Genomic DNA, 72,089 nt, shown 5'->3' on the forward strand with positions numbered 1-72,089 from the left:
GAGAGACCGCACTACATGGCAGCATGAAGTGAGCAGCGCTGCGGCAGATGGGGTGTGTGTGAGAGAGAGAGGGGGGGTGCCCCACACTGTTGGAATGCAGTCATAACTATGAATGCATTTCACTAGAAAAGCCTGGAAATTTGCATTTTTCGCCCTATCAGTACGGTAGGAGACCCCGTTAGTACATTTGCCCCTGTTGGTACACTTCGCCTTATCGCTACGTCGTAAAAACGGGATTTCCCCGTTTGCAATGCATATGCACTGCAGTATGCAGTGCATGTATGCAGAGCATGCGAGCAGTGTTCAATCGCCTGGTAGAGACACTGTTTGTTTTATTGTTGTTAAAATTTAAGTGAATGATTTGTCGTTTTTGCGGTAATCTAAAACGGACGGATCAATGAATCATTCGTTTTTTCAAGAAAACCTATCATTTAGAATACATACAGTATGTAGAATTGCCCTCATGACTTAAACACATAACTTTATATCATGCAGATTAGAACGTCTGTGTATTGCATAGACTAGAAGCCACAAACATTATGCAAACAGAGCCTACTGGTAGAGACTGTTAACTGTGCATGCTTAGCATGGCATGGTTAGGCAGCTGAGATGTAAGCCTACAAGAGTCCGATTCACGTGTCATTGATAACGTGTTAATCAATAGTTGTGTTTATGTATAAAATCTCCAGATTCAACTCCCAAAATGGAATCTTGTCTTCCATAGAAGACTACGTTTATATAAGAAGTGGCCTTTGTTTGGTACAAACAAAGGTCTATTAAGAATGCCACTGAAATAGCAATTCATCCACTTTTCGATCTAGCCTATTACAAACCTGTTCCAAATCGGGACCCTGCTACTGATATCATCTCTGGCTTGTGTGATATGCATAACATTGTATTTATAAACAACCCGGTCCAGACAGAATATGCTTAATGTATGCTATGCCCTCTACGTCAGTTATTATTTGGAACATTGCCTTATCATCATCTCAATAACATAGAAGTGAAAAGTGTATAATTTCTTTATTGCAATAAATCTTCCCTCATAGCTTGCTTGATGAAGATGAAGTTCCTGGATGTTGTCTGAAAGAGAAACAACACATAACAACCAATAGTTTTGATTTAAATTAGAAATCAATGTCACGCTAGTTACTTTGCAGATATAAATTATCTATCTATAAATGCGAGAAGTCTCTGCGTGTCTGTAATCCGCGTATCTCGAGAACCGTTCGTCCCACCGGCTTCAGATTCGGCACGCGCGCTCCCCGCCGCGGCACGGAGTGCAGTGCCGGGCCTCGACCCGACCCGACGCGCGGTTTTCCCTAACCGGCGCGAAACGTTCGGAATCTCCTTATGCGGGGCTGATTGTTGACATCCGGCTGTTCCGGAGGAAATCGGCGCAAGCGCTGAGTCATTGTGACATCACATCATAAAAGGCTCTGAGATCACGCACGCCACATGAGTCAACAAAAAATGCCATGGTTACGTATTCTGATGTTCCTATATGGGCATAAAAGGACACAGGCAAACATAATCAAAACGGCTCTTATGACAACAGGTATAATGGGGTTTGCATTAAAGGGTGGGGCATTCATTCCCTATTTCAAAGGGTTTTCCGGAACCGGCACTATGTCTGCATAGATCTCCATTTATGGGCATAAAATGGATGCAGACAGACAGATACGGATATCTCCATATATGAGCATAAATGGACACAGGCAAACAGATGGTCAAAGATCTCCATATATGGGCATAAAATGGACGCAAAAATACAGATACAGATATCTCCATATATGGGCATAAATGGACACAGGCAAACAGATGGTCAAAACGGGTCCTATGACAACAGGTATTATGGGGTTTGCATTAAAGGGGGAACCAGCACTGTGTCTGCAACACAGTCGGAGGCACAGACAGATACAGAGATCTCCATAATGGGCATAAAGGGACACAGACAAACAGATACAGAGATCTCCATATATGGGCATGAAATGGATGCAGACAGACAGATACAGATATCTCCATATATGAGCATAAATGGACACAGGCAAACAGATGATCAATACAGGTCCTACAGAGATCTCCATATATGGACATAAAATGGACGTGGACAGATAGATATCCCCATATATGGGCATAAATGGACACACGCAAACAGATGGTCAATACAGGTCCTACAGAGATCTCCATATATGGACATAAAATGGACGTGGACAGATAGATATCCCCATATATGGGCATAAATGGACACACGCAAACAGATGGTCAAAACAGATCCTATGACAACAGGTATAATGGGGTTATATGGGCATGAAATGGATGCAGACAGACAGATACAGATATCTCCATATATGAAATGGACACAGGCAAACAGATGGTCAATACAGGTCCTACAGAGATCTCCATATATGGACATAAAATGGACGTGGACAGATAGATATCCCCATATATGGGCATAAATGGACACACGCAAACAGATGGTCAATACAGGTCCTACAGAGATCTCCATATATGGACATAAAATGGACGTGGACAGATAGATATCCCCATATATGGGCATAAATGGACACACGCAAACAGATGGTCAAAACAGATCCTATGACAACAGGTATAATGGGGTTATATGGGCATGAAATGGATGCAGACAGACAGATACAGATATCTCCATATATGAAATGGACACAGGCAAACAGATGGTCAATACAGGTCCTACAGAGATCTCCATATATGGACATAAAATGGACGTGGACAGATAGATATCCCCATATATGGGCATAAATGGACACACGCAAACAGATGGTCAATACAGGTCCTACAGAGATCTCCATATATGGACATAAAATGGACGTGGACAGATAGATATCCCCATATATGGGCATAAATGGACACACGCAAACAGGTGGTCAAAACAGATCCTATGACAACAGGTATAATGGGGTTTGCATTAAAGGGCGGGGCATTCATCCCCTATTTACATTGTTCCCGAGTTGGCCAGGGCGCCGACTAGACGCTATTATAAAACATACATGAACAACTTTAGCTTTAGCACTATTTTTTATACCGTGGCTATTTGAAAATAGCGCAAGATCGCGCAAGATCCGCTATACTAACTGATTATTTCTTGCAGTATTGATACTTTTACATAAAACATTTGAGTACTTTTTACACCACATAGTTGGAGTTATATTGCCACACTTCCATAGAAGATTAAGCATAATGTTAATCAAGTCGTTAATGGAGTTCCTATTGTATGTTTGTGAATGTGTGAGGGGTCACTGTCATTGCCGAGATTAACAATGGCAATTCATCGCAGATCTGCCATTTATATGCAAATACTTTTCTACTATAGGGTTTATTATGTTACACTAACCCTAGTCTCTCTATGGTACCAAAGTACCAAAAGTAGAAAGTACTGTGCAGAATGTCCCATTTCAAATGTATAAAATCTTTTTGAAAATATCAAAATATGCAAAGCTAAAATAAATGTAGTGGAGTAAAAGTACAAGAGGCTATTTGGACCCAAGATGAGTAGAAGTGAAAATATTGAAAATACTCAAGTAAAGTACAAATACCACAAAATTGTACTTAAAGTTATACCATGTAACTTTTTTTATAAAACAAATCTTAAAATTGTTCTAACTGTTAAATTGCTAAAGTTTTAGAACACCCACTCTGTTATTTTCAGCTTCTGAAGCCTTCTCTTTATATGTTTTCTATGAGTCGTGAGGGGGGTAGAATTTCCCGGCAAAATGATGTCATCTCCCACATGATACACTATACTGGCCAATCACAGCGCGGATCATACACCACCGCCCAATCACAGCGAGTCTTGCTGTCTCTAAAGGAAGTAGCTTCCCTCAGCAACTGTGTTTACATTGGTGAAGGAATCTTGCCTGCTACTCCCTCAATCCTGGTCTAAAAATGACGGGAGACGGCTCTACAGATGCGTATCGGCGAGGCAGAGGTGCTCGCGGCGGCCGCGGTGGTCCCTGCGGCAACTCCGGCCGAAAAAAGCAATACCGCTACTGACCACTAGTTGAGCAGCTTCCACAGTACAGCTTTAAGTAGTACTTAATAAATCTACTTAAGTTACTTTACACCAGTGGTTCTCAACCTGTGGGTTGGGACCCACATGGGGGTCTCCAAATTATTTTGGGGGGGTCCCCAGATGAAGCAACGACAAGCAACAAAGTTTAATATTGAAAGACTTCAATTCTATTTTTTTTAATCCCTTCCCAAAAAATATCTAGGCTATAATACGGCGCATGCAAGCGAGTTTTAAAACGGCAGAGAAGTGAGGACCGCATGTCGCTCTGCTCTTGAAACATTTACCACGTTTCATGATGTTTGTGTTTGTAAGCTCGGGCCGTCTCACGGACAGGCACAGAAATCCTCAACTCAGCAGTAGCCTCATACAGCAGCAGCGTTCAACTTTCTCCATAATCCACACAAGGATCTTTATAAATATCTTGTGGCAGTTTATTTTTTTTATCGCCCAAATATGCTTAACAGAGCATGCGAGCGGAGCGTAAGGACTAAAAACGACTACACTAGCTAGACGCTAGTTTCTGCAAGTTGGCTAGCTGACCAGTGGTGTAATGTATAATACAATTGAGGTACTTTTTTTTTTTTAAAGATTTGTTTTTGGGCTTTTTATGCCTTTATCTTATAGGACAGTAGGCTGACAGGAAATGGGGAGAGAGATGGGGAATGACATGTGGCAAAGGTCGTCCGGATCGGGAATCGAACCGGCGACGCCAGCAGGCATCATAGCCTAGTATGTGGTATGCGCCTTGACCACCAGGCCAGCGGGCGCCCCACAATTGAGGTACTTTTGCTTTCCAATTGTCAAAACTTTTACTTCTAATACTTCGAATTGCGCCGCCTTTTACTTCTAACAGAGAGACGTTTGAGACGTGAGTTAGTTAACAGAATCACAGTACACAATCACTACTCATCTCATCTGGTTTGTTCACAGTGTAGTGAGTGTACAGTGTCTGAGTCACATACATTACCATAGTAACCCGAAACGGCACAGATCTACAAGCTCAAACGTGTTGCGCACGCAACGTGTACCATCGGCAATGGCAAGACAAATATCACAGTACATACATTTCAATACCCCACTAGTTGCACAGCGACTGTTCGCCCCTCAGTGAACCATTGCTGCCATGCATTTTATCAGCCACCAAGGAGTAACAGGTTACTTGAAATAAACTTTAAAACCCCTCCTTTTCACATGTCATAGGAGCCACGATGGTAAGAATTGAATGGGTGTTCTGTTGTTGTGGCTCCTCGGTGCCATGGCATTGGTCCGACATTTCATTGTTCCTATTGAAATCCTGTTATTCCGAATCTGGTGAATTTTAACCTGGTGAAAATGCCTAAACCTAACCCTAACCTCAGTAAAACTATGCCTAAACCTAACCCAAACCCTAACCCTAATTTCAGTAAAACTATGCCTAAACCTAACCTTAACCAAATTAGGACTAATGAGATGTAGGACTTACGGGCAGTCCCCGACTCCACTCCGCGACTTCTTGTTGTTTATGAAGCCTGTGTAAAAAAAAAACATGAAACATTACATGTGATTGTAAGTAAATGAGTTAAGCAGATGATACCTCATTTTGTACATCGAGGATGGAAATGTTTATATATACTTAAAGTGATAGTTCACCCAAAACAATATATACAGTATATCTTTTTCTATTGATTACTCACTTGAATTGATGGATATCTTTCGTTGCATACTGCAAGCCAATATGACCAGCAGTGGTTCCCTATGGAGACACAAAGGGCCTGCGTTGTTCTCTATGGAGACACAAAGAGTCTCCTCAAATTATTGGCTTAGGAATGTGACAAAAACATACAAATATCCATGAATTCAAATCTTCAATCAATACAACAAAGTAATTTGGGGTGAAATATCCCGTTAACACATCCTGTGCCAAACTCGTTCCTGAACGAGTTAAGAAAAATAATGTACGTGTGCCAGAGTTATCTAACTCGTCCCTGAACGAGATAAGCTTTCCACTGGAATCCACTAGATGGCGCTCCTGTGCAACCTATGAGTGAGGGTCCATGTGCTTGTAACATAATGTACACACTAGACCACATGATCCAAATGAACTAAACAACAGTGGTGAGTCTTTTCTATAGGATCAGTAAGGAAAACACACACACTTGGCTGTGTTCTATAGGTCACTTCATGTAAACAGAAATCACACAACCCCAGCCCAGCTAGTTTTTATTTTATTTTTTTATTTTTTACCCAGCCCTATAAATACTGCACTCCGCCCCCAGCCTGTTGTTGCGTGTAGGTTGGAATTGAGAGACAGAGAGAGACAGAGAGCATTGTATTGTAAGAGTAATTGATAGTGTTTGTGATTGATTGACTGGTGACGTTTGAGAGAGAGAGGAGAGAGAGAGAGAGAGCGAGCGTGCGAGTGTGTTTGGAGTGCAAGGTGAGAATTTGACTGTCTGGAAGTGTTTGTTTGTGTGTGTGTGTGTGTGTGTGTTTGTTAGCGTGTTAGCTGTTAGCGTGTTAGCTGGTAGGGAGGTGTAGGTGGTGGAGGAGAGGAGGAGAGGGAGAGATAAGTGTTTATTCATTGTTTGTTCGTCTGTCGTGTGTTCATCTGTCTGTTTTTGTGTCTGTACGTTGTCTGGGGGGAAAAAAAAAACGTTGTCTGTTGTCTGTCTGTTTACTGTGTACTGTTGTGTGTCCGTTTTGTTCTGTGTGATATCTGTTTTGAGGGCGAGGGGGAGGGAGAGAGAGGGGAGTTAGTATAGTTTAGTATCCGTGTTTTTTTTTGGGGGGGGGAGGCATGAAGCGTAGCCGGGGTTCGCTGCCGAGCAAGGGACAGTCAAAGCCGACACTGCAAGTGTTGAAACGCTATGTTGACAAAATGACAGTCACAGATGAGGAGCTAGAACCTGAGCCCATTCCGTTTCTCAGTCAAGTTGGGCGCCGTAGTGGCAGGACGGCAAGCGTAAACCCCGACGTGGATACTGATGATGATGATGAAGGACCGCAACCCAGCGCCAAGCAGGCTCTGTGCGTGCACGACATTGGTAAGAATTGAAACGTGAAATGACATTGTGTTTTATTAGGCATAAATGCAAACACTCAAATAAGTCAAGGAAGCACAGAAAATGTCTTTGCTGCCTACACAATCAAATGTGTATTATAACATCAGTCACTTAGATCCTAAAGTAGGGTTTTGTGTTCATCATTCATCTTTTTTTTTTGCTGGTGCCAACACATGCACAAAACGTACAGTCTGTTGATGTTGCTGCTGCAGAAATGCACTACAGTCAAACAAACTTCCTAAAGGAAGCTCAACATCTATGCTGACTTGTTTCCATATGTGTCCTATATTCAATTCATAAAACAAGAAATAAAAACACTGCACAACTGGCACGTGCACACATAGACATCAAAGGGGGCTGTATCTATGTAAAAAAAGTGCCCTTTCCATGCCATACATGAAGGCAGCAATCAAGAGAATTGCCTTGTCCAAACTCTCCTGAACGTGAATGAATTATTTTATGTTGAAAGAAGTGCCCTCTCTGTAAAAATCCATGCCGTTACGGCACATCTCAAATATTGACTTGATTATGCTTAGTTCAGTGTGGTATCACACACCGTAAATAGCAGACCTCCAAGCTCACAACGCTGTATGTGCCCTCTCTCCAGACCATGCTTAGTTCAGTGTGGTATCACACAGTCACACACTGAAAAAATAGCAGACATCCAAGCTCACAACGCGCCGCACAGCGACACGTTGTGAGCATGGAGGTCAGCTATTTTGAGCTTGGAGGTCTATTTTCGGTGTGTGAGGTCTATTTGTGATATTTCCACCAAAAGGCCCTTTTTGAAATCGCTAACTAACATTCTCTGCACGTTCCTGCTGCAGATGCAGATTCAGATTCTGAGGAGGAGGAGGAGGAGGAGAAGAGGAGAGGCGGGCCTCGCCGGGCAAGACTTGAGTCCAGTTCTTCAAGTTCAGGTCACTAGATAAAATCACATTTCTGTTGTTCAAATGTATGTATAATTTACATCAAAGTCATGGAACACACAGATGCATGCATGACTGGGTATGATGCTGGGGTTGAATATATATTATTTTCCTAATTTATTTTCCCTTTGTCACCAATGGAAAATGTTGTGATTACAGTGGATGATGATGATGCAGAGATCTTCCTGACTCAACACGGAGGACAATCCCAGTCCAGGCATGCAGGTACGTACATACAGTAAATACAAAAGAAATCTTGCATTCATGTAGTTTACATTCTGTATATACGTTCTTGCTAAATGGGAAATGATTTGTGATTACAGAGGACGCAGAGGGGAGTGGAATTGTCCCTCCCAGGTTGCAGACCCAGTAGTGAGATGATGGCTAGATGTCTAAATAGTAAGTTGATTTGATGTGCATGATTTTTACTATTTCACTGGGACACTGATGGGATGAGGGACACTGAGATGGAGGGAGAGCCATGATTTTATTTCACTGGGGTTTCAGACACACTGACGGAGGACCAGCCAGGACCACCACCTTCTGCTGCTGCTGGCCCATCCGTTCACCGCAAGTCTAAGAAGAAAAGTGGTGAGAAACGTTTCTGCTCATATGTCCATCCTTATTCTGGCTTTACTTGCAGCATGGCAAGGCCATAGAGGTCAAAATCATTTTGATATGTCAATGTAACTTCAGTTGAATCACTTACAGTTGAAGTCTACAGTGTACCATGTCTGTTCACAAACAATAGCCGATCTACAAGCTCACAACATGGCACAATGTGATGTGATGTGGTGTGAACTTGTAGATCGGATATTGTAGGTGAAGGATGATTAGGATATTTACAGGGCTGCCCTGAGCCAAAATGTTTGAGAAATACACACACCACATGAATGAAAACAATATATATATATATATATATATTTTTTTTTTATGGTAAATGTTTTTCTATGATTTACAGCTGGTGGCAGGCGCAGAAGAACGGATGCTCCAGAGTGGGTTGATGAACGCAGATGGAGCCCCAGGCAGTTTCCGGACTTCCGGGCCCTCGTGGGAGAGCAGCAGATCTCCTGTCAGACAACCCTGTAGACTATGCAATATGGAGATTGATGCAAGTGACAGACTTCATAAAATCCGCCCCATCCTGGACATGCTGCTCAGAAAGTTCAAGGAGAAGTATAAACCTCACCAAAACGTCAGAATCGATGAGGGCACACTCCTATGGCGCGGGCGGCTGAAGTTCAGAGTGTACAACCCAGCAAAACCCATAAAGTATGGCATAAAAAGCTACGTGCTGGCCGACTCCAAAAATGGTTACTGCTACACCATGAAGCCCTACTGCGGCATCAAGACTTCCCTGATGGACACAGTGAGCCGTCCATTCCTGATGGAGGGACAGGGCTATCGTGTCTTCCAGTACAATCTATACAACAGTGTTCAAATGTCGCAGCTCCTCCTCAGTCACAGCATCCACTCGTGTGGCACGCTTCGTCAGAACAGGGGAGAACCGCCATCCATCCGAGAAGTGCAGCTGTCTAACCTGAAAGTAGGGGAAACGGTGTCTCGCCACACTGATGATGTCATGGTCCTGGCCTGGAGGGACAAACGTATAGTCCGCATGATATCCACCTTCCACCAGGATGAGACGAAAACTGTTCAGGTGAGAACCGTTTCTGCTCATCACACACAATATGTCCATCCTTATTCTGGCTTTACTTGCAGCATGGCAAGGCCATAGAGGTCAAAATCATTTTGATATGTCAATGTAACTTCAGTTGAATCACTTACAGTTGAAGTCTACAGTGTACCACGTCTGTTCACAAACAATAGCCGATCTACAAGCTCACAACATGGCACAATGTGATGTGATGTGGTGTGAACTTGTAGATCGGATATTGTAGGTGAATGTTCTCTACCAGAATAGGGATGCAGAATAAGAACAGTCCAGTCTAATGATATTCACAAGTGTTGCTCATGACATAGACTGTATCTTAGGGGGAAATGTTTACATAATATGTACATACAGTAATGACATACAGTTCTAAAAGAAAATAACAAAATTCAGGGGTGCCGTGGATGATTAGGATATTTACAGGGCTGCCCTGAGCCAAAATATTTGAGAAATACACACACCACATGAATGAAAACAATATATATATATTTTTTATGGTAAATGTTTTTCTATGATTTACAGTTGGTGCCAGCGCAGAAGAACGGATGCTTCCGAGTGGGTTGATGAACGCAGATGGAGCCCCAGGCAGTTCACTGGACTTCCGGGCCCTCGTGGGAAAGCAGCATATCTCCTCAGACAACCCAGTAGACTTTGCAGAGCTGTTCCTCAACGAAGAGGTGCTTCAGCATATCGTAGAGCAGACCAATCTCTATGCTGACCGAGCTGCCTTTCTCAAGGGTCCGTGCTTGGAAGGAGGTGACAGTGGAGGAACTGAAGACATTCCTGGGCCTACAGTTTCTCACTGGCCTAGTGTGGAAACCAAGCCTCGAGAGCTACTGGGCCACAGATTACATGGTCCTCTATCACTCAGTTGTCAAAAAGGTTCAAGGTTGTACTTTATTGTTACGTCTTTTGTAATAAAAATAAATCAAATGACCAGTCTGTCTTTTTATCAAATGTGTTGATAGAACTAGCCTGTTTCAACTATCAAACTGCAGTGTAGGTGAACACCCCATGGGCCCTTACGGGTCCATTTGGTTCCATGTTACGTTGTAGAGTGCATTCATTATGGCTTGTTTTCTAGGCTCTGATGTGTCATAGTAAATTGGGTTCCCTTCATATGTCTTGTCTTTTCATCAAACGTGTTGATACTGTAGATCTAGCCTGTTTCAACTATCTATACTGTATAGGTGGTAAATGGTAAACACTCACGTTATTTGTCTAAGTGGGGTACAATGAGTTTCAAGAATTCAAACTGTAAACGCAATCTAAAAGCATCAAATCTCTCCATTCCCATAATTCAGTAAATGTACTTACTTTCTAAGTAATTGTCCATCACATACATACCTGGCTACCTAACTGACCATTACATGGTCCTCTAAGAGTACTCAGAGAGTAAAAATTGACCCGTAAGGGTCCATTTGGTTCTATTTGTACACTATTTCATGATGGTAGCCAGAGATGGGTGTAATGATATGGAATGGACACATGAGGGGGCTAAACCTCCCTTCATCACAGCAGTCTATGCAGGCACTTACTATTTACAGAAAATGTCAAAAAGACAACCTTTTATTGAAATGTATAATGAAAGACAGCAATTCAAAGGGTTGTTTGAGATATTTGCTGTAAAAGTTGAGCATTTTATGTTGGTCTGGCAATATTTCACAATATTTGGCAATATTTTTCTTCTCTTGAGAGGTGATTTAGGTCAGAAAATATTGTAACCTTTTGGTCATAACTTCGAAAGGAAATGTCATATGAACTTAGAATTTTTGTTCGTAGAATAAAGAACATCCTCAGGCTTTCAAAACCGGTATCACATTTCCAAATAGTCCTGGTTGAAATTACTTACTGGCAGAATATATACAAAACATGTGTTTTTCTCTGACATCCATTTCTGTGAAACACTATTACATAGAATATTGTACTTTGACGATGTGAACATCAAAATTTCAGAAAATAATGATGCAGCTGTCTAGTTTCTCTGAAAAAAAAATGATGACTCACAACATATTCTTTCATGGAGTTTTTGCCTTTGAAATGCTAAGAGTTACCACAAAACAAAGCACTATTTTGATAATCTTTTTTTATAAATATGACTAATATGATGAATATTTTTTACTTTCAACCCTTCACCAGTAAAGTGAACATCCTAAAGATTATTTTTCATATAGGCCATGTTGAGATAGAGGCAACAGTGACCGCTCTGTCGCATTGTCAAACATAAAAATGCGATTATCTCAGAACTAGTTTGAAAGGGAAGATATAGCAGATGACGCTCTCAATTCAACAGCAAAGGAATTCTACATGGAACCTTTTTTTAGACTCAACGCTCTTCAACATATGAAAGAATAAACCCTAAAGTTTATCCTGATGTGTTTGTTGTTCATATAGCACTTCTACACAAAGAGTTACAGCTGTTTTAAAAATGAATGGGAGTGAATGGTGGCAGGGACCTTTTTCTGATTTGGAAGAAACCTTGGCGGCAAATGTGTTAAGGAATCCAGTGTTAGCTATCATGTTGTTTTTTTCTGCTCCTAGACATCCTGCACATGGTTGTGTGTAAAGAGGAGGTTTCTCCTGAACGGGAGAGGAGCTTCAGTCTGCTCCAGGAGGAACCAGAGCCTCCAAACATTAAGGAGGAACAGGAGAATCTACTTCAAAGACCAGAAGAGCCTGATGGGTCAACGTCGACATTATCAGCAGTGAAAAGCGAAGACGACGATGAAGACACCTCTTCACATCGTTTTGAAGTTGAAGTCGAGCTTGAATCTGACTCTGAAGTCACTGAAGACAGTGACGATTGGGAGGAGACCAGTGGAGGTCAGTCAGTGTTAAACACAGGGACAGGACTTAATGTGTGAGGAAAGAAACTGAGAGTTGTTATAATATAAAAGAGGTTGATGAAAAATAAAATTAAATCAGAAATAATAACAGGGAAGCCATAATTGCTCCTCAGTTTTTACTCACCAGTTTTAACCGCGTGATTCCTAAACCCACCAGGATTGAGTTAAGACCCGCCTCCTCTCGATAATCTCAAGTATGAAAGTGCCCATGAACGTTAGTGCTGCTTGCTCAAGTGCAAAGTACCTACTAGGCCTACCTACTGATCCATTAAAATAATACACGCAGCATAATACGCCCAAAGCCATATCCAAACCATAACAATTTAACTGATAATCAGTAAGAGTTTTTTAGCAAAGTTACAAAGTTTTCCCTTTATTAAATAAGCACAGTACAATTAAGTCAGTTTCAAGTTTTTTTTTTAGCACAGTTTATTTTGAGCATGCAAATGCAGGCTTTTCTCAAGTACAAGTCTTCATGCCTCTGACTTTATCCACCCTCCACATGTGTCAGGCAGGGATTTCAGCCACTCCTGGAAGTCCTCGCGTTTCCACGAGGCGGGTCTTAACTCAAGCCTGGTGGGTTTCGGAATCATGCGTTTTAACCTGCCTCTCTCTCCCCTCTGTCCCTACTCCCCTCCACCCTCTCTCTCTCTCTCTCTCTCTCTCTCTCTCTCTCTCTCTCTCTCTCAGGAAACACCGGAGAAAAACGTTTTCACTGTAAATATTGTGACAAGAGTTTCAGAAAGTCGTCTAACCTGAAGGAACACCAGCGTGTTCACACTGGAGAAAAACCTTTTCACTGTAAACATTGTGACAAGAGTTTCAGTCAGTCGTCTAACCTGAAGAGACACCAGCTTGTTCACACTGGAGAAAAACCTTTTCACTGTAAACATTGTGATAAGAGTTTCATTCAGTCTTCTCAACTGAAGAAACACCAGCATGTTCACACTGGAGAAAAACTGTTTCACTGTAACCATTGTGACAAGAGGTTCAGACAGTCATCTCACCTGTCTAAACACCAGCGTGTTCACACTGGAGAAAAAGCTTTTCACTGTGAACATTGTGACAAGAGTTTCAGTGTGTCATCTTCCCTGAAGTCACACCAGCGTGTTCACACTGGAGAAAAACCTTTTCTCTGTAAACATTGTGACAAGAGTTTCAGTCGGTCATTTGACCTGAAGAGACACCAGCGCGTTCACACTAGAGAAAAGCCGTTTCAATGTAAACATTGTGACAAGAGTTTCAGTGTCTCATTTAACCTGAAGAACCACCAGCGTGTTCACACTGGAGAAAAAGCTTTTCACTGTGAACATTGTGACAAGAGTTTCAGTGTGTCATCTTCCCTGAAGTCACACCAGCGTGTTCACACTGGAGAAAAACCTTTTCTCTGTAAACATTGTGACAAGAGTTTCAGTCGGTCATTTGACCTGAAGAGACACCAGCGCGTTCACACTAGAGAAAAGCCGTTTCAATGTAAACATTGTGACAAGAGTTTCAGTGTCTCATTTAACCTGAAGAACCACCAGCGCGTTCACACTGGAGAAAAACCTTTTCACTGTAAACATTGTGACAAGCGTTTCTGTCAGTCAGGTCACCTGATGAAACACCAGCGTGTCCACACTGGAGAAAAACCTGATTGATGTCACCAGTGTAACAAGATTTTCAGTGTCAGGTAGTCTGAAGTCACCAGCGTATCAATATACCACAGTGGAAAAAATAAACTTTCCAGTGTACACATTTTGACAGACAATACACCAGTTTATTCACACAATCTGTGTGTGTGTGTGTGTGTGTGTGTGTGTGTGTGTGTGTGTGTGTGTGTGTGTGTGTGTGTGTGTGTGTGTGTGTGTGTGTGTGTGTGTGTGTGTGTGTGAGAGACAGAGAGAGAGAGAATATATCAACATAGCCATATCTGCAGACAGGACTGATGAAATAGTGTCTTGTGGCCCTGCATCTTGACACACACAATCTCATGATAAGTTACTCTATTAAGTGATTTACAAACAAATAAAATCTATTCTAAGCGTAACAGGTAGCCCAAGCAGAGATCTTAAAGGGCCGGTGTGCTCTCACAAATGCACTGTTTTTGCAATTACATGTCATTAAGCTAATGGATCTTATCGAATACAAAACCGTGCTTATTATGTTTAGAGCCAGAAACAGGCTATTGCCAGACAACATACAAAAGATGTTTAGTGATAAAGAGGGGGGTTACAATTTGAGACGAGAGCTTAATTTCAAGGTGCAGTTTGCAAGTTCAACATTGAAAAGCATGTGTATTTCAATTTGTGGAGTGAGTTTATGGAATGGACTAAGTATGGAGGTGCAGCGAAGTCCAAACATGAACCTTTAAAAAAAAAAAAAAAAGAAAAAAACATATTTAATAGGTATTTGGACGAGGAGGGGCTGTGTTGAACAATTGAGTCAAAACAGCTGTTTTCAGTTGGTATTAATGAATTGTTTCTTTTATCATTTTATTCTAACATTACTGCAGTCATTTTATTTTCTAATTTTAAATATTTTTTTCTTTTATCTTTGAACATGCAGTAAAGATATTTTTGCAAAAGGGGGGTAGGAGCTTAATAAGTTTTACACTTCATCCTACTCCTTTTCGGACATTGTCAATGTTTTTTTTTTTTTTTTGCTCTGTATTGTATTTTATTTTATATGTTTTAATGTTCGAAATAAACTCTTCATTCTCTCTGCTCTGTCCTGGTGAGGAGAGGAAACGTGCTGCAACATTCTGTCATATTTATCATTTTCCTTTCATCTAAAAGAGCGTTACAACCTGTATTATAAAAGTATTTAAGCCCTTAAACAAAGTGACTGAAACTATTTGCATGTAATCATACACAATACAAGCAATGAATGTGAAAATACTGAATAGCTTGCACAAGCATTTAACCTCTAACTGGATCTAAATTGTCCATTTGGTTCCTAACTATTTGTCTGGGGACCCTCTGGAATCCCTTGTGTCATTGTTGACAGTTCCACCTAAACAATATTTGTGTGTAAAGACCCATTCCCACTGGGTCAGATAAACAGATACAAATATCAAATATTTGTCTCTCCATTCAAGTGGAAGGTAAGATACAGATAAAACATATCTGTCACAGATCTTTTTTTTTTAAATCTGAATCTTGCCATCCACTTGAATGGAGATACAGATATTTCTATCTGTTTATCTGGCCCAGTGGGAATGGGCCTTAAACCTGCTTCAGCAATTACGCAAATAGAGGTGCTTGAATGTTTACTGCGAGAATAACTTTACAGACTTCATTGTTATTTTATCACAACAAATACTGAGAGAAAGTACAGTCTAATGTGGCCTAGTGGAAGTTTACTTTGAAACCTACCATATAACCCCCCATAGTCCTGTCTTCAAGGGGTGAAAGCCTAACTCTATGGGGAAAACGCTGGGACAGTCATAGTTGTTAGCACCAGTTTAACTGAACTAATCAATCAATAAGCTTGTGATCAGTGGAATTCAAACATCTGGTCAAATGGTGCCATCAAGTGGTCAACTGATTGATTGATTGAAGACTTTATTAGAAGTTTGCATAGGAAAAGGTACAGTTTCATGACGGTACAGTTCACTGGTACAAGGTCTACTAAAAGGAGATCCATGAAAAGACTAAGCTTATTTCCACTGGAAACCATTGAAGTATCTCATATAACATTGAATGACAGACAAATAGAACACAGTACTATGCAGTAGATATGTAAAGAAAAAGAAAACAGTAAGTCTAAACAAACAGTATATACAAAGAAGGGGCAGGGTAGGGTTGGGCTAGGTTCATTTTTTTTACCAGTTGCGAATGGCTGCTGCCTGTAAGTGGTTTTTCAGGGCAATTTTAAAGGATGCTAGTGATCCACACTCCTTTATGGCCTTCGGTAAGGCTTTCCACATTTTGGTGGTATAGCAGAAAAACAAGTTTGACCCTTTGTTGGTTTTTACTCTGGGTTGGAAGTGATCTGTGGCGCTGCCTCTGGTGTTATAATTATGGACATCCTTAATGTTTATAAAGTATTTTGACAGGTACTTGGGTATCATAGTGGTGTAGTGTATCTTGTACACCAGGCCCATTGCAAGTTGCTGTACTCTGTCATCTACTCTGAGCCACCCCACTCTTAACTGGTGAGTAGCGGTGAGGTGAGTCTGATAGGGAAGGTTAAGCAGGACCCTAATTAGTTTATTTTGGGCTGTTTGGAGTTTTGTTTTCAGGGCTTGTGGGGCGTCACGATACCACCCACTAAGCAAGCCGTCTAAAAGTGGTCTAATAGTGGTATAGATTTGAAAGTTTTTTAGTTGTCTAAACTTAGACTAGACGACTAATAGACTTCTAATAGTCGTCTAAATGTAGACGGTCTATATTTAGACGACTATTAGAAGTCTATTAGTCGTGTAGTCTAATTTTATACAACTAAAAAACTTTCAAATCTATACCACCATTCAGTGGCGTAAATATGGAGGTGCAGCTGGTACAGCCGCACCAGGGCCCACACACACAGGGGCCCATGAAGGAAGAGGGAAAAAAAAAAGAAAAAAAAATCTGTCTGCGCGACCACACTTGGTAATACGGTAATGACGTTCGGCGGTGGAATGCATCTGCGCGGCCGCAACAAGTATTACGGTAATGGGTTTAGGTGCTGAGTAGCTGCCTAGGCTAGGCCCTAGCTGGTGGAGTGCCGAGTGAATGATAATTTGTCCAATCATCCTTTGAGACCTGTCAGCTGTGTGTCAATCAGTCAGGATGGGTCGTGTCTATTTAATGTGCAGCACTGAAAGGCTTGCATTGTAGACCTAGTGTTCTATTTATTTGGTCATGTCAGAGCCCTGGTCATGTTTATAGGCCTATTTAAAAAAAAAGGTGCGCACCAAGCAACATATCCAGGTCCTCCCCTGAAGCCCCAAAGACACCCGAAAATGACTTAATAAAGGTAACCCGTTTTAGTTGACTTTATACCCAAAAATACCCATTTTGGCCGACCTTATAACCGGAAATACACAATTTTTCGCGGCGCCGCTACGCGGCGCCAAATGTCTCCTAGCTTTGTGCTCCCCCTAGTGGGGACAGAGTTAGGCACCAGTGCTTACTGCTTATGTCCTTTGTACATTCTTGTACTTCTGCTTATGTGGACATAAATAAACATTTCAAATGTCACTTGCGCTTGTGTATATAGGGGTGGGTGGGTTGGGTTGGGGGGCCCACAACAAATATCTGCACCAGGGCCTATCACAATGTTGTTACGCCACTGCCACTATTAGACCACTTTTAGACGGCGTGCTCAGTGGGCATACGTGGACTCCGTAGTTAAAGAGGGGCTGGATTATTGCACCAGCTATGGTCTTCAGCGTGTTGAAATTGACCATTGGGGCGATCCTCTGTAGGAAACGAGTTTGTTGATTGATTTTATTTATTACTTTAGAAGTCATCTTTTCACTGGAAAGATTAGCTTCAAGGATACATCCTAAGTAAGAGATTTCGTTTTTTCGTGTTATGACCTTGTCACCCACTTTGATTGTGAAGTTATCGACTTTTTTGAGGTAATGATTTGATCCAATGAGGATGGACTCAGTTTTTCCCAGGTGAATTGATAATTTGTTGTCATTAAGCCATGTGCAGATCTTACTTAGTTTAGAGTTAAGTGTCCTTTCAACCTGCAAGTGGTCCTTCCCCGAGACTAGGAGAGCCGAGTCATCCGCGAACAGGAACAGGTTGCAGTCACAAACAGATGCCATGTCGTTCACGTATATTAGGAACAACAGAGGTCCCAGTATGCTACCTTGAGGAACACCACAGCTTACTGGGAGGGGGGGGGGGGGGGGCAGGGTACCGTTAATCTCCAACACCTGTTCCCTCCCCACCAGGTAAGACTGCATCCAACTCACTGCTGCGCTGTCAAGACCGATGGCTTTTAGTTTCTCAATCAGAATAGAATGATTTACGGTGTCAAATGCCTTCTGGAGGTCCATCATGACCATGCCGCTATATTTGCCGTCATCCGCTTCGCGTTTGATTTGGTCAGTCAAATAGAGAAGGCATGTGTCAGTGGAATGAGATTTTCTGAATCCAGATTGGAACTCGTAAATCAGATTATTCTCATCGAGATATCTTGCTATCTGTTCGTAGACTATTTTCTCCATGACTTTGGATATGGAGCTAAGAATGGAAACGGGACGGTAGTTTCCAGGGTCTAGTTTGCTACCTTTTTTATGCAGGGGGGTTACTTTTGCTAGTTTGAAGTCCTGTGGGACATGACCCTGTTCGATGGAAAGGTTAATTATGTGGGTAATAGAGAAACGAAGCCATGTCGTCATTTGTGCGTAATGACGCCCTCTAGGGGGTTCATGCTGGTATTGTTTTGTATTCAAATCGCCATTGGGAAATTTGCGATTGCCGCATATAAGGACTGTGTTAAAAAAATAAACACACCGTGTGCGCGTTTCTGTTTCACTTTTTTGAGCAGGTGGCTGCACTGGAAAGCCAGCAGAAATTGAGGGGACGCCTCCCCCACTTAGCGGAGAGTGTGACGTGATAGAGGAGGTTTCCCCGCACGCGTGCATGCCTCCAAAGTGGCGACACAAAGAGCCGTCTGCTCTCCAGCGCCAACTAGAGTCTGAAAATGTCAGAAAATTTCACTTTTTTGAGCGGGTGGCTGCACTGGAAAGCCAGCAGAAATTGAGGGGACGCCTCCCCCGCTTAGCGGAGAGTGTGGCGTGATAGAGGAGGTTTTCCCGCACGCGTGCATGTCTCCAAAGTGGCGACACAAAGAGCCGTCTGCTCTCCAGCGCCAACTAGAGTCTGAAAATGTCCGAAAATGTGACTTTTTTGAGCAGGTGGCTGCACTGGAAAGCCAGCAGAAATTGAGGGGACGCCTCCCCCACTTAGCGGAGAGTGTGACGTGATAGAGGAGGTTTCCCCGCACGCGTGCATGTCTCCAAAGTGGCGACACAAAGAGCCGTCTGCTCTCCAGCGCCAACTAGAGTCTGAAAATGTCAGAAAATTTCACTTTTTTGAGCGGGTGGCTGCACTGCAAAGCCAGCAGAAATTGAGGGGACGCCTCCCCCGCTTAGCGGAGAGTGTGACGTGATAGAGGATGTTTCCCCGCACGCGTGCATGTCTCCAAAGTGGCGACACAAAGAGCCGTCTGCTCTCCAGCGCCAACTAGAGTCTGAAAATGTCCGAAAATGTGACTTTTTTGAGCAGGTGGCTGCACTGGAAAGCCAGCAGAAATTGAGGGGACGCCTCCCCCACTTAGCGGAGAGTGTGACGTGATAGAGGAGGTTTCCCCGCACGCGTGCATGTCTCCAAAGTGGCGACACAAAGAGCCGTCTGCTCTCCAGCGCCAACTAGAGTCTGAAAATGTCAGAAAATTTCACTTTTTTGAGCGGGTGGCTGCACTGCAAAGCCAGCAGAAATTGAGGGGACGCCTCCCCCGCTTAGCGGAGAGTGTGACGTGATAGAGGATGTTTCCCCGCACGCGTGCATGTCTCCAAAGTGGCGACACAAAGAGCCGTCTGCTCTCCAGCGCCAACTAGAGTCTGAAAATGTCAGAAATTTTCACTCTTTTGAGCGGGTGGCTGCACTGCAAAGCCAGCAGAAATTGAGGGGACGCCTCCCCCACTTAGCGGAGAGTGTGACGTGATAGAGGAGGTTTCCCCGCACGCGTGCATGTCTCCAAAGTGGCGACACAAAGAGCCGTCTGCTCTCCAGCGCCAACTAGAGTCTGAAAATGTCCGAAAATGTGACTTTTTTGAGCAGGTGGCTGCACTGGAAAGCCAGCAGAAATTGAGGGGACGCCTCCCCCACTTAGCGGAGAGTGTGACGTGATAGAGGAGGTTTCCCCGCACGCGTGCATGTCTCCAAAGTGGCGACACAAAGAGCCGTCTGCTCTCCAGCGCCAACTAGAGTCTGAAAATGTCAGAAAATTTCACTTTTTTGAGCGGGTGGCTGCACTGCAAAGCCAGCAGAAATTGAGGGGACGCCTCCCCCGCTTAGCGGAGAGTGTGACGTGATAGAGGATGTTTCCCCGCACGCGTGCATGTCTCCAAAGTGGCGACACAAAGAGCCGTCTGCTCTCCAGCGCCAACTAGAGTCTGAAAATGTCAGAAATTTTCACTCTTTTGAGCGGGTGGCTGCACTGCAAAGCCAGCAGAAATTGAGGGGACGCCTCCCCCACTTAGCGGAGAGTGTGACGTGATAGAGGAGGTTTCCCCGCACGCGTGCATGTCTCCAAAGTGGCGACACAAAGAGCCGTCTGCTCTCCAGCGCCAACTAGAGTCTGAAAATGTCCGAAAATGTGACTTTTTTGAGCAGGTGGCTGCACTGGAAAGCCAGCAGAAATTGAGGGGACGCCTCCCCCACTTAGCGGAGAGTGTGACGTGATAGAGGAGGTTTCCCCGCACGCGTGCATGTCTCCAAAGTGGCGACACAAAGAGCCGTCTGCTCTCCAGCGCCAACTAGAGTCTGAAAATGTCAGAAAATTTCACTTTTTTGAGCGGGTGGCTGCACTGCAAAGCCAGCAGAAATTGAGGGGACGCCTCCCCCGCTTAGCGGAGAGTGTGACGTGATAGAGGATGTTTCCCCGCACGCGTGCATGTCTCCAAAGTGGCGACACAAAGAGCCGTCTGCTCTCCAGCGCCAACTAGAGTCTGAAAATGTCAGAAATTTTCACTCTTTTGAGCGGGTGGCTGCACTGCAAAGCCAGCAGAAATTGAGGGGACGCCTCCCCCACTTAGCGGAGAGTGTGACGTGATAGAGGAGGTTTCCCCGCACGCGTGCATGTCTCCAAAGTGGCGACACAAAGAGCCGTCTGCTCTCCAGCGCCAACTAGAGTCTGAAAATGTCCAAAAATGACCCTTTTTTGAGCGGGTGGCTGCACTGGAAAGCCAGCAGAAATTGAGGGGACGCCTCCCCCACTTAGCGGAGAGTGTGACGTGATAGAGGAGGTTTCCCCGCACGCTTGCATGTCTCCAAAGTGGCGACACAAAGAGCCGTCTGCTGTCCAGAGTCAAATATGTAAAGGCTATGCACTCCAGTGAACAGCATTTATCAATTTATCATGTTTTTATGTTATGTGATCTTTACAGCCCTGATGTATGCCAAAAAAATAAAAAGCCTCTAAATGGAAGAGGTTTTGGCTAGACAGTGACGATATGTAGATATAATGCACTAGTACATTGAGCTCCTATCCCCAATCAGAACATTAATGTAGAAATAATACAATATAAACCTCATATATCCACATACAGGTTAATACATTTGCATTATGTACCTGTGAGCTTGTAGATCTTCTATTTTCAAAATATATTTATTTATAGTCTACATTTGAAAACTTGAAATGGGACATTCTGCACTTTGGGATTCTATCTGTATATTGATACTGCAGTAGTACATTTTAATACCAATACTTTATACTTTTACACAAGCATATTTTGAATTCTGGAACTTTTACTTGCAACAAGTATTTTTAGATTGCAGTTTTATGGTGACCCCCCACCCCAAGGTTATTAATAGTAAATAGGCCAGGTGTTGTGTAGGCCTACAGCCAATTGGTAGGAGTTGAATTGAATTGGATGGAATTGTGTTAAGTGGCCTTTAGCTTGCATTCCACGAATTTCAATCTGAAATAACCTGGAAAATGTGTTGGGACAATTAGAAGTACACTAGTATAGAGACATTCATCATAAACTCATCTTCTAAATACATTTGTGTCTTTTAAATATACATTATTTACCGCACTTTTATTTTGAAGGCTGGAGCCTGGCTTATTTCTGCTAGCGCCCAGACCGGAAACGTTCTTTCTGCTCATTTCACGGACCTAACTAACGCTATGGACCAGAGCTTCTTCTTCTTCTTCTTGTGGTTTTACGGCGGTTGGCATCCAAATTTTTGGTGCATTACCGCCACCTTCTGATCCAAGTATGGATCACACACACTACTTGATGCTAGCCTGATACTAGCCTATATACATCACCTTTCCTATGTAAACTTAAGTGCCCACCCAAAGTGCTCCCCTACAATATAATTTCCATCCTATTGATCTACACCCCAGGCCCTGAGGTCTGAGATGGTGCGAACCCCTCTCTCAAAGTAATGTCCAAATCTTCTCCTGTGACATCCAGCACATCCAAAAATCTTCTTGCAGCTTCCAGCACCATCTTTATTCGCTCTGACTTGGTTTGAATGTCCACTGCACAATTTATTACCATGGCAATAAAAGCCAAAAAGCGTTTCTTGTCCATGCAAATGTTTTCAACAGACTCCTTTGTTTTCCTCACTGTCTCACTCTCTTGCTGTAGGCCTACGTCCCTTTCTCTGCTCTTGTTGTCCTCCTTCTCAACTCTCTTCACCGCTTCAGCATATGAAATGTCCTTTCTTTCGACCCTGATCCTGTTCACTTTCACCTCCTTCTCTCTCCTTGGACACTGAGCTGACCCAGCATGGTGTTCCCCTCCACAATGAACACATTTAGCCTTTATTTGCCTTTCTTCACACTCCTTATTGCACTTCTCCTCCCCACACCTCCCACACACTCTGTTTCTACTGCAAACAGCAGCTACATGGCCGTAGGCCTGGCAGCAATAGCACCTGAGCGGTGCCCTTTCATAGGGCCTGACCCTATAACTTAGGTATACTCTCTCAGGTAGTACCTCTCCAACAAATGTCACCAGCACTGACTTGCTCTCCTGTTGTTTCCCTTCCCTCACACACTTCAACCTCTTTGCATCCCGCAATCCATCCACTAATGACAAAAACGTTTCTGGCTTCACATACAGTGGAACACCACTTATGACTCCCTTACACTGCTTTCCTCCCATTTGAAATGTATTGACAGGGCACTTCCCAAACCTGGTTACTCTCATGGCCTTCTCAAACTGCTCAGCGTTAGCACACTCAAATATTACCAAACCACTCCTTGTGACCCTCAGAGATTTAACTCGTCCCACTTCCCCAACAACAAACTTTCCAACTTCATGTTGGTCCCTGAAAATGCCGTCCGCCTTCGACTCCGCTCTCATTCCCACAATAAACTCTTCTTCTTGATCACTTTCTGAATTACTTTTCGATTCTTTCTTCCTTTTCTTTCTATTTTCGCTCTTGTTCTTTCCATCACCATCTTGCTTTTCATCTTCTGACTCCATCTCTCCCTCTGATCCCGAAAACGGCGTGTAGCCGGCAAGCATTCTCCGTAGGGTTGCCACCTTTCAGAAATTGAAATAAGGAACACCTCTTCCGGGCACGCGGTGCGTGCGTTCCGTGCGCGTGGCACAGCCGCCGGCCGGCGAAAAAATGCAGTCCCAAACCCATGAAATGCATAGAATAGTTATAACTATAACACACAACATGGTATAACCTATATTGTTTTGCAGTTTGAAGTGGCCAATTGTTTCTAAAATATGAATAAGTTAATTTTGTATGAAATAAAGCAATGAATGATTTGAACCTGGCTCTTGTATTGGGTCACTTGGTGGTCAGTAAAGAGAAGGTAGTCAAGAAACCATTAAGTCATATACTTAAAGTTTAAAGTGCTTTATTAGCAACGAAGATTACAAATGTTTTACTTTAGGCTGAATAGGCTTCACTATAGGCTTCACCTGAGCAACTTTACAGAAATAAGAGCCCAAAATACTTATAATAGTCAGATTTGGCAACACTGCATGGAATTTCTTCCAACCTAGCCCAACTTTGATTGATTGATTGAAGACTTTGATTGAACATGGCTTATATTATCAGACCTGGCAACTGCATGTTATTTTTCTCCACACACTGTAGGCTCTTTTCTCTTCGGAGATGAGTAAGCCTGGCTACGCAAGGCTACTGTAGGCTAGGTTGCTTGGCAAGCAACCTTCACTGACGCTGTCAAGCCACGGGTTTGTTTCTTCCCACTTGCGTCTGTACCTTTGTAGGCGTCTGTCCTTTTTTGATGCGGTGGAGTATTGTCTTCAGCGCGCGGTGTGCGCTGACTGTAACCAGGCAACGGTGATTGACAGCGACATGCAGTGCATAATGCAGACAGGGGCCGGCCGGGCTAGCGAGAGGAGAGGAGAGGAGAGGAGAGAGCGACTGCGAGGCGAGCCGCCTCACCCTCTCCCTCCTTTTGCTGTCTTTTCCTGTGTTTTATTTCATTCATTATTGTTAAATTCTGTGTTGAGGTTTGTGTGACAGACCTTTATGGGGCATTTGGTTAAATACGGAACAAACCGCGTTCCGTATTGGTTCAATACGGAACGCATCTTTTAATTGTCCAATACGGAACGATTCCGTATTATACGGAACGGGTGGCAACCCTAATTCTCCGACCGCTTCCTCCACCGACCTATCAAACTCATGGACCAGAGCTACTCCCATGGGTGCGCCCTTATCGAGACATATACTTCATTGCGCAACGGTGTTCCACGTCAAGAGTAGCTGATATACAAACTCACATCGCGTCACCAATGCAACCCTTCTGAGCTTGGAGGTCTGCGGCTCTGCGCGCGACACCGTCGCAGGACGGAGCATAATTAGGCTTCACATGGACTGCAGCTGGGCGAGCAGTAGACGCTCTGGTGATCCAGTGGATCGGGCAAGAGGTGGGGTTTGAAGGACAACTGTTTTGAATCGCTATTATTGTTTACAATCAACAGAAACTAAGGATTATATATTTCAAGAGTGAGAATTTACAGTAAAAATCCTAAGCATTCTTCCTCCACACTGGGAGAAAAACGGCATCTGAAAGTTTGATGGAATGCGCATCCTATGACCGGTGGGGTTCATTTGGTGCCGACCGGCGTGCGCATACTGGTTTATATCAATGTGACGTGGACCATTAAGGCATCTTATAAGCTTGTGTTTGTTCACCGTAGATTTATCAGTGGAATTCAAACTTCTGGTCAAATGGCGCCATCAAGTGGTCAACGTGGGCCGTTGCACTGTATGCCTACTTAAATCGCCTAGTTCATAGATATGAAATATTGTAGTTTTGAAATTTGACACACAGTTGATGCACAGGTTTGGGCCAGGTTTAACTTAGTTAAAATACAATGTAGATAATACATGATAGAAAGGCTATATCATTATAATCATAGGCTAGTCATTAATGATAGCCTTTCTTGATGGAAAGCTATTACCTGTAGTTTACATAAACTGTGATATTCATGGTATACGTCTACCTGCATTATAATTCATTGGGAGTTTGTTTTTGTTTAGTTGAAAATAATGTTTCCTGATTGTTTATGATCTAAACCAGCATTTCTGGTAGGTCAACTTCTACGGGGAACTTTGGATTAGTGTACTGTGTTTCAACCCGGACAAGATAGAGGGAAGGACAGGAACCGTTTCCGTCTTCTCTCTCGTCCGGGTTGAAACAAGTCGTAAACAGAGCAGAGAGCGAACGAACACGATACAGAGAAATACGATAATAGAGGTTTTCACTCACAACCCTTTGTGTCGGAGATAGTGTCGTTGCACAACAGTCTGTGTAAAAAGTGAAAGAGTGTTTTCAACCAGGAGACATTCTTGGAGAAGGTATGTTGTTTTTGTCTTTGTTGTTTGCGCACTGAAAATATATATCTTCCGCACTGAAAAGCCACCTCGAGGCAGAAGGCTGCTGCCTTTGTTTTCATTTTACAGTTTCTACTAGCAGCTACTAGAAACTGTTAACTGTTCATATCCTTACCTCCCCCTGACTTTTCTATTGAGGTGTAGTCTGGGATCACTTCACTTTTCGGGTTTGTAACCGGTCTGGAGCGGAAACCACAAAACGTCATGTTGTAGTACTCAAGGACTACAATTTGGCCGGAAATATCCACCAGAAACAGTTTTAACCCAAAATAATTCCCCTGCGCTCAAGGACATACTTTTATGGCCTACCTAATAAACTCCTCGATGCGGAGTAGTTTTGTTTTTGAAAAATTAGTTTGGTATATGCATGTTTTAGTCCAACTTTTAGCGACCGGCAAAACCACACTAGGCTACTCGAGCATTTTAATAGGGATTGGGGAAACAAACGGTGGGAACCAAATCAAAGCGACGCCGCTGTCGCCACCATATCCACTCGGGCTCCATATCTGCGCAGGGGTCCTTCGCTTGCGAATGACGTCACACAATGTCACACAATATGGCCGAACACAGCAGACCTACTAGCTCACAACACATAACAAGCGCAACGCTTTGTAGGCTTGTAGATCGTCTATTTTCGCCCCACCACGCAGCATGGCAACACCATTCTACAGAGACAGCAGTGTTCATTCTTCTCTTTTATAATTAATATTACTAGAAGCTGGGCCGCCCTTCGGGCGGCCCAGCGTCTAGTCGGTGACCTGGCCAACTCGGGAACGATGTAAATAGGGAATGAATGCCCCGCCCTTTAATGCAAACCCCATTATACCTGTTGTCATAGGACCCGTTTTGACCATCTGTTTGCCTGTGTCCATTTATGCCCATATATGGAGATATCTGTATCTGTCTGTCTGTCGGCGTCCATTTTATGTCCATATATGGAGATCACTGCAGATATAGTTCTGAGTCCATTTTATGCCCATATGCCCATATATGGAGATATCTGTCTATTTGCGTCCATTTTATGCCCATATATGGAGATCTCTGTATCTGTCTGTCTGTGTCCCTTTATGCCCGTATATGGAGATATCTGTTTATCTGCGTCCATTTTATGCCCATATATGAGATCTCTGTCGCTTTTTGTTTGTTTCTTCTTTAAGCAGAATACACAGCCTGCTTATTTATGCCCATATATGGAGATCTCTGTATCTGTCTGTCTGTGTCCCTTTATGCCCGTATATGGAGATATCTGTTTATCTGCGTCCATTTTATGCCCATATATGAGATCTCTGTCGCTTTTTGTTTGTTTCTTCTTTAAGCAGAATACACAGCCTGCTTAAATCTGCATCATTCAAGTCATCCTCCCAGTCCCACGCTTTGTCGCTTGTCTTATGTTTGTCTTTGTCTCTTTTATTTTCTTTTTTGGAGCGGACCCATGAATGCCCCACCCTTTAATGCAAACCCCAATATACCTGTTGTCATAGGACCCGTTTTGACCATCTGTTAGCCTTTGTCCCCACCCTTTGATGCAAACCCCAATATACCTGTTGTCATAGGACCCGTTTTGACCATCTGTTTGCCTTTGTCCCCTTATGCCCATATATGGAGATCTCTGCACACACAGTACCGGTTGACCATCTGTTAGCCTTTGTCCCCACCCTTTAATGCAAACCCCAATATACCTGTTGTCATAGGACCCGTTTTGACCATCTGTTAGCCTTTGTCCCCACCCTTTGATGCAAACCCCAATATACCTGTTGTCATAGGACCCGTTTTGACCATCTGTTTGCCTTTGTCCCCTTATGCCCATATATGGAGATCTCTGCACACACAGTACCGGTTGACCATCTGTTAGCCTTTGTCCCCACCCTTTAATGCAAACCCCAATATACCTGTTGTCATAGGACCCGTTTTGACCATCTGTTTGCCTTTGTCCCCTTATGCCCATATATGGAGATCTCTGCACACACAGTACCGGTTGCGGAAAACTCTGATGTCAGACATCAGCTCCCCATTCGGGGATTCATTTTATGCCCATATCTGGAGAACGCGCGTGCCGGTGGGAACCATATATGGAGATCTCTGCACACACAGTACCGGTTGCGGAAAACTCTGATGTCAGACATCAGCTCCCCATTCGGGGATTCATTTTATGCCCATATCTGGAGAACGCGCGTGCCGGTGGGAAGAACGGTTCTCGAGATTCACATACATACATACACATTCACAGAGATTTTTTGTTGACTCATGCGGCGTACGTGATGTCAGAGTGAAGTGATGTCACAATGAGTCAGCGATTGTGCCGATTTCCTCAGGAACAGCCTGATGTCAACAATCAGCTCCGCGTAAGGAGATTCCGAACGTTTCGTGCCGCTTCGGGAAAACCGCGAGTCGGGTCGGGTCGAGGCCCAGCACTGCACTCCGCGCGGCGGCGGGGAACGCGCGTGCCGAGTCTGAAGCCGGTGGGACGAACGGTTCTCGAGATACGCGGATTACAAACAAACAGACAGACAGACAGAGATTTGTCGCATTTATAGATAGATGATGATTGTGAATTTCACTTCTAACCTTTACTGAACACTGGAACATGACATTCACAAAAAATAAAAAACCAAAAAAATATAACCAAATAATATAACCAAAATATAACCAAAAATATAAAAAAATATAAAAAACCAATATAAAATATAATATAATATAATATTATATATATATAATATATAATATATAATTATATAATATTATATAATTATATAATATTATATATTATATTATATATTATATATATATAATATATATATATTATATATTATATAATATTATATAATATATTATATAATATAATATTATATATTATATATTATATTATATATAATATATATATATATATATATATATATTATATTATATAATATTATATAATATTATATAATATAATATTATATATATATATAATATAATATAATATAATATATAATATATAATATATAATTATATAATATTATATAATATTATATAATATTATATATTATATTATATATTATATTATATATATATATAATATATATAATATATATATATATATATATATATATATATATATATATATATTAATAATATATATTATATATAATATATATATATTATATATATATATATTATATAAATATTATATATATAAATATAAAAAACCAATATAACCAAAAATATAACCAAAAAAATTCATAAAAAACCAAACCTATTTGCCAAAAATAGCTGATCTACAAGCGTGTAGATCTGCTATTTTTGGCTAAAGTTCTCCTCAGAAAAGGGACGAGAGGATTGTTCATTTATTCTAAAAGAATGGTCCTATCACACATAGATTTGGTGTCTTCCCCTGTAGTAATTCTGAGGACCCCTAGGGGCCCTGGACCCCCTGTTGAAGACCCCTGCTGTAGATGCACACAAGGTGTATTTTCATTTCTTACATTAATATAGCCCAGCCTACATTACATCTGCCCAATCTAAATAAACATATAAAGTAAAATAGATAATTAAGTAACTGGACCTAATTAGGTGTAGGCCTACTGGTGTAGCCTACTTGTATCAACAACCAATTGATAGCTCTTCTATGGATTACAATAGAAAGAATGGAATTAACATGTTAAGTGGCCTTTAATAGCTCACATATCCTGAATTTCAATCTGAAAGAACCTGGAAAATGTGTTAGGACAATTAGAAGTACACTAGTATAGAGACATATATCATACACATATTTTTTAAATACATTTGTGTCTTTTAAAAAACATTATTTAGTGAACTTTTATTTTGAAGGCTAGTGCACTTTTATTTTGAAGGCTAGTGCACTTTTATTTTGAAGGCTGGAGCCTGGCTTATTGTAGCCTACTCCCAGGCCGGAAACGCTAATGCAGCTCACTTCACGGAGCTCAGACCATAGAGCTATAACCAAGAGGGCGATAGCAAGAGGGTGCAAAAGACCCGTACTTCCCGTTTCTGTGTGACGTAGGTAGATACCTTTTTAGGAGGCGGAAGCATGTTTGGAGTCTATTCATTTACAATGGGAGAGCTAACGTGAACACAGAGCAAACTAATAGTTCAGAAGCTATAGTCACTGAACTAAATATTGGACCAGATCATCACAAGCCACACAATATTAACAAAATTGTCATACTAAAGTGGCTTTTTTCAGCGACACAACAACTGAGAAAATCAGCTTTATTATTGCACTTTAGCTGTCCCACAGTGTCCCAGCAACACACTCTCACGGGATCCATAGCACCAGTAAACAGGACGTGCGCGAGATTTGGTGTCAGAGCCGGCGCCCACTTAGGAGTCTATTTGTAGGATTTGTGTACCATGTCGCACTCTAGTGGATCCAATGAGGATGAGCTATCTTCATTAATTAAATATCTTTGGCTATAATAATAGGCTCAGACAGAGAGCCGATCCTATTGTGTGACGTCATCAACAGTCGCAGGACCCCCGCGCTAGGATGGCAGAGCGAGCAGATATTTGACCCACACCGCTTCTTCTAGTGGTTTCCGCGCTTTAGGCGGAAACCAAACGGTCTGTTGTGAACGAACACCAGGCTCTCTCCCGGGAGAAAGCCTGGTAGGCGAGGTTAATTGAGGTGTCGATCCTTTTAGTTGACCTTGTACCAGTGAACTGTACTGTCATGAAATTACCTTTTCTTATGCAAACCGAAACCTCTAATGAAGTCTTTACATCTTACATCTTACATATAGTAATTGGAGAAGGGGTCCATGGAGTCCGCAATGGCTTATGCTCCCTATTCCCATTCCTATTCCCTATTCCTATTTTTATATGAGATACTTCAATGGTTTCCAGTGGAAATAAGCTTAGTCTTTTCATGGATCTCCTTTTAGTAGACCTTGTACCAGTGAACTGTACCGTCATGAAACTGTACCTTTTCCTATGCAAACTTCTAATAAAGTCTTCAATCAATCAAAACCACTAATCCTAGAGGTTCCACGCTTGGCAGATGTACTGATCAGTACTCTGCCAACGTTATAGGCACAACTTGCCACCATCAATGTACTTACATTAGCGTACAGTTAATATAAAACCAAGTTCCACGCTTGGCAGATGTACTGATCAGTACTCTGCCAACGTTATAGGCACAACTTGCCACCATCAATGTACTTACATTAGCGTACAGTTAATATAAAACCAAATTATTCAGGCGCTTTTCAGCCAGCTATTTTGCCCGCTAGGACCACCCATTACCAACTGCGCATGTGCCAACAGCTGTTGTACTCGCAGAGTTATCGTCACACAACCAGCAAACAAAACAGGACCTGTTATTGTTAAAATTAAACACTCAATTTTACACCTCCCGTGGAAAAACATGGGACGAAAAAAAAAGACATCCCTTGGCCGTCATCAACGCAAACACTATTTACGCGTGGTTAAAGCAACAGCAGCAGCAGCAACAACAGCAGAAGCATCAACGACAGGTGATTATTTACTTCATTTTGTTCTCTTTCTTTAAAAGGTTTGCTGACAGATTGTGATTTTTGCTTGATTCACTCACTCTCATTTGTATGACTGCACGCACGCACGCACGCGCGCCGACCACACACGTCTGTGTACTGTGTCGTGCTTCTATTTTGTTCACTTTCTTTCAATACTTGCTGCTGACAGATTGTGATGTTTATTTTGGTTGCTTTATTCACCCTCATTTGTATGACTGTGCACGCGCGCCGACCACACGTGTGTATACTACCTAAAACAAACAACATCTGTGTAGAAATGACATAAACATTAATTAAAACAGCGCAGCCACCGTTTTCTATAGGTCACGCTTCGGTGTATAACACCAACGGCAACGTCCGTTGATGCTCCGAGTGGAAAAGTACAGAAATGTTTCTACTTAGGTAGAAATACTGTTCCGCACGCACGCACGCGCGCCGCCCACACACGTCTGTGTACTGTGTCGTGCTTCTATTTTGTTCACTTTCTTTCAATACTTGCTGGCACATTGTGATGTTTTTTTTGTTGCTTTATTCACCCTCAATTGTATGACTGTGCACACACGTTATAGGCACAACTTGCCACCATCAATGTACTTACATTAGCGTACAGTTAATATAAAACCAAATTATTCAGGCGCTTTTCAGCCAGCTATTTTGCCCGCTAGGACCACCCATTACCAACTGCGCATGTGCCAACAGCTGTTGTACTCGCAGAGTTATCGTCACACAACCAGCAAACAAAACAGGACCTGTTATTGTTAAAATTAAACACTCAATTTTACACCTCCCGTGGAAAAACATGGGACGAAAAAAAAAGACATCCCTTGGCCGTCATCAACGCAAACACTATTTACGCGTGGTTAAAGCAACAGCAGCAGCAGCAACAACAGCAGAAGCATCAACGACAGGTGATTATTTACGTCATTTTGTTCTCTTTCTTTAAAAGGTTTGCTGACAGATTGTGATTTTTGCTTGATTCACTCACTCTCATTTGTATGACTGTGCACGCACGCGCGCCAACCACCGCGCGCTGACCACACGTCTGTGTACTGTGTCGTGCTTCTATTTTGTTCACTTTCTTTCAATACTTGCTGCTGACAGATTGTGATGTTTATTTTGGTTGCTTTATTCACCCTCATTTGTATGACTGCACGCGCGCCGACCACACGTGTGTATACTACCTAAAACAAACAACATCTGTGTAGAAATGACATAAACATTAATTAAAACAGCGCAGCCACCGTTTTCTATAGGTCACGCTTCGGTGTATAACACCAACGGCAACGTCCGTTGATGCTCCGAGTGGAAAAGTACAGAAATGTTTCTACTTAGGTAGAAATACTGTTCCGCACGCACGCACGCGCGCCGCCCACACACGTCTGTGTACTGTGTCGTGCTTCTATTTTGTTCACTTTCTTTCAATACTTGCTGGCACATTGTGATGTTTTTTTTTTGTTGCTTTATTCACCCTCAATTGTATGACTGTGCACACACGCACGCGCGCCCGCCGACCACACGTGATACTACCTAACAACATCTGTGTAGAAATGACATAAACATTATTTAAAACATCGCAGCCACCGTTTTCTATAGGTCACAATTCGGTGTATAACACCAACGGCAACGTCCGTTGATGCTCCGAGTGGAAAAGTACGCCAATGTTTCTACTTAGGTAAAAGTACTGCTACAAGTCAAATGTGTGTTTGCTTTATTCACTCTCATTTGTATGACTGTGCACGCACGCACACACCCGCGCCGAACACACGTGTGTATACTGTGTCGTGCTTCTAAATCCTGCTTGGCAGAAACAGTGCCACAACAAATGTGCACGCACGTGTGTGCGTGCTGTTACTTCACTCCGTGTGTGTGCAGTGTTTGTCATTCGTGTAAGTGTTGCATTTGTGTGTGTAGGCCTACTCCCCCACACAACATCGATGTGCTTTTTTAGGTTCCTACACCCTGCTGCTTGGTGTGTCATAAACATTCTCCCCCCTATAGCAAACTCACTTCTCCACCCCCAGCCGCATTCCTAACTTTGTGTGTGTGTGTGTGTGTGTGTGTGTGTGTGTGTGTGCAGGGCCGTCAAGAGTATTTTTGGCAAGGGGGTCAATATCAAAGAGCTGGCCGGGGCCCCCCTCCACTCGGGCCCCCCTCCACGCGTGCCCGTATTCGTATTTTGGCCCGCGCGCAGCGCGGGCCGAAATAACGTGTATTTCACAGGAAATTACTCATTTTCAAAGTAAAAGAATTGTTAAAAGTGGTTCTACATGGCGGCATAACCGTTCAGAGATTGTGCTAGGGTTTTAAACTGGGTTTTAAACTGTTGATCACTGTAACTGGCATGGTTAAAATTTACCAGACATCTGATAAAAATATCGGTCATAGATATTTGTATGCATTAATGACAAGCAGGTCGGGTAAATGCAGCACACAGACACAGCCCTAAGCATGACATTTGTTTTGGGTTGAGATTGGCACATTTCCTGGGGCAATCTGCCCAGATCATGTATGCCACACGTGTCTTCTTCTTCTTTTTTAGTTTTTTACTCATGCAGTGCATTTGAAACTACATTGCAGTGCACATCATGGGGTGATCACTGCTATGTTGTTGCTGAGTGAGGTCAGCAGACAAATTGACATTAGTGAGATGAAAAAAAATCGAACCTCTGTTCGAAGTGGAGCTGTGTGTGTGTGTGTGTGTGTGTGTGTGTGTGTGTGTGTGTGTGTGTGTGTGTGTGTGTGTGTGTGTGTGTGTGTGCAACAGCGCCCCTCCCTTAACATGTGTGGCCAGAAAAGGTTACTGCAGGCTACATACCCGGAGACAGACAGACAGACAAACAGACAAACAGACAGACAGACAGACAGACCCACACACACGGCCACGTATAGGGAGCTCCACACAGCTCCAAAAACCTGAGTGAAATGTGCCAATGTGAACCAGAGACATCGGTACATGTTGGATTGTACTGTTTGAACATAAGTATGTACACAAATGTTAGGGCCATCTTGCACAAATACATTAATTAACCACGTTACCATTTGCGCATCGGTGTGCGTAAATGGTTGCTCAATAACCTGAACATTGCATTACTTTGAGAACACATTTCCTTCATAATAAGAAACAAAGCATATAGCCTGCTGCACAGAAATATGTATTTCAGATTAATCCTTTGAAATATGGCTCAGCTTTCAGCTGACATAAGGTAATAAAGTATATAGGCTTAGGCTACTCACAAGCTACTGTAATAGATAAAGGCGTCCCTGCATCTGGTTTAGGACAGCTGTTTGGGACAGTTCAGTTGATAAGCATTTGTGCCTCCTCGGATATATTCCACTCAAGCCACGGTGACATTTTAACGTGGGACAGCCCAGCCCAGTCCATTTCTTTCCATCTTCAAATGCGTGTGCAGTGGCTGGACAACTTAGCCAACTTTACTCACACAAGTGCCCTCTTGTTTCAAAGTGTCTGTAACATACTCTAACTAATAATACAGCTTTGACTGTCCATCTTCCACGTGCAACTTAAACTGTGCCCTATTCCAAAGCCATCATGAAGCCAGCGACAGAGGTACAGTATAACATTCAGTGACTGTGAGACAACTAGGACCCAGCAACACACAACTATCTATTCTGGTCTTACATTCACAATAAAGTGTCTCCCGTTTACCTCCCAATGCAGCTTATTTTACTCAGGTTAATATTAAAAGGAAATATGTACTGTATAACTTATTTTGTGCAACTTCGCTTCGCTTGCGTCTCTCTGGGAGGGAGGGAGAGAGAGAGAGAGTGAGAAAGAGAGCAAGAGACGTCGTGAGAAAGAGAGAGAGAGATGTCGCTTATATTAATGAGCTGCCGCTCCAAACATGTACAATTATGCAATATATAAGGTGCTCACCGCATTGTCGAAACTCTTTCTACCGACCCGCAAACTCCTCGTCCTCGCCATGTGTTAATCCATATGTTTCCAATAAATTAATGTTTACTCAAACTTGTCTCGGAGTCTATAGCGTCCGTAGTCTGTAGCTTCTTCCTCAAACAAAACATGTGCTAGTATGAGAGCGAATAGCGAAGGAGATAAATGTCATGTGGGCCATCTTGACCCAATGAGATTACAAGATTCCGCAGTGGAAACGTAATGACATCACAGCCTGGCCTACCGTAACTGACAGTGTAATTGCGCCCTCCAAATCTTTCCTAGGGGGGCCCAGGCCGGAGGGAGGGGGCCCGGGCCACACTCCACCGGGCCCCCCCACTCCCGGAAGGGGGTAAAGAGTACCCTTTACCCCCCCCCTATCGGCGGGCCTGTGTGTGTGTGTGTGTGTGTGTGTGTGTGTCTAATCAATGTAGTTTCAAGTGCTGGAAACTACCTCTATGAAATTGCCACCCCATATGATGAAAAAAATATATAAAAATTGTGTCATTCTTTAGTGCTGAATTTGTGCTGTATTGTGCCGTAAATTTTACAATTTGGGCTGCCATCACTTTTTAGTTGTTCAACATAACACCACTGTTCTGCTTCTATGTTCTACCATTATCTCCATCGCCCTCTGTTGGCCAAACCCCTGTAATGCTGCTACATCTGCTAATTCACAACCTCACAACCATATCAATATTTACATATATAAATATATATAAAAGCACAATTGATGATTTCAACGGCACAAATTACAGCACATCCAGCACTAAAGGATGAGAGCCTTTTTCCCCCCATTTGGGGCCAAATAATTGGGGGTACAAGGCTCAGCAAAACTATAACTTGAAAAATCTCACACATGATACCAGCACAAATTCTAAAATTTACAGCACAATTCAGCACAAATTCAGCACTAAATAATGACACAATTTAGAGATATGTTTTCAACATATCGTATATGATATATAATATATGAATGAATTGTTCTGCCTGCATGCACATTTTATTCGGGTATTAATTACTATCTATCTATTGTGTGTGCATTTCACATATTATTTCCCAAATGCGTTTTAAACACTGTGATGCCTGCTTATATTGTGGGTAATATACACTTCTCATTTCTAATCTCAGCTGGATGCCATCAGACGAGCAGCCACACAATCTCTCAGAGTGACCCACTCTGAGAGATTGTAAATAGCCCTATACTTGTAAATAGCCCTATACTTAATTACTATCCACTAATTCCTATTGCATCATGTAGATACACATCATGTCATTGACACTATGCATACACAAACTAGATTGTCACAAATACTTTATTCTACATTCTACATTCTATATTCTATATATTACAGATATAGTATATTGTTTACAATATACAAATCTTTCAGTGGTGCATTGTATGGAAAGTCGGAAGAGAAAGTCAAATGACATATTTTCCCAAACACTTAGTTTTCAACATTCCAATTTACTTAGTATTATTTATTTTTTAAATCCTGCTATTTAACTTCTCAGATAACCCTGCTCAGACCAGTCAGCCGGGAAACAGCCACACCCTGTCATTGGAAGTGACCCAGGCAACAGGTACCCAGCACACTGACATCTTTTCTATCAAAACAACATCATTGGCACAAACACTGTCCTACACCATATCACATCAACTCTACACTATTATTTCCCTAATTATTTTGTCTTCACTCACTTCTCAGCTAATCCCAATGACAGCAGCCGATACAGAAAGAGACAGTCTCGCTCATCAAAGACGCCCCCCAACAAAAGTAAATACTTTTCTTTACAAATGCTATGTTATTCACACATTTCACACTTTTCACAACTCCCCAAATCACTTTATTCATAAGTCATGCATGTTGTCCAATCTCACTTTGCAGAACGACGCTGTGAAGACCATCAATACGGAACACACTCTCATCCATCTCAAAGGAAAAAACTAAAGGACAAACACTTCAGGAGAGCCTGGACACTACCACAACAGCTCACAGAAATTGTTGCCTTTCATACACCTGCAATGGACAGTGTCTGCACTTCATGCAATGCCATCATGTTCCCCTGGGAAACATCCAAAACCTCTCACGGTAAAAGAACCTTCAGTGCCTGTTGTAGTTATGGAAAGATCCAACTCCAGCCATTCAAGGATCCCCCTCCTGTACTAAAGACCCTGTTTGACAGGAACTCTGAACAATCCAAGCAATTCATGGACAACATCAGGCAGTATAATGGGTTAGTATCTATGGCTTCAAAAAGTGTCACTGGGAAGATAGTGGACTTAAAAGGTTTCCCAAAAATATTCAAGATGAGTGGCCAAATGTACCACAGCCTTCCCTCAGCAGTATTTCCTGACAGCACAAACAAACCAAAATTTGCACAAATCTTTGTCTTTGATCAACAGAATGAAATTAAGAACCGCCTTGATCAGGCTCTGGGAGACGGACTTATTCAGGAAGATACTTTGACCATGATCCAAGATCAATTAAAAACGGTTAACCCATTAGTCAAATTCTTTAAAACCGGAGCTGAAATATTCAACGCAAACCCAACTCAGGAACTCAAAATGGTATTCCAGTCCAAAAGCTCCCAGGGGGCAAAGAAGAAACACCATAACCCTGATGTCCCTGACGTTGTTGTTGTGGCACCAGGAGACCAGACAGCACCTAGGGACATTATACTATACCGAACTCCAGCTGATGCACCTAATCAAAGACAGACTACACGAATCAATGCACTCCACCCTATGTATGACCCAGCCACCTATCCCTTGATCTTGCCACATGGAGATGCTGGCTTCAGCATCGACAACCCCATCATGAAGGTGAATTCAAACTCAAGCAAACCAGTCTCTCAACAAGAGTTCTTCAGATTCCATCTACAACAGAGAACCAACTCATTCAACACGGTACTCAAGTCAGGGAGACTTACTCAAGAATACTTCTGTGATCAATACAGCAAAATTGAAGCCTCTCGGATGAGCTATTACAGAACTAAAGAACTTCAGGACAAGTACAGAACCCACCAGTACTCAGGTCTGCTTGACGTCATGAGTACTCAGCCAAACCTTCCAGAACATACTGTGGCAACCAGAGTTGGTCAACACCTCATTCTTCCATCTTCACACACTGGGAGCCCCAGATACCTCTATAAGCACTATCTAGATGCCCTTGCCATAGCAACCAAGTACAGGAAGTTTGATCTCTTCATAACGATGACTGCAAACCAAAACGGTGAAGGTGTACTCCTTAACATATTTCCAGGACAGCGCTCCAGTGACCGACCAGACATTGTCAACAAAGTGTTCAAATGGAGTCTGGATGGTCTCCTCAACGACATAAAGCTGGGGATCTTTGGGAAAATGAAAGCACGAGTACACACCATTGAGGGACAGACAAGAGGACTGAAACATGCCCACATCCTGCTGCTCCTACATGAGATCTTGACTGTGGATGACATAGATCAAATAATTCGAGCAGACATACCTGACCCAGAGAAGGAGCCAGAGCTGTATAGCCTGGTGACTAAACTCATGCTCCATGGCCCCTGTGGGACAGCAAACTCCAAGAGCCCCCCTGCATGGTCAACGGCGTCTGTAGCAAGAATTTCCCAAAACCGTTCTGTCACAGCACTCGACTTCCACATAACGGTCATGGCTACCCAGAGTACAGACGGCCCATTGACGGTCACACCTATACAAATAAAGATGGCTTTATTTTTGACAGCAGCCACGTTGTGCCTTACAACCCCTTCACCCTTCTCAAGTACAAGTGCCACCTCAACGTTGAATTTGTCGGCTCCTTTCACACCATCAAATACCTGTAAATATATCCACAAGGGAGTTGATGTTGGCACTGTCAACATTGAAGATAAAGATGAGATCTCCAAATTCATTAATGCCAGGACCATTGATGCACATGATGCACACTGGAGAACAATGGAGTACAAGATCCAAGACAGAATCCCTGCTGTCAGCACTCTCGCCATCCACACAGAGGGCCAGCAAAATATCATCTTCAGAGAAGGCCATGCACAGGAGGCCCTAACAGCAGCCAAACCCACAACATTGCTGGCCTTCTTTGCCCTAAACAGCAGTGACCCCGACGCAAGACAATATCTCTACAAGGAGATTCCAGAACACTATACTTGGATGACCAACACCCATACGTGGAAGAAAAGAGTGAACCCACCCAAGAACAGAGACATTCCGAGGACAATAGGCAGGATGTCCAATGTGTCAGTGCACCAAGGAGAGAGATTCTACTTAAAACTGCTTCTGGCTCATATAAGGGGACCACAGACCTATGACGACCTTAAGGTGTGTGACGGCAACCACTATGACACGTTCAAAGACACAGCTTTAGCCATGGGCTTGCTTGAAGATGATGGAGAATGGATAACCGCCATGCATGAGGTCTCAACCTACGCATCCCCGAAAAAAGTCAGAGAAACTTTTGCCATCATCCTCCACTACTGTCACCCATCACAGCCCACACATCTGTTCAAAAAATTCGTGGAACAGCTCAGTGATGACTTTGTTCATGAGGAAGCCACTGCACAGAGGTGCCCCAAAGATGCAGTAGACAAGGTTTATATACAAAATCTGGTACTACTTGCAATTGATGATGAGCTCTCACAAATGGGGGGTAGTCTATCCAACTACAAGGACATGCCACAACCAAGAGCACTGACTGAGCAGGAAAAGCTGACAAAAATCTTCAGGTCTGTCTGAAGATTTCAACACAATGGAACAGGAACAAATTGTACACTTGCTGACTCCTAAGCTGAATGTGGAACAGAAGGCGCTCTGTGATGCTGTCTATCAAGCAGTACACACACCAAAACAAGACAACATCACACGACAGTTCATTCTGAATGCCCCTGCAGGATATGGAAAAACCTTTACTTTTAAGGTTATTGCAGCTACGATTAGAGCAGACAATGGCATTGTGCTGTGTGTCGGCAGCACAGGCTTGGCTGCTCAAAACCTCGAGGGTGGCAGGACCGCTCATTCAAGATTTAAGATCCCAATCCCCATATTTGAAGACTCTGTCTGTGCCATCAAAGCCGAGTCCTCCCTGGCAAAGCTAATCAAAGCCAGCAACTTAATCATCTGGGACGAAATCTTCAGTGTTAATCGTTTTAACATTGAGTGTGTTGAAAGAACACTGAGGGACCTGATGCAGTCCGAGCAACCTTGGGGTGGCAAAGCTATCCTATTGGGTGGAGACCCTAGGCAGACTCTCCCCGTTCTCAAAAGAGCAAGCAGGGCCCAGATAGTTACAGCTTGCATACAAATGTCACCACTCTATCCACTCATCAAACAACACAAGCTCAACACCAACATGAGGACAGACACAGCTGAGAAAGAGTTCTCAAACTATCTCCTTGCATTAGGAGAAGGCAAACACACGCAAGGGGACACCGAAATTCAGGTCCACATTCCACCACACCACTTGGTTAAGGACCTGAATACACTGATTTCATACACCTTTCCTGACCTGCAAAATGGATGTGTCGACAAAGACAACCTTCTCAAAGGCACTGTGTACACTCCTCTGAACAACAACATCAGAGAAATCAACAACCGCTGCTTGACTGACTTCCCCGGAGAAGAGAGAGTGTACTTTTCAGCTGATTCTGTTCAGGAGGACAATTACAAGGACTCTATGCCTATGGAATTCCTCAATTCACTGACACCATCTGGAATCCCTGATCATAACCTGAAGTTGAAACTAGGAGCACCAGTCATGCTTCTTAGAAACCTGCAATCTGGTCCCGACCGCACTCTCAAAAATGGCACCAGAATGGTAGTACTGCAGATGATGGACAAAGTCATTGCGTGTGAGATTGCAGTAGGCACAAACAGGGGTGAAAGAATCTTCCTCCCAAGGATACCTCACCATGACAGAAGTGATGAGTTTCCCTTCACCTTTATTAGACAACAGTTCCCTATCAGATTAGCTTTCTCTGTTACCATCAATAAAGGTCAGGGCCAAGAGAATGAATGAGTTGGCATCTACTTGCCTCAACCAGTATTCGCTCATGGCCAACTGTACACAGCCTTCTCCAGGGGAAAGAGGGCCAGCAATGTCAAAGTATTCATTGAGGGTAATGACGAGGGAACAACTGACAACATTGTTTATACCGAACTCCTTTAATTTTCTTTTCTTTTAAATAACAGAACATTCACTCATTCGATCACTGTCACTCATTCAACATGCCAATAAACTGTTACAAACTCTACAATTCATCTACTTTTGCCCGAATAGCACCGCACTTTTAATGACAGACATTATTCACCTTCCCGGAGGGTGAGTTTTTATAGATGTTTTTTCTAGGAAAAATGCATTCCGCCGTGAGAGTGTATGTGTACCTAATTACTGTACTACCTATGTCACTGTTCATGGCCATGTCACTCACAACTATTACACCTTTTTAGAACTGAAATAAAATTGCCTACACAAAATATGCTGTGTGTTCTCTACAGTTACAGAAATATCCATGTTTAACCAAATTACAGATCGCCTATATATATATATTTTTGCATTTTGGAAAAAACTGCAAATTTAATGTTGAGCTATCCTAAATTTGTATTGCTTTGCTGCCCTCTGGACTGTATCCATCTCTGGGTACAGGGGACTTTTACATAAGGGACCAAGCCCCCGCAGGGGGCTTTTTTCTAGTGTTATGAATGTAATGAATGGAAGAAAGGGGCATTTCACTGTTATGCTATGTGAACTTGAACATTTTCTTTTCCTACCTTTTAGAAGAAAAAACAAACTAACAAAGTTAACATCTTAAAAAGATATAATTAAGAAGTACTGCAAATAGCAGAACTACACGCTCACAAGGCGTCGCTTCGTGCCACTTTGTGAGCTTGTAGATTGGCTATTTTCACTAGTATGGGTCCTGGGCAAATGTCCAATTTTTCTTTGGGGTCTTCTGTCACTGTCCCAGGTCACAAGCGCAGCGTCACCAGCCCAAAACCCAGGCAAAGTCTGGGGACTGGGGACCATTACTGTCCTTAAAACAACCCCACTTACACTAACCAACTGGTGTTCAAATGACCTTGATCTTCTAGCGCCACCATCAGGTCAAAATAACAAAGTTTCATACAAGGTTTGGGCTGCTCGATTATTATTTTTGGTCAATATGATTTCGATTATTTACTCCTTGAAACCAAATATTGACAAACACATGGAATGGTTTTATATCTTCAGTTTGGGGATGTATTTTGGATCACAGCCCAGTCTGAACTACAATTACTTGTATCCTATGCTTCCTCTGTTTTACATAAAACCATTTCTATAACACATGACACATCAATTCTGCATGGATTTGATGGGTGGGGGTATAATTGTTGGTGAGGTGAGGTAGGCATATAAGGAAGATTGTCTACTTTAACCTTATTCACTTTAGACCATTATTTGCATGTTCTTGACACCACTAGGTCTGAGGTTATTAAAGTCCTTGTTGAATTGCTTCATTTCAGACCAGTGTGTGGAGTCCAGACTGCAGGTGAAGATGAACTCTCCAGACTCAGCCAGAGCCATTTCTATTAAACAGGAGGAACCTGAAGATCAGCCACACTTCAGTAAGTTTAACCACTTGAACCCTAGCATCGCTATGCAGGGGGGGACATGTGCTCAGAGTAGTCGATCTCAGGCATGCAAACGTGTAGCTTTTCGGCGAAAATCGCCGTTTTGAATCTAAATTGGTCATTTGTGTGAATCGTGCAGATTCGTTAAAAAAATGTTTAGGGGGGTGGGGGGGTGTCGTGTCGTCAGAGCAGCAGTGAGAAGAGGAGCGTTTATTTCTTATTCTCGGCGCCGTCCATTTTGTCAGGACAATGGTGTTGAAGGTGGAAGGGGAAGTGGGTCGTTTTGTTTTTTAACAAATCAAGCGCTCCCTGAGTCCCTTCTCTTTGTGACGTCGTCGTCAGCTGGCAGCGCTCAGTCAACAACACTGACTGCACTCAATGCACTGACTGCGAGCCCTGACAGAGGCAGAGCTGAGCGCTCAAAGCTTGCAAAGACAGTTGCCGTAGTTGTGGTGTGACTGTGGACTGTTGGCTGTTTGATTCGCTTGCATCGCGGTCGTGCGCTATTCTGCATCGATGCGTGATGTGATATTATCGGTTATAGCCTTGTTGATTTTACGATGATTCGCTAGCTTAGCCACATGCTAACGCTAGAGTTGCCGTGACTTCTTCCTACAGAAGGAGGAGGCTGAGACAAGTCACAAAAAGTCTGGTCTCTCAACTTAAGAACTGACTAACTGAGCTCGAGTTACAAGTGAAAAGGATCGACCTTTTATTTGACGATGATGGCTAGCTAGATTGCAAAAAGTCAGCCAGGAGAATCCACTAAATGAATCATTTGTGACTGTGATTTACAACTGTTTCCCAAACACTGGGTCGGGACCCATGTGTGGGTCGTGGACACATTTTTATGGGTCCCTTCATTTTTGGTTTCCTACATTTCGTTTTTAATTATTTCAAAACATTTTCAAAAAACATTCCCTCCCCAAAAAAGCTAAACATTTCATGATTTAAAAAAAAAAAAAAAGTAAATTACTTTTTTAATTTCATGAATAAATAATACAAAATGATATAAGAAATGAGCTTAGAAAACAAATAGGCCTATTTAAGAAGTAGTTAAAATAGCCGATCTACAAGCTCACAGTGCACATTGTCACTGTCTATGCCTGTTTATTAAAGACAAGTCCCTAAATATTAAGATATTCCTATAACTACCGGTATATCTGTAGGCTATATTATTGAAGATTTAATTTTCTTTATTATATCTAGAACAATTGGTGGTAGGCAACAAGTCCAATTTTGCTGCATACCGGTATGTATGATATGTATGAGTAAGTCACTGTTTAACCGAGTTAGAAACGTGCAAATTCAGAAAAAAAAGGTCCGCGCTGTGCGCGGCGCACATTTTATCCCCATAAAAATGTGTCACCTTTTTCACCTTGGGGCTGTTTGCATGTCTGCGATCTACAAGCTCACAACTTATCAACTATTATTGTTTCATAAATTCAGGATTGAAATTAAATATTTTCTGTAACATTATATTCCACCGAGCATTTTTACATCTATTATACGTCATAATATACATAAACATAAATTGCTCTACCACAGGTATAGATTTGATTTGAACGTTTTTTTTTAATATTTAGACGTTAACGGCCGGCAAAAGTATAGTGAAAAGTTGGGGGAGTGAGTGGGGTTTAAACTCCCAATCTCTTGTGCTTGAGGCATTCTACCTCTCCGCCACAGGACCTGATACAAGGGAAGGGTGTCTGGCCGTATTACTAAGTGACACCGGTTGAGGAGACAACTGGTGTGTTTGCATCTGTCTCTGCATGAACGTCCAGCGTGAACGTGCTGCCTCCCACAGCTAGTTGTGTGTTGGCACACAAGGAGTAGTTTCCGCCTTTATTTTTTATTTCATTTTTCTTCAAACAACGAATAAAAAAAGTATTTAAAACATGGTCTAATTATAGATGTTGATTAAATGTCTAATTGACGTCTAAAAAATACTGTATGTATATGGATCAGTGGCAATTGTAATTAGTTTAATCCAATAGTTGGAGATCATATATGTAACGTACAGTTGTTTTATTCATCAATATTTATTGAATAATGGATTAAAATCCAAATATCTAGATTCGGTCGAATTTTTTTTTTTTTTTTTTTACTTTGTTGTGAAACAGCAAAGTTCAATACCCAATTTCCAAAACAGTCCTGAAGCGACGTCATCGTATGGCGCTTGAAAAATGAGACATTGTGGGCAGGCAGAGCTAGGCTCACAGCACGTTCCTTTCAATTGCACGGTGCCGTCGGCGTTCAAAGTAGGTGAATTCGAGCGCTTCAGCTGGGCTTCTGGGCTATAGTAGCTTTTTAGGCAGCCCCGCCTCCTGATCAACTAGATGTGCTGTTTGACTATTGGCTATTTGGGGACATGTGGTTTGAATACAGTGTTCCGCCACACTAGCCTATTTGACTGGGCAAGTCCTCCTGCCTTCTGTTAATGTGTAGGTGAGGATTTTACATACTGAGATGGAAGCAAAACGTTTGACAATTGTATTTGTTCCTGGGACTATCATCATGTTGTCTTGTTGTAATGTTTATTTTTATTACCATTAATGGCTGTTTTATTTTGTGTGTTAAAAAACATGGATGTGAAACGTGTGAAATTTTTCTTTGTTCCCGCGACTTTATCATAATTTTTTCTTGTTGTAATGTTTATTTTATTACCATTAACACTGTTTTTTTGTGTGTTACAAAAACATGTTTGCAAGGGCACGTCCCGTTTTGCCGACGTAGCGCTAAGGCGAAATACAAGTGTACTAACAGGGTTTCTGGTAGTACCGATAAGGCGAAATGTACTAACGCGGAGGCGCCGTGGGCCGCTATATAAAAAAAATAAAGAAAAGAAAAGAAAAGCCTCGCGCAAAACAGGTAGGCCTATATAAAATGGATAGGTAGGCCTATGATAAAAGAAGCAGAATGTGTGTGAGCGTAAGGAATTAGATGTTTTATAGGTTGGTTATTGGTGGCACGGCGTTAAAAGCCGATGGTGTCCAGGCAGACGGAGAGAGAGACCGCACTACATGGCAGCATGACGTGAGCAGCGCTGCGGCAGATGGGGTGTGTGTGAGAGAGAGAGGGGGGGGGATGCCCCACACTGTTGGAATGCAGTCATAACTATGAATGCATTTCACTAGAAAAGCCTGGAAATTTGCATTTTGCCTTATCGGCACGGCAGAAAAGCCTGAATGGAAATTTGCATGTCGCCCTATCAGTACGGTAGGAGACCCCGTTAGTACATTTGCCCCTGTTGGTACACTTCGCCTTATCGCTACGTCGTAAAAACGGGATTTCCCCGTTTGCAATGCATATGCACTGCAGTGTTCAATCGCCTGGTAGAGACACTGTTTGTTTTATTGTTGTTAAAATTGAAGTGAATGATTTGTCGTTTTTGCGGTAATCTAAAACGGACGGATCAATGAATCATTCGTTTTTTCAAGAAAACCTATCATTTAGAATACATATGTAGAATTGCCCTCATGACTTAACTCATTGAGTGCCTATCCCGAACTAGTTCGGCTTTATTATCGCATCCCAGAGTGCCAATCCCGAACTAGTTCGGCTTTTTAATAAAAACATTTTTTTTTTGTCCTCTGTTTACAGAGGACGATATTTGCCGATATTTGCTGATATTTACCATCCACTCCAATGCAATCCAGGATCTTTAGAGCTCATTTTCTCTGTTTTTTCTCCCATGCATGAGGTGTGCAAGGTTTAATCATGGCTAAGTTGACGAAAATCTAAATCTAAAATGCTTGGTAGCCAATAGCTAACTTCAAGCTAACTTCATCCTCTTCCTGTACATGCACAAAGGAAAGTGTTCTGGCAAGTCATGGCTCCAGGGCTTGGGCATGCATTACCAGCATATCTCTATTATTCTCTGGTCACTGGGCACCCTCTAGTGGTGATAGGCTGGCATTAAATGAGTTAAACACATAACTTTATATCATGCAGATTAGAACGTCTGTGTATTGCATAGACTAGAAGCCACGAACATTATGCAAACGGAGCCTACTGGTAGAGACTGTTAACTGTGGATGCTTAGCATGGCATGGTTAGGCAGCTGAGATGTAAGCCTACAAGAGTCCGATTCACGTGTCATTGATAACGTGTTAATCAATAGTTGTGTATGCATTAAAATCTCCAGATTCAACTCCCAAAATGGAATCTTGTCTTCCATAGAAGACTACGTTTATATAAGAAGTGGCCTTTGTTTGGTACAAACAAAGGTCTATTAAGAATGCCACTGAAATAGCAATTCATCCACTTTTCGATCTAGCCTATTACAAACCTGTTCCAAATCGGGACCCTGCTACTGATATCATCTCTGGCTTGTGTGATATGCATAACATTGTATTTATAAACAACCCGGTCCAGACAGAATATGCTTAATGTATGCTAAGCCCTCTACGTCAGTTATTATTTGGAACATTGCCTTATCATCATCTCAATAACATAGAAGTGAAAAGTGTATAATTTCTTTATTGCAATAAATCTTCCCTCATAGCTTGCTTGATGAAGATGAAGTTCCTGGATGTTGTCTGAAAGAGAGAAACAACACATAACAACCAATAGTTTTTATTTAAATTAGAAATCAATGTCACGCTAGTTACTTTGCAGATATAAATTATATTATAAAACATACATGAACAACTTTAGCTTTAGCACTATTTTTTATACCGTGGCTATTTGAAAATAGCGCAAGATCGCGCAAGATCCGCTATACTAACCGATTATTTCTTGCAGTATTGATACTTTTACATAAAACATTTGAGTACTTTTTACACCACATAGTTGGAGTTATATTGCCACACTTCCATAGAAGATTAAGCATAATGTTAATCAAGTCGTTAATGGAGTTCCTATTGTATGTTTGTGAATGTGTGAGGGGTCACTGTCATTGCCGAGATTAACAATGGCAATTCATCGCAGATCTGCCATTTATATGCAAATACTTTTCTACTATAGGGTTTATTATGTTACACTAACCCTAGTCTCTCTATGGTACCAAAGTACCAAAAGTAGAAAGTACTGTGCAGAATGTCCCATTTCAAATGTATAAAATCTTTTTGAAAATATCAAAATATGCAAAGCTAAAATAAATGTAGTGGAGTAAAAGTACAAGAGGCTATTTGGACCCAAGATGAGTAGAAGTGAAAATATTGAAAATACTCAAGTAAAGTACAAATACCGCAAAATTGTACTTAAAGTTATACCATGTAACTTTTTTTATAAAACAAATCTTAAAATTGTTCTAACTGTTAAATTGCTAAAGTTTTAGAACACCCACTCTGTTATTTTCAGCTTCTGAAGCCTTCTCTTTATATGTTTTCTATGAGTCGTGAGGGGGGTAGAATTTCCCGGCAAAATGATGTCATCTCCCACATGATACACTATACTGGCCAATCACAGCGCGGATCATACACCACCGCCCAATCACAGCGAGTCTTGCTGTCTCTAAAGGAAGTAGCTTCCCTCAGCAACTGTGTTTACATTGGTGAAGGAATCTTGCCTGCTACTCCCTTAATCCTGGTCTAAAAATTACGGGAGACGGCTCTACAGATGCGTATCGGCGAGGCAGAGGTGCTCGCGGTGGTCCCCGCGGCGACTCCGGCCGAAAAAAGCAATACCGCTACTGACCACTAGTTGAGCAGCTTCCACAGTACAGCTTTAAGTAGTACTTAATAAATCTACTTAAGTTACTTTACACCAGTGGTTCTCAACCTGTGGGTTGGGACCCACATGGGGGTCTCCAAATTATTTTGGGGGGGTCCCCAGATGAAGCAACGACAAGCAACAAAGTTTAATATTGAAAGACTTCAATTCTATTTTTTTTAATCCCTTCCCAAAAAATATCTAGGCTATAATACGGCGCATGCAAGCGAGTTTTAAAACGGCAGAGAAGTGAGGACCGCATGTCGCTCTGCTCTTGAAACATTTACCACGTTTCATGATGTTTGTGTTTGTAAGCTCGGGCCGTCTCACGGACAGGCACAGAAATCCTCAACTCAGCAGTAGCCTCATACAGCAGCAGCGTTCAACTTTCTCCATAATCCACACAAGGATCTTTATAAATATCTTGTGGCAGTTTATTTTTTTTATCGCCCAAATATGCTTAACAGAGCATGCGAGCGGAGCGTAAGGACTAAAAACGACTACACTAGCTAGACGCTAGTTTCTGCAAGTTGGCTAGCTGACCAGTGGTGTAATGTATAATACAATTGAGGTACTTTTGCTTTCCAATTGTCAAAACTTTTACTTCTACTCCACTACATGGCCAATCTACAGTACAAGCTCACAGCGGGTCGAATCGCGCCGCCTTTTACTTCTAACAGAGAGACGTTTGAGACGTGAGTTAGTTAACAGAATCACAGTACACAATCACTACTCATCTCATCTGGTTTGTTCACAGTGTAGTGAGTGTACAGTGTCTGAGTCACATACATTACTATAGTAACCCGAAACGGCACAGATCTACAAGCTCAAACGTGTTGCGCACGCAACGTGTACCATCGGTAATGGCAAGACAAATATCACAGTACATACATTTCAATACCCCACTAGTTGCACAGCGACTGTTCGCCCCTCAGTGCACCATTGCTGCCATGCATTTTATCAGCCACCAAGGAGTAACAGGTTACTTGAAATAAACTTTAAAACCCCTCCTTTTCACATGTCATAGGAGCCACGATGGTAAGAATTGAATGGGTTTCTGTTGTTGTGGCTCCTCGGTGCCATGGCATTGGTCCGACATTTCATTGTTCCTATTGAAATCCTGTTATTCCGAATCTGGTGAATTTTAACCTGGTGAAAATGCCTAAACCTAACCCTAACCTCAGTAAAACTATGCCTAAACCTAACCCAAACCCTAACCCTAATTTCAGTAAAACTATGCCTAAACCTAACCCTAACCAAATTAGGACTAATGAGATGTAGGACTTACGGGCAGTCCCCGACTCCACTCCGCGACTTCTTGTTGTTTATGAAGCCTGTGTAAAAAAAAAAAAAAGAAACATGACATGTGATTGTAAGTAAATGAGTTAAGCAGATGATACCTCATTTTGTACATCGAGGATGGAAATGTTTATATATACTTAAAGTGATAGTTCACCCAAAACAATATATACAGTATATTTTTTTCTATTTATTACTCACTTGAATTGATGGATATCTTTCCTTGCATACTGCAAGCCAATATGACCAGCAGTGGTTCCCTATGGAGACACAAAGGGCCTGCGTTGTTCTCTATGGAGACACAAAGAGTCTCCTCAAATTATTGGCTTAGGAATGTGACAAAAACATACACATATCCATGAATTCAAATCTTCAATCAATACAACAAAGTAATTTGGGGTGAAATATCCCGTTAAGGAATCCAGTGTTAGCTATCATGTTGTTTTTTCTGCTCCTAGACATCCTGCACATGGTTGTGTGTAAAGAGGAGGTTTCTCCTGAACGGGAGAGGAGCTCCAGCCTGCTCCAGGAGGAACCAGAGCCTCCAAACATTAGGGAGGAACAGGAGAATCTACTTCAAAGACCAGAAGAGCCTGATGGGTCAACGTCGACATTACCAGCAGTGAAAAGCGAAGACGACGATGAAGACACCTCTTCACACCGTTTTGAAGTTGAAGTCGAGCTTGAATCTGACTCTGAAGTCACTGAAGACAGTGACAATTGGGAGGAGACCACTGAAGACAGTGACGATTGGGAGGAGACCAGTGGAGGTCAGTCAGTGTTAAACACAGGGACAGGACTTAATGTGTGAGGAAAGAAACTGAGAGTTGTTATAATATAAAAGAGGTTGATGAAAAATACAATTAAATCAGAAATATTAACAGGGAAGCCATAATTGCTCCTCAGTTTTTACTCACCAGTTTTAACCTGCCTCTCGCTCCCCTCTGTCCCTACTCCCCTCTCTCTCTCTCTCTCTCTCTCTCTCTCTCCTCAGGAAACACCGGAGAAAAACGTTTTCACTGTAAATATTGTGACAAGAGTTTCAATCAGTCATGTAACCTGAAGAGACACCAGCGTGTTCACACTGGAGAAAAACCTTTTCACTGTAAATATTGTGACAAGAGTTTCATTCAGTCATGTCAACTGAAGACACACCAGCATGTTCACACTGGAGAAAAACCTTTTCACTGTGAACATTGTGACAAGAGTTTCATTGACTCATCTACCCTGAAGAGACACCAGCTTGTTCACACTGAAGAAAAACCTTTTCACTGTGCATTTTGTGACAAGAGTTTCAGAGATTCATCTAGCCTGAAGTCACACCAGCGTGTTCACACTGGAGAAAAACCTTTTCACTGTGAACATTGTGACAAGAGTTTCAAAGATTCATCTAGCCTGAAGTCACACCAGCATGTTCACACTGGAGAAAAACCTTTTCACTGTTCATTTTGTGACAAAAGTTTCAGTGTGTCATCTTCCCTGAAGTCACACCAGCGTGTTCACACTGGAGAAAAACCTTTTCACTGTAAACATTGTGACAAGAGTTTCAGTCATTCATCTCACCTGTATAAACACCAGCGTGTTCACACTGGAGAAAAACCTTTTCACTGTGCATTTTGTGACAAGAGTTTCAGTGTGTCATCTACCCTGAAGACACACCAGCGTGTTCACACTGGAGAAAAACCTTTTCACTGTAAACATTGTGACAAGAGTTTTGGTCACTCATTTCATCTGAAGACACACCAGCGTGTTCACACTGGAGAAAAACCTTTTCACTGTGCACATTGTGACAAGAGTTTCAGTCAGTCATCTAACCTGAAGAAACACCAGCGTGTCCACACTGGTGAAAATCCTGATTGATGTCACCAGTGTAACAAGTGTTTCAGTGTGTCAAGTAGTCTGAAGGCACCAGCGTATCAACATTCCACTCTGGGGAAAAAAACTTTTCGGTGTACACATTTTGACAGAAAATACACCAGTTTATTCACACCATCTGTGAGAGAGAGAGAGAGGCCCTACATCATGATCTTGACAGAGAGAGGGAGAGAGTGTCTTGTGGCCCTACATCATGATCTTGACGCAAAAAAAAAGTTACTCAATTAAGTGATTTACAAACAAATAAAATCTAAGCCTAACAGGTAATGATAATGATAATGAATTTTATTTATATAGCACTTTTCAAAAACAAAGTTACAAAGTGCTGCACAGGGCAGGATTAAAACATCATGTAAAAACATCATCATACAAAGCAAAAAACAGCATAAAAAAACACAGAAACACAGCAAAAACATAATACAAATTGAAAACACAAATCATAAATTAAAAATGTGTAGTATCACATCACTACAATTAAGAAAAATATTTGGTAAATAAGTATGTTTTGAGCAATGATTTAAATAATGGCAGGGAAGCAGCTAATCTAAGGTGTACTGGCAGTGCATTCCATAGCTTGGGTGCTCGGGCGGCAAAAGCCCGATCACCTCGGGTAACTAAGTTGGTGTTGTGTCCTTTCAAAAGGGCCTTCTCTGAAGATCTAAGAGTGCGCCCTGGCTCATAAGAGGGCAGCATGTCTAAAATATAGGTAGGGGCCAATCCATTTAAAGCTTTATAAATGATTAATAGTATTTTAAAATCACATCTAGAGGTCACCGGTAACCAGTGAAGAGAAGCCAATATCGGGGTGATGTGGTCGCGTTTTTTTGTATTTGTGAGTAATCTAGCAACAGAGTTTTGAATTAACTGTAGGCGGGATAGTTTTTTTTTGCTAAGACCGGAGTAGAGGGAGTTGCAGTAGTCAAGTCGTGATGAAATGAGGGCATGGATTACCTTTTCCAGGTCAGGGGCTAACAGAAATGGTTTGATTTTCTTGATGTTCCGCAACTGGAAATAGCAGGATTGTACAACAGTTGTGATGTGTTTATTAAATGACAAGTCAGTATCAAAAATCACACCCAGATTACGGGCTGCTGGTGTGATGTTAGCGGAGAGGGGACCAAGTTGTGTGTGGAGGGAAATGGTTGAGCTGGGGGGACCAAAAGGAATTATTTCAGATTTTGATTCATTTAACTGGAGAAAGTTTTGTGTCATCCAATGTTTGATGTCGGCAAGGCAGGTTAGAAGGCGGGACATGTTTCCGGAACCAGATGTTAGAGGGATGTAAAGTTGTGTATCATCAGCATAGCAATGAAACTGTATATTATGGGTGCGAATAATGTTGCCGATGGGGAGCATATATATGGAGAATAGCAGGGGGCCTAAAATTGAGCCAAAGGTAGCCAAAGCAGAGACCTTAAAGGGCCGGTGTGCTTAGTCCTGGTGAGGAGAGGACACGCGCTGCAGCATTCTGTCACATTTGTCATTTTCCATCTAAAAGAGTTATGCACAGCACCTTCAAAATTAAAATATTTAAGCTGCAACACAAATTGACTGAAATTATTTGCCTGTAATCATACTAACAAGAAATAAATACAAAACATAAATGTGAAAATACTGAATAGCTCGCACAAGCATTTATCCTCTAACTGGACCTAAATTGTCTCTGTTCTTGGACTGCTTCCTTTTTTCTATCTACACCCAAGAGACAAACCCTGTTCAGCCTACTGTTGGCGTGACGCTGTCCATATTTATTTTTACGGTCTATGCCTCCATGAAAAATAGCTGATCTACAAGCTCACAAAAAGTGTTTTCCCAGAACAGTGTTTTTCAACCCTTTTCATATCGATTATTAAATATTATAAATATTATATATTCAGCATCTGAGACATGGACCACCGTTTGATATCATTTTGCCCCTCAAACCCAAGACTAGACTATTTTGTTATTGTTGGATTCGATAAGATTTTGTCCATAATTCCATGCTGTGTTGGTGTCATAGGAGAGATAACAACGTTGATCAAATGATCAATTATTCTACATTCACTAATTGTTAGACTTCTTGTAAATTAAGTAATGCAGATGTTTAACAATAATTTAACTCTTGAGAGCGTAAAATGAAACCATTTTCATTTAACACTCGAGTCAAAGATCTATAATGGTCCATTTGGTTACTAACTCTACATCATTCAGATGGGGACAACCTGGAACCCCCTGGACCACTGGTGGTCCCCAGAACACAGGTTGAGAACCACTCCCCCAGAAAATGGATGCTGGGGTTCACAGGGTTGATAATAAAATATACAAAAACTGTTCATAATATAGAGTGAGATTCTATATTTTTCTGGGCACGGTGGCGCAGTCAGTAGTGCTGTCGCCTCACAGCTAGAAGGTCCTGGGTTCGATTCCCGCCGGGGGACACTGTGGGTGCTGGGGGCGTGTTCCCTCCTCCGCGTCATCAGTGCCCACACCCTAGGTGGGGTTGGCAAAAGGGCCTTTCTGTGTGGAGTTTGCATGTTCTCCCCGTGTCTCCTAGGGTAGATACCCTCACAAAAACATGCAGTAATCCTGGTCTCTATAAAGCCTCCCCCTGGCCAGCCGGGGCGCCTGATGGAGGGGAATGGAACTGGTTGGAATAACGTGTTCCTTCCACGCGCTACGTCCAACCGGGGAAGCTCCCCCTGTCAGGTGATAAGAAGCGGCCTGCTCACTCCTCATGCATTGAAGGAAGCATGAGCTCAGTTCGGGGCCCTCCCCAGGTTGGCAGAGGGAGAGTAGAGCCCAGGATCACAGCTTAGGCAATTGGCACCGGGTGAAAAAATGGGTTACAAAAATCGTGGGATAAAAATTTAGTAAAAAAAAAAAAAAGAAATAATTTAATAAGGTAGAGTGTCAGGTAGTTGTCAACCCTACTCTGCACAAACATACAGGGCACACAATTGACAGGTGTGTTGTGATTGACGTCGTGGGGGTAATTAATCACACCACCACGTGATTGTGAGCCCTGTACGGTTGTGCTTAGAAAATACGTTTTGATATATTCAGTCCAGCAGTCATTCTGAGCCTAATGTGAATGAATTGAGTACAAAGAAAGGACCCCAATGTAAAACAAGCCGTTGTGCTTCGTTTAAATCCTATTAGTAGACCTTGTATCTGAACTGTACTGTCCTGTGATGTGCTTTTCCTATGCAAACTGCTTATAAAATATACATTAAATCAATCAAAACCAGCATTATTTGCATTTCTTCGGGCCCGGAACTTGGAGTAGTGTGCATGCTTCGAACCGGACAAGATAGAGAGGAGGACCGTTCCATCCCTCTCTCTTGTCCGGGGTTAAAACACTGTAATAGTAGATACCCATTTCCTCCTGCAAGGGAAATTCAGTATTTTCAGCCCAACCCAGCTGATTCGCTGCTCACAAGGAGCGTGTGAGTAAATAGGGGTTAAGAGTCTTTCTCTGGGACACACATCGACATTGCTACCCTGGCCTGGCTAGAATCGAACCTGGGACAACTAGGGGCTCTGGTTTGCCAGGCGGGCTCCCTAACCATTCAGCTATGCCACTCCCAAAACAGAATTGAGTATTTATTAGACTAGAGGTTTGCATAGGAAAGGGTACAGTTTCATGACAGTACAGTGTACATGGTCAACTAAAAGGAAACTCAGCTAAGCCTTGCAGCTTATTTCCATTGAAAGACAGACAGATAGAACACAGTAGGGCCTAGGCTATGCAGTAGAATGAGTAGATATCAGAAAGTAAACAAACAGTTGTAAGCAAAAACAACAATGCAAAATAAAAAGTAATTAGTCAGTTAGTTAGTTAGTTAGTTGCAGTACAAAAAAGTAGAAATAGTCTATTAGTAGCCCTGAATACATGACTCTCATATACATGAGAGTCATGCTCGAACTTTAACATGAGGACCAGTGGGTAATCGAGCCCTCAACGGTTTGAGCTAGGAACGTCAGATTTCAAAAATAAAGTGCTTACCCAAGCCAACTTTGCTAACGATTTGACGCCGCACAACGTTCATTACACGCCGCTCCCCGGTTGTTGAGTAAAAAGCATTTTTGTCCGAAATTATTTTGTTTTCCATTGGACTTCCTCGCTTATCCCAAATGATGATCCAACCTGCGCCTCACTTGTGCCACAGCGCCCCCACATGCTTGGTAGGTGTATTTCGCTGTAACAGGTAGGTTTTCACAGCTTCACTTGTTATAATTCTTAGCTTCTTGATTCTTTTCCCTTCTCCTCCGGTGTTTGCGCTCATGTGTCTCTCTCAAGTAGTCAAGTCAACAAGTGAGAAGATGTTCGGCCGCAGGGCGTGCACTACAAGACAATGTGTTTAGATTCAGTTACAGCCGATAGAGGGCGCAGTTTCGCAGTAACCGGGGAGCGGCGTGTAATGAACGTTGTGCGGCGTCAAATCGTTAGCAAAGTTGGCTTGGGTAAGCACTTTATTTTTGAAATCTGACGTTCCTAGCTCAAACCGTTGAGGGCTCGATTACCCACTGGTCCTCATGTTAAAGTTCGAGCATGACTCATGTATATGAGAGTCATTCAGGGCTAAGTCTATTAGATACCTTTTTAGATTAATTTTAATGTATTTAACTCATAAAGTTTGAACATAATAAAGAGATAAAGCATATGAGAGGAATTTAAAACTAAGTTGAACTGGGGGGAATGAATAGGGGACTTCCCATTGGTCCGAAGGTTCTCAATTCCGAAGGTCCATTGGTCCGAAGGTTCTCAATTCCGAAGGTTCTGTATTCCGAAAATGGGCTCTTAACTCCGAAAACTGAATCCCATTGTTCCGAAGGTTCTCAATTCCGAAATCACCGGGGTTTCATTGGGCCAACGATGTCAAAGGGCGCTCTCCATGGTGCCAAAATGAGCAAAAAAAAGAACCTTGGCAGTCAGTCACGCAATGACTGAAAGCGCTTTATTTACCCTGTTTTAATCCATCCGATCCGATCGTGGGTATTGTGCCTTCGCCTCTGTTGCGCGGCACGCCTCGATCAGCAGGATGCGCAAAATAAAAGAAAAAACATCTATAAGTGGTCGACTCTCCTTAGCCCATAATGACCGTTATTGTGGCGATATCGCCAACATTCCCACTGGGCACGACTCTATGCATATATAGCCTATTTATTATAGACATGACAAGGTTCATAAGTTGACGCATTTGGAGCTGAATTATCAGTTAATATGCAACTATTTGTTTAAAAAAATGACACAATGCGACATAGTTCTCATATGCTTTACCAATGTATGTTTTCTCATGCCCAATAAAGCTCCTTTGAATACCCCCTTCTGTTTGACGTTTCTTTAAGCGTGGCTGTGGTTCGCTATTAAAGGCTTAAAGGCTTCGGGTTTCATGCAAACTCCAAATAATGTAATGGCCCATTGACCACGCACAGTGTCCTTGCTATGATTTTAAATAAAACACGTTTCTACTTTACACTGAGCTACCTTGGATCCTAAGATCTCCTTCTTATTATTTCACTCTTTTGAAACGCACAGCACCGTAAATTAACTTGGAACGTTTGTCCTGTAACTAGCAGCGCTTTTTCATCTTATCACATAACGTAGTCTTACCGTCTGATGAGGCTGAAGTGGCCTATGGATGAAATCTAGGCCTATAGTGTCTCCATATTAGCCAGTAAAGGTGAGTGAGCAGTTGTTCAGTATAAGGGTTTATATGATATCATATATTCAATAATATATATTTATTAGCCCCTGGTTGCATCTCATAATTTAACCTCTACCGTGCCCATTTATAGCGGCATTCACACGGGCACGTTTTATTGCGATTAAAACGAATCCTCTAACGTATTGTCGGAAAATACACAACGTTTGGACATGTGTGAAGACACATCCGTTGGCTATCTCAAATACAGGCAATATATAGAGCCATGTGCGGGTTAAATCCATAGTTATTTATAAAAGGTTAAATCCCCCTCCAGACCGTCCGTTCTCATTAGATTTCTGACCATTCTGGCCGCCTCCTCCCCTCATTGATTCAATTTCTGATCACCGCTCCCTCGATCGCACATGGTGTATTATTTGAGAGGAGTTGCTCACAGTTAGATAAAAGGAAAGTGCCACAGGAGTCACTTGTATATCATATATAGGCTATAGGCCTAATATAATATAGGCCGATGTGTGGGTCTCTCGCCCTTGCTCGCGCGCGCAGCTCTCTGTGCCAAATAATGTCCAAATGGAGACGCTTCATGCGCGGAGCGCAGAGAGGGAACCAGCGGAGGGCAAGACGAGGGGCAGAGAGAGAGAGAGAGAGACGTTGATGTCCTCCTCTTCGTAGATATTCATATCTGGCTATTAAAAGTATTTGCTGTCTGGTTTATTATTTTGCGAGTCCCTCCGGCCGCCGCTGGTTTTATTTTTTGATCGCCCGTTTACGATCGTCCTGCGGTTACATTGTGAGTTGAACTTGAAGAATTAATAAACACAGGGAGATGGAGGGGGCATTATTATGCAGCTTGGATACATACATGTCCCATGGACAGACGTGGACGATTCCTTGTTTCGGATGACAATGTGCAGTGTGAGGGCAAACGTATCAATTAAATATGCAAGAATGTAGCAACTTCACCCCTCCCATTCGCACGACTAAACCGAATTATATTATGAGAATGTGGCCAGTCTAACGTGCAGTGGATCCATCGCATGATAGACTTGCTTGCCAAAATAAGCTGATCTACAAGTTGTCAAGGCAGTGAGTACATGACCTGTTGTTAGCTTGTAGATCTGTCCATTTTGAGGAGTGATGACATGATATACAGTAGGTCACGTGAGACTTGTTGCGCCTTCTGCGAAAGATTTGTATGGTATTTCTCTGCTCAAGTCACAGGGCCTAATGCAAGGATGTCAAAATACGACTAGTTTTTATCTATGCGTGCATGTTTCCAACTCAGGCTACTATTATAATCTATATGCTGCAGATTTAGTCCACAAATCCGCCTAACAAGAAACGGATGTGCATATCCTATAGGCCTATATATTTTATTAACATTTCACACGTTTTTTCTGTGTATGAGGGAGCTTCCCAAATTCTGTGCCCAAGCTGGCAGCGAGGCGTCCCCTGAAGATGCTATTCATAGACATTATATAATATAGGCCTACATTCTATATCCTGATCTATAAAACGTATAATAAAACATTTGGTTAATAATAGGTTTGACAAAGTACGTTGTCACTTTATATACCATGATTATTCAATCTGCAGCATATAGATTATAATAGTAGCCTGAGTGCGCGATGGATCCACTGCGCGTTATAAATGGGCACGTATAAATAAGAGGTTAAATTATGAGATTCAACCTCGCAACCAGGGGCTAATAAATATATATTATTGAATATATAAATGATATCATATAAACCCTTATACTGAACAATTGCTCACTCACCTTTACAGGCTAATCCATAGGCCACTCCAGCCGGTAGCCAGATAAGACGACCTCTTTTCAAGTCGACCTTAGTCGCGGAAAAGTCACTCGGGAAGTGTCGACCCCCAGTCTAGGAAATCACGACCTAAAAAATTGGAAGTGTCAACCCCAGTATAGGGAATCCCCGACCTCATGAAAATCACGAAAATTGGAAATCTCATCCCCCATAATATTAAATCCCGACCCGAATATTTTCTCCCAGCACGCAGCAGCTGTGTGAGACACAGAGGGGAGACTGAGAGGGAGAGAGAAGTTTAGGCGTTCTCTGTTTGAAAGAGAAAATATTATAACCTCTCTCTCTCATTGCTGTGACTCATTTACAGCCAAAGCCTTATTTGAAAATAGCTGATCTATAAGCTCTCACACACACACACACACACACACACACACAATACCTGTGTTGTACCTTAAACTTGGACGTTTTCTTTGTTTACAGTTTTTTTCGATTGCTAAAACACATTTTTCAAAAATTTGGCACAATTTTCACAACCTTTACTTCTGTCCCCAATCGCTTGACTCAATTTGTTACTACTTTAGATTTCCTTATCATATTAGACTCTGACTTTCCTTCTTTACACTCTGATGTAAATTTCACATCACCTTGTTGTCAAAACACAAGACACACTTTTCAGGTTTGCACACACTTCTCACATAAAATCTCAAAGCATCAATCCACAACACACAAATATTCAAATCTCTAAACTTTCGGGTCAGGCGAGCAATTCAGAGCCAGGTCCCACCGCTTCAGGCCATGGAGGAGGCTTGTGGAGATGTGGGCTTTGAGGCCTGTCAGGGCTTCATGCGGCACTCTAGGCCAGGGGTTTTCAAAGTGGGTGATGGGGCACCCTGGGGTGCCACGACGGCAGTCCAGGGGTGCCGCGAGATCATTTGATAATATTTGGAATTTATTTGGACACTTGAAAAAATATTATTTAGTATAATTTTAAACTTGAAGTACAAAGTTATTTTAAGTCAGTTCTAACCAAAATGGCTATTATCTCAACGTTTTCCTCGCAACATACTGTAATCACTAAAATATTGTCACTCTCGGGCAGAAAACTTGTATCTCCAAGTTTCAAATGTGTACGTCTTTTGGCAAAGCCCTGCTACATCATACAAGACTGTCGCACAAAACTATTGAAAACAGCCGATCTACAAGCACACAACGCCTCGCGATTTGTGTGTTTGGAGTGTTTGGGGGTAAACGTTTGGACCTACAGTCAATAAAATGTTTTGTCTGCATATTTGTGTGCTGTTTTATGTTTGTCTATGAGATTAGTGGGCATACACTGGGTCATTTTACAAAAAGGGAATTGGTTCATTTACCAGAGTAATTGACATTCATTCAGTGTGTTCCATTTCGACAATTGTGTTTTCAATTTTGCTCTTCAGTGTTCTGTTCATGCTTGGTAGTGTTCAGCCAAAAGCTAGTTGTGTTTATTCAATGAATGCATGTGTGTGTCATGTGAAAATATGGCTGTGTTTACCAAATGAAAACACGAGTTCCATTTTGTGAACATGTTAAGAGATTTGATGGCAAAGAGTTGTTTTGCAAAGGGATGCCAGGGTTTAGCAATTTGTGTTTGATGTTTGGAGTTTTGTGTGTGCAGTTTTGAAACAAACGTACAGTTTTGAAAAATGTGTTTTAGCAATCGAAAAAAACTGTAACAAAGTCACCCTAAACAGTTTAATATCATATCATATCTTTTTCAAAATGACCATAGGGTACTTGAGTCTTGAGACCAATATTCTGCTGACCACTAGGCAAGAATGCAAGTGCTAATGGCCCCATTCATAGCTTGACCACTTTGATAGGTTGCTGCCAGTAGGCAACAACATCGCATACATTCATTGCGCAACACCCCTGCACGTCAACAAATAGGTCGTTAGAGAAGTGATCGCAGCTGCTTTCCTCGAGGCTACTTGGGCAGAAAGAGTGAGACACCCAAACGCATGGTGCGTTTATAGAGGAATATCCTCCTACCTACCTAGACTCATCATTGTCATCATTTTTGCCTGCTTGAAAGGAAATACATTTAGGCAATCCAAGGTTAGTTTCCAGTTTCCACGCACTTTGACCACAGGTAAAAGCTCATAGCTGCATGATTACGTTGAATAAGCATCTCCCCCCCCCCAGCGCGGACAGAGAGGGGAGAGAGAAGGGGAGAGAGAGAGGTTATAATATTTTCTCTTTCAAACAGAGAACGCCTAAACTTCTCTCTCTCCCTGTGTGTCTCTCTCCCCCTCTCTGTCTCCCCTCTGTGTCTCGAAAATATTCGGGTCGGGATTTCATATAATGGGGGATGAGATTTCCAATTTTCTCCTGGGTGGGTTTTCTCTGGTCCTGGGATGACTTCTCCCAACCCTAGGTTGACTATTCCGTGCCCTGGGATGACATCTCCAATTTAAAAAAGGTATGACTTTGAAAAGGGATGACTCTTCTGGCATTCCTTCAGCCTCATACGTTATGTGATAAGATGAAAAAGCGCTGCTAGTTACAGGACAAACGTTCCAAGTTAATTTACGGTGCTGTGCGTTTCAAAAGAGTGAAATAATAAGAAGGAGATCTTAGGATCCAAGGTAGCTCAGTGTAAAGTAGAAACGTGTTTTATTTAAAATCATAGCAAGGACACTGTGCGTGGGCGTGGTCAATGGGCCATTACATTATTTGGAGTTTGCATGAAACCCGAAGCCTCTAAGGAGAGTCGACCACTTACAGATATTTTTTCTTTTATTTTGCGCATCGGCTGATCGAGGCGTGCCGCGCAACAGAGTCGAAGGCGCAATAGGCTACCCACGATCGAATCGGATGGATTAAAACAGGGTAAAGCGCTTTCAGTCATTGGTGACTGCCGAGGTTCCTTTTTTGTGTCCTCATTTCGGCGGCACCGGCACCATGGGAGAGCGCCGATTGACATCGCTGGCCCAATGAAACCCCGGTGATTTCGGAACAAAGAACCTTCGGAGCAATGGAATTCAATGTTCGGACCAATGGGCTGTCGGAACAACGAACCCTGGGCCCACGGAGCCCATTTTCGGAATATAGAACCTTCGGAATTTAGAACCGTCGGACCAATGCCATGGCACCATGAATAAATAATAGGCCTAATCTTCGTTCGTCGCCGCGCGTGTGTATGACGACATTGTGACGTAACGTTGCATAATCAAACAACATGGCGGCGTCCATCAGGCTGCTCGTCCGGAGGGTCCTGCGTGATTCTCACAGTGTCAAAAACACTAGTACACACATAAATGTGAATGTTATCAGACGGCTTGGAGGGAGGCTGCGAGGGCCCGCGTGTTGTTCAGCGTGTCGCTGCTTCAGCGACGCAGCAGCGGACAGGAACACTACACACTTCGGCTTCCAGACCGTCCCCGAGGCGGAGAAGGCACAGAAAGGTAGTAGCCTATGGATGCTAGCCCTGAAACACGACAGTCGTGTGTCTGCTTTAACTTGGTTTAGCGCACTTACTCTACATTTGCCCCGTACGTCTACATAAACGTTCGTATTTCAAATATAAAGTGCCTATCCCCCAGCCATGGATGTTATAATATTGTGCGGCACCGCAGAAGTGTCCGTATCGTCCGTATTGTTTAATAAAAAAAACATTTAAATCCGATCGGTGGCCATTTTCTAAAAGAGTTAGAGAACGCATCAGCGTGCAGTACACCTTCCAAACGATAGGGTCGCGTAGTTGAAAGCATATGGCTAAAATGCAGAATCTCCAGATATTTATTGTACAGTGGACACTTTGTTACTGTCTGATAAAAGCAGTTCATTTCTGTTGGCCGTCAAAGAAGACTGTAGTGTTAATGGGTGTAAGTGATTTATTTTATCTTAAATAGGGTTAAATAGCTCTATATTCTGATTGTAGTCAATATCATTGCTACCCCTGTCACTGTGCAGTGACTGTGACAGGGGTCTCCCCCCATCTCCACAGCAATACAGTATTAAACATTTCAGGTCGGGAGACTCCAATCTGGGGAGAGCAAGTGAAACGAGAAATTGTGAAACAAAACAAAATGAGCATACCGGGACTGGATGAGTTCTCTCTCTTGATGAAAATGCATTTCCTGTTTATTACAAGTGTTTGTCAGTTAAAATGGGATTATTTTGGGGGGATTGGGGCCTCAAAAGGTCGAGAACCATTGAGTATGACCAACAATGCTTTCGAAGACCTGAAATGAAGAGGAATTTCCCAAACAACGATTGAGCATTGAACACATTCATTAAGGCAGTTCTTGTTGTTTTCTCCTGTCTCAGTGTACAAGGTGTTTGAGAGCGTGGCCCAGAAGTATGACGTGATGAACGATGCCATGAGTCTAGGCGTACACCGACTGTGGAAAGACATGCTGCTGCACATCATGAACCCTCAGCCTGGACAACGCCTGCTGGACGTGGCCGGGGGCACCGGTAGGACTCGCTGTGTTCTTGGGGTGGCCGGGTGGCGATATGGAAAAATACAATATCACAATATTTTTCCAAGCTGCATCACGATACACGATCTTATCACGATTCTTTTTCATATTGGTTTTGAGGGTTATTTTTTCAAGTTACTTAACAGCACAACAACCACCTACAAGGTAACAAAAACTAAAATAAAAAGGAGTAACAGACCATTTAAACAAGTGGTCCTCAAAGTGGGGTCCAGGGACTCTCTGGGTTCCTTTTGAGAGTTCTAAATTGACCCTTACAAGTATGTAACTCTGACAGTATACAAATGAAACCAAATGGACCCTTACAGGTCCATTTGGTTTCATTTGTATACTGTCAGAGTTATGGGGAGACCTTGACATTTTAAAGTTTGAGAGCTACTGATTTAGATCAAAAATAGGTTTTAATGCATTCTGCAATGAATCTCTGTATTAACAATTCAACAGGATCTTTTATAAGGCTCTCTCATTGTATCACGATATATACGATATCTCTGAAAAGGCATATCGTGGAGACATTGTATTGTCTCAACGATATTTATCACAATATCACCCACCCCTACTTTGTTCGCTGTATTTAATAACTGCCTGACCAGTCCAGGGTGCCATTATTGTTTTTGTACACAACGCCTTCTAAGCGAGCGCTTGGTTTCGGTGGAGATGACGGATGCACGGGATCCGCTCACTATCCCGACTATCCGCTGTTCCGACTAGCGTCGGCAGGTTAGTTACTGAGGTTAGGGTTAGGGTTAGGGTTAGTTTTGGTGTCGGAATACCGGCCCGTCGGCACACTGATGCGGACCCGGATGCACACCTTCTCAAGTGTTCTTGACGTGAGACACCGCCGAGCGAGCTACAGTAAAGCGAGGGAGTCGCCGTGTTGAGCGTTGCGAAGTCCGCTTGAGCCGACTCAGCGCCGTTAGAAGTTGTAAACCAGGGGACAGAATAGTAAATCTTTGTCCCCCTGACTTTCGGCACCTCTGTGCAGTCCAAGTGAACACAGTGGAGCGCTCCCTAGTCCCTACCACGGGTTCAGCCAATCACAAGCCGTGGCCGGTAAGGCAATCGTGTACGAAAACGATAATCAAGCCCAGTATTACCTCAGAGTAGGGCTGGGCAATTAACTGAAAATATATTGACACACTGATATATAGAACCAAGAACCCACTTAATCTTGCTCATAAGTGTTACGGTGACTCTCCACCAAACACTTCTTCAGACTCTTTCAGACTGGCAGTCTCAGAAATCACAAGACATACAATAACTCTCCAGTCTCCACACAAGGAGGCAGCATTAAGCCCGTAACATAGTCGGGTCCGCGGTGGAAGGCTTTACACCGCGGTGTAGTCTTTTCGAGTCTTTTTGAGTCATGAAACTACAACGTTACATCATTACTCAGGGTGGAGAGCTTTCCACCGTGAGTCCCAACACATCTCTCTGTTTTTACTATCAGACAGGCAGGCTCTACACCCCGTTCACTGATTGGTCGACCTGAACCGGTCTAGACAGGGTAAAGGACTTCACCGTGGGCCATGACTATGATGGCCTGCACTTATTTTCTGACTTGAGGTGGAGAGCTTTCCACCTCAAATTTGCGGTGGATAGGTCTCCAACGTAGACTCTTAATACGGGCTTTAGTCTGCAACAGGCTGCCAGTGTTGCCAGGTCTGCTTATTAAAGCGACTTTGGACTTGCGTTATGCATTGTGAGCTTTTAGATCTGATATTTTTAAAAGATTTTTATACATTTTATGTTTGAATACTTGTGAAACGGGACATTCTCCATAATGAGTTCTTTCTACTTTTGGTACTTTTAAGTTAATTTTGATTCCAATACTTTTGTACTTTTACTCAAGTAAATGTTGTTTGTGAGCTTGTAGATCTGCTATTTTCAAAAGATCTTTATACATTTACTTTTACTCAAGTAAATGCTGTTTAGTAAAAAGAAAAAGTTAGTTATTTTTCCACCACTGTTTTTAATGGTGACAACTCTAATGCTCCCACGCAGGTGACATCGCCTTCCGTTTCCTGGACTACGTGAGCTCCCAGCAGGAGCGGCGGCAGCGCAGGGCCCTGCGCTCCATGCAGACGCCATCATGGCAGGACATCTCCAGCAAGTACTACGGTTCAGAGGAGCAGGCTGACCAGGGCCAGCCCGGCCAGGAGGCCAGGGCTGTGGTCTGTGACATCAACAAGGAGATGCTCAAAGTGGGCAAGCAGAAAGCTGACGACTTGGGCATCGGCAGCCCCGGTAAGCGCTGCAAACGAGAAGCTCATAGTAGGGATGGGCAACTAACACGAAAATATGACGAAACACACATTTAGAACCAATAACTGACGTAATCTTTCTCCTTTAAGGTTAATCCAATAATCAAATCGCATTTATAACTGAACAAATCGAATAGTCTGATTAACCAGTTAAAGGAGCACTTCAACAGGTTCAGAAACCTGCCTGCAAATGACCTTTTCCGATCGTCAATGGGGATTCCAAGCTAATATAAACGACAGCCTTTCTCTTACTGGATGATTGGTTGGCATGCTGAAATGGAAGCCATTGTTCTTGCATTATTTAAATGAAAACCGATGATGTCTGGTAAAAAAAAAGGAATGGTTTTGGACATACAAAGGCTTTTAGACTATTTTGTGGTGTGACTTTTATGTTTGTTTGTGCGCTGCTGTGTCACACAGGCCTGTCCTGGGTGGTGGGAGACGCAGAGGAGTTGCCCTTTGATGATGACCAGTTTGATGTGTACACCATTGCCTTTGGCATTCGCAACGTCACCCACATGGAGCAGGTGATGGATAAGACACTTACTTAACATAATCTCGTTGCTGTCAGGCAGAGTCCTCTTGTCTCCATATTCTAACATTTGTGTTTTTCCATAATTTAATGCCCTACTTGATCATACTGCAGCGTCACACAAAAGCATCAAAAGTAGCAGATATATCTCCTTTTTCTGAATTTGAATCCTGAAAAGAAACAGTTCTGGACATAATATATTAGATTTCCACCCGACAGAGACAATATGGCTCTTTCTGACTAAACTAGACCAGGTCACCTGGTTCTGCCAGACCCGCAATGAAAACTTGTAGATCGGCTGTTTTGACTAGTATGGCACTGAACTAACACATGAACACACAGGATTGTATAGGCTGAGCAGCTGGAATTGTTTGTGAGCTTGTAGATGGGCTGAGGAATTTATAGTGTCAGCAGCTCGTCAGCCAACTCAACTCAGCTGGTCCTGTACAGGTGACGGCACTCAAGGCAATCAGCCGAGCAAGGGAAGGGAGGGGCAGATGAGCAGTCAGAGGCAAACACAGGCACACTGAGGAAAAGAGGGACCGACCGACCGACCGACATACCGACAAAGCCTTTTGTAGGCCGACCCCCTGGGTCTGGCAAAAAGGGGAACCCAGAACCTTCTATTACCCGAAACCTTTCCAGAACAGATGAAATTCTGTCATCTTTTTATTTTTTAGCACAATGACAAAAAAGTAAATAGCCGACCTACAAGCTTATAAAGAGTATATAAGATTATAAATTCTGAGATAAATTCTGGACCCCAGAGGGTCCTGAGAACCTTATCTGAAACCTTATCGCAGCGTTTGGAAACACAGAGTAGATTTCAAGATACTTGTCACCGCCTACAAGGCCCTCTATAACCACGCACCAATCTCCGACCTACGCAACTCCCTCAGGTCTGGTGATGCCAACCTCCTGGGCATCCCCAAGACAAGGAAACACACCTGGCGTTACAGTGCTTTCTCAGTTGCCGCCCACTGCCCCACACCCTATGGACCTCGCTCTTTGAGCACATAAATTGCACGAATAATAATAATTATCATTATGAAACCCTGAACCTATGTAATATGTTTCACGGTGTCACACCGGTTGACTTAGTTTCAAAAGAGACGTTGTTTTCTTTGGAGGCTCAGCCAATCCTCACGAGGGCACTCTCGCCATGTTGTTCGCAATCTTTGACTCTGGAGTCATGCATAGTTAATTCATATTAAGTGATCCTGTGGAGTCTCTGTCATTGGTTTAGATGCATCTAAATGTAATTTCTTTATGTTCAGGCACTGCAAGAGGCACTGCGGGTACTGAAGCCTGGAGGAAGGTTCATGTGCTTAGAGTTCAGCAAAGTGACCAACCCTCTGTTGTCTAGGTGAGGACATTGTTTTGTTTGACAATGTAATGTCAAAGAAACAATATTTATTCATGCAGACAGACAGTTATACCTGCTTGTTATTATTTGGGGTCCTAGCCCTGCTGGTGCTCAAACCCTTTTGATTTTATAAGGATTATTGTTTCGCCATTTTTCCCACCCTGAAAGTATCAGGAACAGAAGCCCATCACCCTTTTTTATATCCAAAATCAACATATATTTTAATTGATTCCCATAAATGGATGTGGAATATGGAAATATGTCTTCCATCATACTTTATAGTGTGTTCAAATCTCAAATGATTACTGGAAAATGTATATTTGAATATCTTTTGATACAAATAGTTGGAAAATGCAAAAGGAATATATACTCTACCAGTCTTAGGTTTGGACACAGCTCACACAAATTGAATGAGAGCTGTGTCCAAACCTTTGACTGGTAGGGCATTTAATAATATAAGCATGAGCAAAATATTTGAACACAACTTGATATGAGTGCATTGAACTAAAGAATTAGTCCTTCATTATTTGAACATCCAGTATTTATGATGTTAGCTTGTCAGTAAGCGGTGCCATCATGTCATCCCGCAGGCTGTATGACGCCTACAGTTTCCAGATGATCCCGGTGCTGGGGGAGGTGATCGCAGGGGACTGGAAGTCCTACCAGTACCTGGTGGAGAGCATCCGCAAGTTCCCTGACCAGGTAAGTTGAGGTAACCCTGCTCAGATGACTCACTGCTCATGCTCGCACGTTTAAAAAAATTGCAGATATACAAGCTTGTAGATCTGCTATTTTTGAAAAAGTCTTTGAATATTTTTTACTCGATTCTATAAATGTCTTCTAAATCCTTCTAAGGTTTTTATGTCGGTGGCTCTCAAATATTTTCATGTCAAGGACCCCTAGAATTACAGTATATGTATTTGGCCACCGACCCCCATCTCGAAATATTATGTATCAGGGACCCCCCAGAAGCAAATATTTGACTTATAAATGTTCATTTTAAAAAAGATATATTCAAAGATTTGCGCGAACGCGTCATAACGGTCTTAATGGGTTAATATGTTTTCTGTTAGGGCTGCGACAATCGATTATTTTCTTAGCGATTATTCCATAGTTTATTGGAGTGTAGTAACTAACAATACATTTTCACAGCGATGCGATACGCATCACGATACATGGTTGACGATACGATACATGGACGATATTTGTTCATTCATGCCGTTACGATTCAATGATTTACCATCGATACAGTAACTACTATTTAGCCAAAAATATATATCTGTGTGAAATGTGTGGAGAATGCAGGGGAAACATTTATTATTATGGATGTAAATAAGTAAACACTGATTCTCTGGCAAATACATGGATATTGTATTTGAACACATATGGACAAACCCATACCTTGACCTGGACAGAGAGATTACACACATTTATCGATAAACCAAATGTAGCGACATGTAATGGAAAAGTAATTGAACACCTCTTTCTCTTTTTTCTAGGGAAAAGTATTTGATACAATCGATAATTTGCATTGCAAAACGATTTGATACGATTATTTGCATTGCGAAACGATTCTATTTCTATACAATACAAAGTCAAACAATACAGTATTTTCCTTTTTGCATAACGATATGTCGATTTTTGTGAATTAAAACAGGTTCTTCGATGCAGTTACTATATTGTTACACCTCTGATTATTCGAATAATCATGATTTTAAATACTTTACAATTCTATTAATTCTATTTGTCTTATGCACAGTTTGTCTTATGCCATTCTATTTTGTCAACAGGAGACGTTTAAAGGTATGATTGAGGACGCCGGTTTCTACCGTGTGCAATATCACAACCTTACCGGAGGTGTCGTTGCCCTTCATTCTGGCTTCAAGCTGTGACACTCTCATCTACGGCCCCTTTAAACACTCATTTGCTGTTGGCTCTGTGACTGTGGGCTTTCCTGCTTGTACCAAAGACTGTCTGCAGAAGTACAAGAGTCCCAGCCCTGTATTCAGACTAGAGGAGCACAATTCACAGGATGCGTACTGTGTGTATATTTGCTATGTGTATTTATTTCTCTGTTCAGTGAAGCTTTCAAAAACACAAAGGAAAAAATGCAAAAAGAACTTGGAATGTACTGGTACTTACAGTTGCAGCTGGTGAGTCAGTGAAACAGATATTTGTGAAAACCTTTTGCAATGTCCACATTTTTACAATAAATGCTGCAAAATGTTTGTGTGATTGTTGTAACCCTAACCTTTTTTTAACATTAACCACTTGAACCCTAGCATCTCTATTCTGGGGAGAACTTGAGCCAGAAATGGCAGATCTACAAGCTCACAACGTCTCACGCTGCAAGGCATTTTGAGGTTGTAGATCGGCTATTTTCGGCAAAGAGTTTTGATGTTGAGGGGGGAAAAAAGAGCAGAATACTAGAATGGGGTTAAATTCCCTGCAGTGTCCATCTGTCCAACAACTATCATATCATCCTAACTACTATTAAAAAAAGAAAGAAAAGAACACTACATATGCTATGAGTGACAGTATGGAGTGGACCAGGCACGTGCACACATGGACACCAGTAAGACTCCCTAATCGGGAGATAAGCGACCGTCAGGTCGCAGCATGATTTTAGGGCAGAATGTGTAGGAGTAGTGTCCAAAAATGTGTTTGAAAAAATCAGCCTGATGGTGGCGCTATATGGGACAGATCCATGTTGAAGACATGAGTGTAGACATACTGTGTACCGATTTGCGTCATTTTAGGGCAAAATCTGTAGGTGCAGAGCAGTGTGCAAAAATGTGTTTTAAAAAATCAGCCTGAAGGTGGCGCTAAATGGGACAGATCCATGTTGCTGACATGAGTGTAGAGCAAGTGTGTAACGATTTGTGTGATTTTAGGTCAAAATTCGTAGGAGTAGTGTCCAAAAATGGGTTTTGCTAGAATCGGCATCATGGTGGCGCTAGAAGATATTGCCTTGTCCAAACTCTCCTGAACTTGAATGCAGCATCTTATGTTAAAACCAGTAAGACTGGTCAGTAACCATAGTCAGCACCATCTTGTGACGAACATTTTCGCTGTTCATTTGAATTCTAAAAAGTGGTTCAAGTATTACGTTCACATTTGTGTCTTCTAAGCTAATGTAGCTCAGAAGATAGATCAACGGTTTAATATACCAAAGGTTATTAGTTCAAGGCTTAAACAAAACTAGCGAAAACTCAAGCCAAGCAACTCAAAATTCCTGATTGATTCACCATGTCAGCATGGCTCAAGAGATAAGTAATGGGTTCATACTTTCTATAATTCTCCTAACTGTGGACACACATACTTGAAAGTTTTACTTTGAAATGTTTTGTACTTTTGGAGATATTTAATTTTAAAATCTTAAATCTGAAAACTCTGGCACCTCGCTGTTCCTACATACTTTAACCGAGCAACTTGATTCACAATTCAAAAATTCCACCTTACTGTGGACATGCATGCTTGAGATTTTTACTTTGAAATAATGTGTAGTCTTTGAAATATTTAACTTTAAGTGCCCAATGCATTGTCAATGACGATGGAGATTTAAAGGAGGGAAAAAGCAAACCATCGGTGTCAAATGCTCTGATACAGTATTGCCAGCATTGGGATTCAATCCCACAACCTTTTGGTAACGATTTAAGAGCTCTTCCAACTAAGCCACCTAATCACACATGCTTTAGGTGCCCAGTTCATTTTAAAGACATTTTGAGTCACCCATGCATATCTTTACAAAGAACATTCCAAAGTGCTCCATCATCAAACTACAGGTAGACTGGGGTTTGAATTTGGAACCTCTCTGCTGAAAGTCAGATCATTAGACCACTTCACTACCTCTCAGACACTCAGGGTACAGCTCCCTTTGTGGTTTAAAGTGTTTTTTTCTCCTTTTCTATTATTCTAGCCTTGAAAAGAAGAAGAAGAGAAAAAAGTAAATTTTAAATAAGAGACATGTGCCAAGAGAGCCTGAGTGGTGGTATAGTGGTCTAATGATTGGTTCTTTGCCTCAGGGGTGCCATGTTCAAATCCCAGTCTTCCTATAGTTCAATGATGCACTACATTAGAATTTTCTATGCAAACATATACAT

At 42.3% G+C, this 72,089-nt stretch overlaps 2 protein-coding genes across 4 annotated transcripts; both read left to right on the forward strand.

Moving 5' to 3' along the window:
• Nucleotides 1–25,963: 25,963 nt before the first annotated feature.
• Nucleotides 25,964–56,290, forward strand: LOC308295344 (uncharacterized protein). 3 transcript variants are annotated; one of them, XM_080738394.1, is made up of 6 exons: nt 32,313–32,486; nt 37,007–37,075; nt 37,201–37,269; nt 42,990–43,091; nt 50,510–50,821; nt 51,046–56,290. In XM_080738394.1, the coding sequence occupies exons 1-6, from the start codon at nt 32,378–32,380 to the stop codon at nt 51,909–51,911; spliced, it is 1,527 nt and encodes a 508-aa protein (XP_080594520.1). In that variant the 5' UTR covers nt 32,313–32,377; the 3' UTR covers nt 51,912–56,290. The 3 variants fall into 3 exon arrangements, with proteins under 3 accessions (XP_080594522.1, XP_080594520.1, XP_080594521.1); XM_080738396.1 differs by lacking the exons at nt 32,313–32,486; nt 37,007–37,075; nt 37,201–37,269 and adding an exon at nt 25,964–26,050; XM_080738395.1 differs by lacking the exons at nt 37,007–37,075; nt 37,201–37,269.
• A 6,270-nt stretch (nt 56,291–62,560) lies between these two features.
• coq5 (coenzyme Q5, methyltransferase) lies at nt 62,561–69,878 on the forward strand (the record flags this gene model as incomplete). The annotated part of the gene is made up of 7 exons (XM_080737975.1): nt 62,561–62,786; nt 63,652–63,801; nt 65,829–66,071; nt 66,509–66,615; nt 67,898–67,986; nt 68,577–68,688; nt 69,777–69,878. The coding sequence occupies 7 exons, from the start codon at nt 62,561–62,563 to the stop codon at nt 69,876–69,878; spliced, it is 1,029 nt and encodes a 342-aa protein (XP_080594101.1).
• Nucleotides 69,879–72,089: the final 2,211 nt, after the last annotated feature.

Source organism: Nannobrachium achirus (assembly GCF_963921795.1).
Source record: "Nannobrachium achirus genome assembly, chromosome: 12".
NCBI classification, from domain to species: domain Eukaryota; kingdom Metazoa; phylum Chordata; class Actinopteri; order Myctophiformes; family Myctophidae; genus Nannobrachium; species Nannobrachium achirus.

Bases quoted from the DNA above. Each gene is read 5' to 3' on its own strand.
- LOC308295344 (XM_080738394.1), top strand. From the start codon at position 32,378: ATGGGACGAAAAAAAAAGACATCCCTTGGCCGTCATCAACGCAAACAC. The intron at 43,092-50,509 runs GTAAGTTTAACC...TTCTGCTCCTAG, and splicing joins TGAAGATCAGCCACACTTCA to ACATCCTGCACATGGTTGTG. The intron at 50,822-51,045 runs GTCAGTCAGTGT...CTCTCTCCTCAG, and splicing joins TTGGGAGGAGACCAGTGGAG to GAAACACCGGAGAAAAACGT.